This window comes from Odocoileus virginianus, chromosome 28 (genome assembly GCF_023699985.2).
Source record: "Odocoileus virginianus isolate 20LAN1187 ecotype Illinois chromosome 28, Ovbor_1.2, whole genome shotgun sequence".
Taxonomy (NCBI): Eukaryota; Metazoa; Chordata; class Mammalia; order Artiodactyla; family Cervidae; genus Odocoileus; species Odocoileus virginianus.
In genome coordinates, this window is record NC_069701.1 from 4594480 (window position 1) to 4658894 (window position 64415).

Consider the following 64415-nt stretch of genomic DNA (forward strand, 5'->3'; position numbering starts at 1 on the left):
GACTGAACTGAACTGAGACACTCCCTGTAATCAGGGTATTTCTCAAATTGAGGTGCTTTTTGTGTGTGTGTGAAGGGAAGGGGTTGGGAAGTTGGACAGTGAACAGAATTTCATATCGCACTAAGGATCTGAGGATATCTTATGCAATGGAATCTCAAGATTGATAATACACTATGACCTTTTCCACAAAAAACTCACATCTAGGTAGAAATTGTAAATTTATTGTTATATGTGCAGAGGTACACAAAATAAAGAAGCAATGTCAGGGGTAAACTTAATATTTTCAATCTTTAATTTCCAAAAGAAGATATTATTAAAGATTAAAATTTGGGGACTTCCCTAGTGGCTGAGTGGTAAAGAATCCCCTGCCAATTCAGGAGACATGGAATTGACCCATGATCCAGTAAGAGCCCACATGCCTTGAAGCAACAAAGCCCATGTACCACAACTAGTGAGCCTGTGTGCTGCAGCTACTGAAGCCTGTGTACCTAGAGCCCATCCTCTGCGACAAGAGAAGCCACCACAATGAGAAGCCTGAGCACTGCAATGAAGAAGAGCCCCCACTCCACAACAAAGGGTAACCCTCTTGCCTCAAGGAGAAAAAGAACCAGCACAGCCATAAACAGATAAAGATTAAAATGTTGGCATCTTAAGAACATGTTCCACTTTTTTAGCCACAGCTTTATGTGATAAGAGCAGATTTGTGATGACTGATCATTTCATGTAGTAGAAAGACAGTGTTGAATTTTCCTGTCAGGTATCCTCCCTGAGTGAAACACCATGGTCAATCATTGATTAAGCAGGAAAATGTCTTATGGAGCATGAATAAGATGCAAACCAAGACAAGATAAAGAAACCATTTGGAGATAGTTGCCTGAAACTTAGCAGACAAACCCATATTTCTTTCAGAAAAAAAATGTCTATTATTATTTTTAGTCAATTGTGTGATATACAACTATAACATGATCATTAAGCCTACTACATAGCATTAATATTTCAATTATGCATATATTGAATAATAGAATGAGAAGACATGAGATAATAACCGGGGTACTAGGGCAAGAGATGGAGTCTTAGAAAAGAACCACCAGTTGCTATTGTGTGTGCAGTTATAGATGGAAAGAAAAAAAAAAAGCACTAGTGTGCTACCAAAACAACAAAAACAAAGTCTCAGAGGGAAGAAATTCATGGAGAACTCAAAGAGCAGTACAAAATTTCAGAGAAATTCAGTTCAGATGAGGTCAACAAGATTCATCAAGTAGTAGGGGGCTATTTCTGCCAGTGCTGTAAGTGGTATTACTAGGGAGCTTGACTGAACTGACTTGAAAAACAGAATTAGAATGATTCCTACTTCTGTAGAAGTTACACAGCATCACTGACTCAATGGACATGAAGATGAGCAAACTCTGCAAGACAGTGGATGACAGAGGAGCCTGGTGTGCTATAGTCTATAAGGTCCCAAAGAACAGAGCATGACTTAGTGACTGAGCAACAACATTGTTCATTGAATACATATATGAAATTCATACTTTGGAAGTTCATTTATTTTAAAAGCAGCAATTCCAGGGATTAAAAATATGAATTTAGGGATAACTATTTCACTAGAAATCAGATTGTGGCACTTAGATTAAGTAGGTTTCAAAGGTTTCACTTCAATCATTGGCATTTAAGGTATGTTTCAACTCTGTAAAAATCTAATTACATTTTGCATTTTCTGCAAAAGTGTAACCAGGTAGCTACCTATATCTTTTCACAGATTTGATAACCCTATCACTGGGAGGAAATGGGCATGGTCATTGGAGAATATATAAAGCATCCAGCAAAGAGCCAAGCTCATTCTTCTCCAGAGCCCTGGGCTGTTGTGTTCAGAGTTGGCTGGGTTGTGGAGGCTTTTGGAAGTTACTGCCACAAGGCAGTAAGCACTTAATCCTTGAACTGAATTTAACAGAGTTACTTACTGAACAAGAGTAGAACATTGCATTAATGGTACCCAAAGGTGAGTTATGAGCAAGGTGCAATGGATTTCTGCTATGTACATTTAAAAATAAAATGATAGGCATCTAGGTTGCTTCCATGTCCTGGCTATTATAAACAGTGCTGCGATGAACATTGGGGTGCACGTGTCTCTTTCAGATCTGGTTTCCTCGGTGTGTATGCCCAGAAGTGGGATTGCTGGGTCATATGGCAGTTCTATTTCCAGCTTTTTAAGAAATCTCCACACTGTTTTCCATAGTGGCTGTACTAATTTGCATTCCCACCAACAGTGTAAGAGGGTTCCCTTTTCTCCACACCCTCTCCAGCATTTATTGCTTGTAGACTTTTGGATAGCAGCCATCCTGACTGGCGTGTAATGGTACCTCACTGTGGTTTTGATTTGCATTTCTCAGATGCCCATCAGCAGACGAATGGATGAGGAAGCTGTGGTACATATACACCATGGAATATTACTCAGCCATTAAAAAGAATTCATTTGAATCAGTTCTAATGAGATGGGTGAAACTGGAGCCCATTATACAGAGCGAAGTAAGCCAGAAAGATAAAGACCATTACAGTATACTAACACATATATATGGACTTTAGAAAGATGGTAACGATAACCCTATATGCAAAACAGAAAAAGAGACTCAGATATATAGAACAGACTTGTGGACTCTGGGAGAAGGCGGGGGTGGGAATGTTTCAAGAGAAGAGCATCGAAACATGTATATTATCTATGGTGAAACAGATCACCAGCCCAGGTTGGGTGCATGAGACAAGTGCTCGGGCCTGGTGCACTGGGAAGACCCAGAGGGATCGGGTGGAGAGGGAGGTGGGAGGGGGGACCGGGATGGGGAATACATGTAAGTCCATGGCTAATTCATTTCAATGTATAACAATAACCACTGTAATGATGTAAAGTAATTAGCCTCCAACTAATAAAAATAAATGGAAAAAAAATAATTAAAAAAATAAATAAAAATGAAATGAAAGCTAAGTTGTGGCTTTTTTCCTCTTGTTGGTAGTATCTATATGTGAGCACTAGATCAATCTTTTATTTAGTGTGTGATTTGTAGACAAGTAACTTATTTCACCCACACTTGGTCAAGTGCCCTCTTTTTAAGATGCATGTTAAGATAGAAAATTAGTTAACAATATCATTGTGAAAATTAAAGTAGGTAATCCACAGAGGAAGAGTGGATCCAATGCCAAGAATTAATAAATGTATGAACCTCTCCTATTATCATTTTAATATTATCATTATTATTAGCATTATCAATATAGAAATGAATATATTCATAGTGAGTCTTTGGCCCATTTCTAGCAAGTTCTATACAGAACTCATCTATACTTTCTCCCTGTTCTTCCAACTATCTCCTAATTTAAGGCATATTTGATTTAATAGCTTTATGGTCTATGCTAGTAGAAGCTTTTGTGGCCTTCAGTCAAAAGTCCATAAAATCCATCTCAACAATTTTTATTTGTATAAATATATTTACACACCATCGCTTCATTGCTACTCACTTTTCAAAAGATATTTTAAGATGTTTTATAATTGTTCGGTTCAGCAATTGTTTATTTCCAATCTATTTTGAATCAAAAATAAATTATCAGCCTTGTAAATAAGTAGCCTCTCCAATTTAAGTTCTCATACACAGGGAAGCTAACAGTAGTCATATATTTAAACCAAATATTTAGTCACAATGTATGATAACTGAAAGTATACCTAATTTAAATAAGCACTTTAATATGACATGATGATAAAATGAAGAAAAAAGTAAAAGTGTTAGTCATACAACACAAGGGTGTCCAACTCTCTGTGACCCCATGGACTGTACCCCATCAGGCTCCTCTGTCCATGGAATCCTCTTAACAAGCATACAAGAGTGGGTTGCCATTCCCTTTTCCAGGGGATCTTCCTGACCAGGGATCTAACCTAGGTCTCCCACGTTGCAGGTAGATTGTTTACCATTTGAGCCACCAGGGAAGCTTATAAAATGAGGAACTTATTAGTAAATAATTTTGAGCTTATACTATTTTTTAAATGGTTTCACATTTGTTGATGATTCTTCCCTGAATATATTCATAATTCTGATGGCTGTGAAATGTTTTGCTATTTCCTTGATTCCTCTTATATGTATTGATTATCTTTACCAGAGTTGGCTAATTTGTTGTCTCCATGACATTGTCAGAAACCCAAGTCTCCCATTTCTCTATTCCCTTCAGGATATATGCTTTGATCTCCAGACAAATTCACTTCGTGGTCACAAAAAAACAGCCCCATTCATCACCTTCAAATACTGCCCAGACTAACCCCAAGCTGTTGACTCTTTGTTGTTTGTTTTAATGAGCAAAAAGAAAAAGAAAATTGACAAAACTTATAATAATATTTTTTCAAACTTCATGTGCCAAATAAGATTAAATGGATACATATCCATTAATTGTTATCACTGGCAGAAGGATCAGGAGGGTGGTTTTGGGTGGAATGTGAACAAGACTCTGTGGCCGAGGATTGTGTCAGAATTGGATGAAAGCTGAATCCCTGATGGAAAAGCTGTGTCTGACGGTATCCTGACTGTCATGAGGGCACTCGATTACCCAGCATCCTCTTTCCATTGCATGCAATACATCACCTGTCCTGCTGTATACACTAACATGTTGCTGTGAGTGGGAAGTAAGACTCATGCCCCTTGATACTGTTTGTGGTTTTTAAAAGGCACTTCTTTTAACGCTCGTGGCAGCATAATGTTCTTTCTTTCTTCTTTTCTCTCTTCAGAAACATGAGTTCCAAAAGCCTCTGGAATGAAGTCATCTGTTCCCTGTGTGTGAAGTGTTTCATAGACCCGGTCACGCTGGGCTGTGGGCACAGCTTCTGCATGCCATGTCTCTGTCTCTACTGGGAGGAAGGCCAACGGCCTCCTCGCTGCACTGTGGGCAGGGAAACACCCCATCAACTGAACCTGAAAATCAATACCAATTTGAGGAAACTGGTACTTCTTGCCAGACAGGACCCTGTGACTTACCGAATCCTGCAGAAGAGATATGTGAGATACAGAGATATACCAAGAACTTCCTCTGTAAAGTCACCAAGGATGTGTGTTGTTTACTCTGCTGTATGTCTGAGCAGCAGGGCGCTCCCAGGCGTGATTCCCTTCAGTGGACGGCTGAGGAATACCAGATAAGCAATGGTTAAGAGGGAAGTTTGAATCTGGGAAACTTTCTGTCTGAGAGTGAATGCCAAAGAAAATGAAGATAACTCTTCTTCATTCATGTCAAAAATAAAGCAGACACTGACTAGTATTGTGGGCCAGGTCCTAGGATAAACTATTTAAGAAAGGACATCCTCAATCTTAAGCAATTAAGGTTTTACATTTTAAATTCTTATAACTCAAGCTGATGGTGAGGATGAGGCTAATTGTGTTTGGATTTGTGCTAAGTCCACGTGAGACTAAGGTGGGCAAATTTGCTAATTTCAGTCAGTATTGTGCCCTGCACGTGTATAGTGACTAGTGTGCATGATTGCGATAGTCTAATCTAACAGAGTCTAATCAGGAACACTGTCTTTCAGCTAAGAGAATAGAGTAGTAGGAGATGAGAACTAGCAGCAGGACAACTAAAATCTGAGGTGGAATTTGCATGATAAAAATCGGTGAGGTGAGATAAAGTTCGAGAGCCAGTTTTCTCTATGGAGAAGCACCCTTTTCAATGTTTTCTCTCCTCTCCAGTTATAAACATCCTACGCAGTAGCCTTGTTTTTAAGTCACTCGGTCATGTCTGACTCTTTTGCAACTCCCTTGACTGAGCCTGCCAGGCGCCTCTGTCTATGGTATTTCCCAGACAAAAGTACTGGGATGTTTCCTTCTCCAGGGGAATCTTCTCTACCCAAGGCTCAAGTCTGCATCCCCTGCATTGTCAGATGGACCCTTTACCACTGAGCCACCAGGGAAGCCCACACAGTAGATACTTGGGCTTAAAAATGAAACAAAATGGACACTTCCCCTTCTCCAGCGATCATCTGATATTCTCTGCCATCCTTCTTACCCTAGGATCTGAAAAATTTCACTACCAGCTTCTCTGATAATCAAACTGTTGGTTCTTTTGCAGCAAAAGCTTCTGAACATAACGAGGTCTGTGTGGGAAAAGATACAAGAACATAAAAGAAATCTGAACAAAGAAACCAACAAAATCAGAACATGGGACGTAAGCAAGAAATTCTATTTCATTCAGCACAATCTTGGGACACATGATATTTATTCCAAACCTATGTTTGAACTAAATATTATAATGTTTATGTCTCAATATGGGTGACAGGCCAATTACAAAAGGCTTTCATGTAACCATGTAGAATGAAATCCGTCCCTTTGTAGGATTTCTTTCTAAAATCAAAATATTGAGCTGAAAGATCTTACTTCCTAGCAAACGCCATAACATACCAATGGTTATAGAAAAATCACAGTCATAATTTGTCAATGAGATAAACCCAGGGCTTCTCACAGGGAAAATTTTTGAAACTTCAGAAAGGCAGCTCTAACTATTTGGATAGAAAAGGACAAATTGAAGTTGGAAATATATGCGGGTGCCAGGCAGGTAAATATGTCAGAGTTGAAGACTAGAAAGTAGAGGAATCATGTGACTATTGAGATTCTACATAGTTCATGTAGGTTGACACATGTATTTCATTAGAGATGCAGAGCTGAGAGATATGGCTGGAAATGGAGATAGATGAGTTTCAAACGTGACCTAAATTCATGGGTAAGAAATTTTGATCTATCATTTGTTGATTCAAAAACGTGAATTGAGGACCCTACATAAAAGTGGTGAAATAGCAGTATATCTAGATTCTCGAGTAAGTAAACATTTAATGATGTGAAACATATATAATATTAAAAGACACTTCTCACCACTATAAAGAAAATTTAAATGGAGCTGTGTGAATGACAAGGAGATATAACAAAATTATCTCAATTATTCAAAGATGATATACCTAAGGTTATAGTTTATAATGTTTGTCCTTTGAAACGTTGAGTGGCAGATATATCATGATAACCATTCTAAGCCAGTGTAGAAATAGATGAAAGGAACAGATTTCCTTGCACTCACAGATCAAATGGATTAATGAAGAGAGTCAGTTAACAATTCTATGCATAACTTTTGTGGCACGATCCATTGTGATAAGTGCTTTTGAGAATAGCAGCAATAAAGTTAAGTAATAAAAGTAATTTTGACAAAATTGAATTTTACATATGATCAGAAAAGATTTACTAAGCAGGTTCATGTTTAGGCAGAGATTTGCTTGAGGTTAGAATTCAGGGCAGGGGGCTTTCAGTGGAAAGAGGTTTTCTAGGGAGAGATAACTAAATCAACACATCTCAAACTAAACTTATTCTTTTTCCACAGCACACTTGCCATGGTTTACTCTATTGTGTCAACCTTGATATAAAGGGAAATGAGGGCATACAGAAATAGGAAGCCAGATCTGAAAGTTGAGAAATTCTTAAAGGAAAGTTTAGGAAATAATTACCCACAGATAATGGGAAATGATAGAATTCAGGCAATATCCTTGATGGTAGAGCAATCTCAGAAAACAGGAAGCACTCGATGTATAATGATAAGAGTATAAAATTTAAGAACTGAAACCTAGTTTCCGCTCTGAAGGTGGGGCATCACTGAGGATAGAAACAAAGGAGGAAGTGCCACTTTGTGTTAAGAAAATATTAGAGTTTGAGAATGTGAAACTTTGAGTTTCTGACAGATAGTCTAACACAAATAGGTAGTATGCAACTGGGTGAACTAGGATGGACCTTGAGTGAAAGACTTGGTCTGGACAGGAACATTTCACAGTTTTCTGTATATTCTAGGCATGAGACAGATATCATAGTAGTGTGTTAAGGATGAAAAGAAAAACATGTTTACATGGGAAGATAACTGGAGGAATCTCTGTGGGTCAATCAGGGAAAGAAGAGCTGGTTAAAGTAGACTGATAGAGGGAAACAAAGAAAAGGGGGTTTGTTTGAAGCCCAAGGTGTAGAGGTCTTATAAAGGAAGGATTGGGCTAACAGGAAGAAGTTCTTAGAAGCATGCAGAGTGAAAACTATGTGGACTCAGCAAAAGAGGTTCCTGATAAGAGGAAAGTGGTTTCATTAAAGAACTCCTGGAAACTGAAGAGATTTTGCTGCTTTGATAAAAGATTAAGTTCCACAAATGAGTACTGTGACCATACACTCATGATCAAAAAATCTGCTCATTGAAAGTAAAGACAACACAAGAGAAAACCCAATGAAGACTTTGGTCAATGGTGTATGTCTTGTTTTTCTTAAGTGTGAATCAATTTTAAAGTTTAAAGGAAAGGAGGAAAATAGAAAGTGAAAAAAAAAAAAAGGGAGAAGATGGGAATTAAGACCAGAAGGTAGTTGTCTGTTGACCGATGTCTCTTAGGATAGGGTGGAAGCCAGTTAAGACTTGGAGTGCACAGCATCAGACATGGGAGTCAAGCTACACTCATGTGCACAAGGTTCTGCTTTGCATGCAGTTTGTGGACCTGAAAGTAAATATTTTAGAAAGATGTTATCTAATTCTGTGAATATTTGCTATTATTTCTTTATAGCAAAGAGTCAGGTAAATATGTGAGGATAAGATAGACTCAGTAGTTTTAGTCATTAGTGTACTCCATATATTATATAAAACAATTATTGAATCACAAATTCATGTTTTTAAAAAGTGTGGATATTTGTGGCAGTGTTCAGAGTCAAAATGTTGATTTCAGGTTCAATGAAATAAAAAGCAACTGTGTGTTAAGTAGCTTCAGTCATGTTCAACTGTGTGCCTATGGACTGTGTGGCCTGCCAGGCTCCTCTGTCCACTGGGATTCTCTAGGTAAGAATGCTAGAGTGAGCTGCCATGCCCTCGTCCAGGGGACCATCCCCAGCCAGGGATCGAGCCTGTGTCTCTTACGTCTCCTGCATGGCAGGCAGCTTCTTCATCACGAGAACCGCCTGGAAAGTGCACCGCCCCCACCCCCACTCCCCTACCGCCCGCTAAAAAAAGCAGCTAGGAAAAAAAAAAAATGGAATCCCAGATTTTTGTTTTTAGTGAACATACCAAAATTTCTGAAAGTTAGAAGATAAATAGTGCGTAACAGTTATGGATGTGACCTGATTAATTCATTGTCATCCCAGAGCTACATAAGTATGTGGAAGAAGATGAAACAGACTGAATATTGGAAGGTGTTTCACTTAGTCTACCATGAAGAGAAGCATCATTTAGAGAAAACAGAAGAGGAAAGCAAAGAGATTTTTCAACAACTCAAAGAAAGTCAATATAATATGGACCTAAAGCAGAAACTTTTAAGGCAGATCTATGAGGAGCTCAAGGAACTGTGCCATAAGCCAGACTTGGAACTGATCCAGGTAAGGACGGAGGACTGGAGAATCATGGTGCTGCTTGGATAATATCCACCTCTTCTTTGCCTTCCATCTAGTGTTTGAAATCATGATTTCTGTTGCTGTAATAAGAGCAAGTAATGTTAGTGACCAAGGGCCCTTCTTGCCAAACACAAGAACTGCAAAGCTTCATGGAGAAGTAGGCAAAAGAAATCCTTGAAATTATTTTTCTTAAATTCTCCTAATATACATTTGATTACTGAGCAACTGCCACAGAGAAGGTATTTAAAGATGTATGGATTGGTACCTGGACCTGGTGATAATGAGAAATTTTGGAATCCCTGTAACTCGTTTCCCCTCCTGTTTCTGTGTACATGATACGATTTGCTGAAATTTGGGTTAACCCATCCTTGGAAATAAGAAACTAAATCTTCACTGTGAATCTTGTGAAGTGTATTAACACATTTTCTGTTTTGTTTCTCTCTGTACAGCATTATGAAAACATGTCCAGAAGGTAAGTTTGCCCTCATTTTCTTTTTTACTTTTTTTTGCCCTCATTTTCAAGTTTTGATAATTGTAACTGTGATTAGTCAGTTGGCGCTGAAATGGGAGCATGAGTTGTCAGACACTATCACCTCTTTCAGGATGTATTTAGATTCCCCTTTCTCCAAAGGTAGAGTTTTGTGTGTTGCTTTACCCGCGGTGGAGCTGGGCAGGGAATTACTTGCAGGGTTTTGTGCAAAGATCGCATGACAACAACTACCATTCCTGATTTGATTTTTAGAAAAGAAAAACACAGAGGGAATGTACCCAAAGTCATGACAGAATAATGTGCAAAGTCATGCAGAATAAGGGTTTTATAAAAGAAACCTAACGGGGGATCAGGGAGAGAATGGGCCAACAGAGGATCATCTGGGTGCAGGGTTTCCATGTGCAGCACATGGGGAGGTGAAAACGAAAGACTCTGTGATGCCCTCAGGAAAACTGGGTCCCAGGAATTGGGATTGCTGCCCCAGCTAAGCTCCTCAACCGCTAGCTGTGGTTGTACAGATGCTGAGCATTTCAGTGGTGACTCGAGTGCATTAAAAGTCAGATGCCCCTCTTGAACATCCTTCATTTCAAGTTATTTTGTGTAGCCCTGAGATTGGCTGCAGGAAACCAGATACTGTCATGACTGATTTGAATTCGACGCTAGGGTTGCAGTGTTAGCAGATGGGGTAGAATTTTATCAGATTTTCATAAAATAAATTGCCACTGGTCACATTCTCTAGATTGAAGAATTACTTTTATGGCCCTGGAATCTAATTATGAAGATTTAACGGAAATCCACAGAAGTGTGCAGCCATAAATACTGTGATGAACATGTGAGCTCCAGAAGAGTAATGAAGTGCCCTGTCCTGCAGGGGTGAGTCAACGCAGCTGCTCCTGCCCCGACCTGTGGTCCCCCAGCTCAGTGCGTGGCCCGTCCCTGGGCTCGTAGACTGGCTCAACCAATTCCAAGGTAAGAGGCAGCCCTCTGCTGGGGGTGGGATACACTGGCCTCTGTTAGTGTCCTATGGGTTATCTTTCCCCACTGGCCAACCTGTGCACTATGCTGAAAATTTTAATATCCACACTCACCCTTATAGGAGAATACTGTATATGGAATAAAACTAAATGGCATCTGGAAAAAAGACATTTATAATGAGTGCTAGTAAGCCATCTTCCCTGGTGGTTCAGATGGAAAGAGTCTGCCTGCAATGAAGAAACCCTAGGTCCGATCCCTGGGGTGGGAAGATGCCCTGGAGGAGGGCATGGCAACCCACTCCAGTGTCCTTGCCTGGAGAATCCCCATGGACAGAGGCGCTGGCCTGCGACAGTCCATGGGGTCGCAAAGAGTGAGACATGACTGAGCGCCTAAGCACAGCACCGTAAGCCCCCTGGGGGTGAACAAGGGGAAGAGGTAACCGACGCCCGCAGCGGGCTGAGGGCTCGTGCTGACTGTTCCCGTGAAACGTGGTGGCTCTGCAAAGGATTAGGTAGGGGAGGTTGTCAATGGTTGTGAGATGCTTAGAGAGTTTTAGGCTGCTTTATAAAACTCTTTGTAATAAATGCAAAGCATACTTCACTCACATCATACAAAAATCCTCTCTATGGTCGTTTATTATAAACATAAAATTTTATACACAGTTTATACACAACATTGGCAAAGTGAGCTGACCACTTCTTTTGTCAAAAGATTTTTCTGTTTTCTTTTCAAGGGGTGCTGGCAGAACATTCTCACAAAGAAACCACTTCAAAAAATACAAGTTTTTGTTTCATTTTAATTTTTGATGCTGTAGTGGAAATTTCTTGTCAGGAAAAGTGATCAGAGTTTTATTACCACTATTGTTATTAGTGTGTGTTTCCTGTGGAGATAGCAAGCTACTTTTGTTTCTGACAGTGAATTTTTACTTAATTGCCAATTTCAAATGTTTCAGGGAAAACAATGACCAAAACATAGCAATAAGTCTCATAGACAGAAGTTATGACTTCTCCCATTTGGTCTGGCTCAATTCTTCTTCTCATGAAGACAGACTTATAGATCTTGGATTGCAAAAGATTCCTCAAGTTCTCTTGCTGTTCTGCCTCCAATTTCTAGTCATACATTAGGAAGCTCAGACACTCTACAGAGCTCATGTCCATCAGGAATTTGTAACGCTAGTTGCTAATATAACTTTTCCTTCTTCCTGCAGTGTACATCGCATTGGATAATGAAAGAGTCACTCGTCATGCCCCTGTATTTGAAGCTCTGAGACGTGTTCAGGCTGGTCCTGATGGTCCTGGGGTCGACTACACTCCACCAAGATCTAGATATTTTCTTGCCTGGGGAGCTTCCCATCAGCACTGCTGGGAGGTGGATGTGGCGGGCTGCTGCAACTGGGCCATTGGACTTTGCACTGACTCTTGGACACGAGACAGTGACATGGTCCTTGACTCAGAGGGACTTTTTCTACTTCTTTGTATCAGAGAGAACAATCAGTGCAGTTTCTTTACCGCCTCCCCACTATCACCTCAATATGTCAGAAAGACTCCAGGCCACGTGGGGGTGTTTCTGGATTATGGCGGTGGTGTCGTGAGCTCTGTGAATGTGGCCAGAAGTTCTCTCATTTGCAGTTTCCTCTCCTGCTCCTTCTCTTCTCCTCTCAAACCTTTTCTATGCTCTGGATACCCATGATCAAGGGCACTTTAGAAATTTGAAAACAGGCATCAGAAATGTCAATAACTGACATCACTAATTTGTGTCTGTATGACTGTCTGTAATTTCACCTTCCTTTATGAAATGTATCGATTTATTTTTAAAGGGTTGATATGTTAACTGTATAAATTTGTATAAACTTTAAAATAAAAATGATATATCTTGGAATACTGTATGCTCGTTATTCTATGTTTTGTCTGCTCCTTTGATTTCTAAGGCAACTGGATGTAATGGAACACCTTGCTCTGTTTACCCAGCTTAGTGGGATAAGGCAGAATTGGAGTTCTCTTTTTGCTGCTGTACATATTAATTCATCAAGTCTCAGTTTTAAAATCTCTTTTTCATGATGTTATTTGTAAAGCTTCTGAACCAGATGACAGCATCATTGTTGGGTTGACTCAGAGCATCTTACATATTTCTTTGTAAAATTCACAACCTAATATTGGTCATCCCATCTAGTTTCCCCTCTATTAGAAGGTTTGTGTCTGCAACATGTACAGATAAATCCCAAATAAGTAACATAAACTTACCTGCTTGAAATAAATCTGCTTTAGTAAGCTAATAGATGTACAAACTCATAACAAAAATATGTTTCACCCATGTTAAAATGCTTATTATATGTTCAGTTCAGTCACTCAGTCGTGTCCAACTCTTTGCGACCTCATGAATCACAGCATGCCTGGCCTCCCTGTCCATCACCAACTTCTGTAGTTCACCCAAACCCATGTCCATTGAGTCAGTGATGCCATCCAACCATCTCATCCTCTCATCCCCTTCTCCTCCTGCCCTCAATCTTTCCTGGCATCAGGGTCTTGACAAATGAGTCAGCTCTTCGAATCAGGTGGCCAAAGTATTAGAGTTTCAGCTTCAGCATAGCATCAGTCCTTCCAATGAACACACAGGACTGATCTCCTTTAGGATGGACTGGTTGGATCTCCTCACAGTCCAAGGGACTCTCAAGAGTCTTCTCCAACTCCATAGTTCAAAAGCATCAACTCTTCGATGCTCAGCTTTCTTTATAGTCCAACTCTCACATCCATACATGACTACTGGAAAAACCACAGCATTGATTAGATGGACCTTTGTTGTCAAAGTAATGTCTCTGATTTTTAATATGCTGTCTAGGTTGCTCTTTCCTTCCAAGAAGTAAGTGCCTTTTAATTTCATGGCTACAATCACCTTCTACAGTAATTTTGGAGCCCCCCAAAATAAAGTCAGCCACTGTTTCCACTGTATCCCTATCTATTTGCCATGAAGTGATGGGACCAGATGCCATGATCTTACTTTTCTGAATGTTGAGCTTTAAGCCAACTTTTTCACTCTCCTCTTTCACTTTCATCAATAAACTCTTTAGTTCTTCTTTGCTTTCTGCCAGAAGGGTGGTGTTCTGCATATCTTATTTCTCCCAACAATCTTGATTCCAGGTTGTGCTTCCTCCAGCCCAGCGTTTCTCATGATGTACTCTGCATATAAGTTAAATAAGCACAGTGATAATATACAGCCTTGATGTACTCCTTTTCCTATTTGGAACCAGTCTGTTGTTCCATACCCAGTTCTAACTGTTGCTTCCTGACCTGCATACAGATTTCTCAGGAGACAGGTAAGGTGGTCTGGTATTCCAAACTCTTAAAGAATTTTCCACAGTTTGTTATAATCCACACAGTCAAAGGCTTTGGCATAGTCAAGAAAGCAGAAATGGATGTTTTTCTGGAACTCTCTTGCTTTTTCAATGACCCAGCAGATGCTGGCATTTTGATATCTAGTTTCTCTGCCTTTTCTAAAACCAACTTGAACATCTGGAAGTTCACGGTTCAAGTATTGCTGAAGCCTGGCTTGGAGAATTTTGAGCATTACTTTCCTAGCATGTGAGATGAGTGCAATTGTGCAGTAGTTTGAGCATTCTTTGGCATTGCCTTTCTTTGGGGATTGGAATGAAAACTAATCTTTTACAGTCCTTTGGCCACTGCTGAGATTTCCAAATTTGCTGGCATATTGAGTGCAGCACTTTCACAGCATCATCTTTTAGGATTTGAAATAGCTCAACTGGAATTCCATCACCTCCACTAGCTATGTTTGTAGTGATACTTCCTAAGGCCCACTTGACTTCACATTCCAGGATGTCTGGCTCTAGGTGAGTGTGATTGATCACACCATAGTGATTATCTGGGTCATGAAGATCTTTTTTTTTTTTTTTGTACAGTTCTTCTGTGTATTCTTGTCACCTCTTTTTTTTTCTGTTTATGTATATAGATCTTTTTTTTTTCCATTTATTTTTATTAGTTGGAGGCTAATTACTTTACATCATTGCAGTGGTTTTTGTCATACATTTAAATGAATTAGCCATGGATTTACATGTATTCCCCATCCCGGTCCCCCCTCCCACCTCTCTCTCCACCCGATCCCTCTGGGTCTTCCCAGTGCACCAGGCCCGAGCACTTGTCTCATGCACCCAACCTGGGCTGGTGATCTGTTTCACCCTAGATAATATACATGTTTCGATGCTGTTCTCTTGAAACATCCCACCCTCGCCTTCTCCCAGAGTCCACAAGTCTGTTCTATACATCTGAGTCTCTTTTTTCTGTTTTGCATATAGGGTTATCAGTTACCATCTTTCTAAATTCCATATATATGTGTTAGTATACTGTAATGGTCTTTATCTTTCTGGCTTACTTCGCTCTGTATAATGGGCTCCAGTTTCATCCATCTCATTAGAACTGATTCAAATGAATTCTTTTTAATGGCTGAGTAATATTCCATGGTGTATATGTACCACAGCTTCCTCATCCATTCGTCTGCTGATGGGCATCTAGGTTGCTTCCATGTCCTGGCTATTATAAACAGTGCTGCAATGGACATTGGGGTGCACGTGTCTCTTTCAGATCTGGTTTCCTCAGTGTATATGTCCAGAAGTGGGATTGCTGGGTCATATGTCTTGCCACCTCTTCTTAATATCTTCCGCTTCTTATTATATGTAGCCAACAGCAGATGGAAAAAAAGTGAAACAGGTTACCTTTAAAATTCATAAGATAAAGAAATTCTCTATCACAGACAATTAAATATTGATATATACATATATTAACAGAATGACACTGACAGAGAAAATAAGACTGAATACTTTGTAAATTTCAGAAATTTTAATGGAGAGACCTCAAGACACAGAAATCTTGAAAGTTCACTTACCAGAATAGACTGTAAAAACTTTTTGCAGTGTAAAATAAAGAATACAGAAGAAAAAGAAAATCATATTTAAAAGTTTTTTAAGTTGATGGAATCTTAAAAGTTTCAATATAATAGTACATTACTATAATATGATCTATATAATTTATAAACACCATATGATCCAGAAAATCCACTTCTATTTTTTGAAGAAAACAAAAAGACCAGCTGGAAAAAGATACATGTACTACAAAGTTCATTGTCGTGAATTTGATTTCCTATGTCCCTTTATCAGAAATTAGTCTGAGCTTTTTCCTCTCCTGTGTTGCAGAAGTGTGTCTTGAAGGAGTCAGTGGGTAATAAACTGCTACCTATGTTTTTAAGATTCCAATTCAGGGCTTCCCTGGTGGGGCTCAGTGGTAAAAATAATCTGCCTGGCAATGCAGGAGACACGGGTTTGATCCCTGATCCAGGAAGATCTCACATGCCCTGGAGGAGCTAAACCTGAGCACCACAGCTACTGAGTCTGTGGTCTGGAGCCTGGAAGCTGCAACTACTGAGCCCATGCATCACAACTACTGCAGCCCGAGCATCCTAGAGCCTGGGCTCCACAGCAAGAGAAGCCACAGCAATGAGAAGCCTGAGCACAGGAGCTAGAGTCACCCCGCTCAATGTATCTAGAGAAAAGCCGGCTCAGCAACAATGACCCAGAGCAGCCAAAAACAAATAAATTAATAAAATTATTAAAAAGAAAAATTCCAATGGATAAATTTACCCTGGTGCACAGGCTAATTTTCCCCAAGTAGCATTAAATGAAAGGCTAATCTGGCTGCTCACCACTTGAAAGGCAATACTCCAGAGGCAAGGCTAGTTGAAAGGAAAGATTGCTTTATTTTGGAGACCAGCCACTGACAGAGCAAACCTGTATGTCCAAAGGCCCATTCCCCACTGACAGTCTGTAAGCAAGAACTTTAAATGGGGAGTTCCAGGGCTATATAGGAGAAAGGAGGGGACTCCATGCAGAAACAGCACACAGACCACTCTAATGGCAGAGAGTGAAGAAGAACTAAGAGTCTCTTGATGAGGATGAAAGAGGAGAGTGAAAAAGCTGGCTTAAAACTCAACATTCAAAAGAGAAAGGTCATGGCATCTGGTCCTATCACAGCAAATAGAAAGGGGAAAAGTGGAAGCAGTGACAGATTTTTTCTTGACCTCCGACATCACGTGGACAGTGACTGCAGCTATGAAATTAAAAGATGCTTGCTCCTAGGAAGAACAGCTATGACAAACCTAGGTAGAGTATTAAAAAGCAGAGACATCACTTTGCCAACAAAGGTTCATGTAGTCAAAGTGATGGTTTTCCCAGTAGTTATGTACAAATGTAAGAAGGCCTGCATGCTAACTTGCTTCAGTCCTGTCCGGCTCTTTGTGACCCTATGGATTGTGTAGCCTGCCAGGCTCCTCTGTCCATGGGATTCTCCAGGTAAGAATACTGGAGTGGGTTGTCATTTCCTCCTCCAGGGGATCTTCCCAATGCAGGGGTTAAACTTGCATCCCTTACATATCCTGCATTGGCAGGCAGGTTATTTACCACTAGTGCCACCTGGGAAGCCCCACAAATGTGAGAGTTGGATGATAAAGCGGGCTGAGTGCTAAAGAGTTGATGATTTCAAATTGTGGTGCTGGAGAAGACTCTTGAGAGTCCCTTGGACAGCAAGGAGATCCAACCAGTCCATCCTAAAGGAAATCAGCCCTGAATATTCATTGGAAGGACTGATGCTGAAGCTGAAACTCCAATAGTTTGGCCACCTGATGTGAAGAACTGACTCATTTGAAAAGACCCTGATGCTGGGAAAGATTGAAGGCCGGAGGAGAAGGGGGTGACAGAAGATGAAATGGATAGATGGCATCACCAACTCAATGGACATGAGTTTGAGTAAACTTCGGTAATTGGTGATGGACAGGGAGGCCTGGTGTGCTGCAGTCCATGGGGTTGAAAATAGTTGGACACGACTGAGTGACTGAACTGAACTGATGCTGAAGTTGAAGCTCCAATACTTTGCCCATCTGATGCAAAGAGACAACTCTTTGGAAAAGACCCTGATGCTGGGAAAGAAGTAGCAGACGATGAGATGGTTAGATACCATCACCAAATCAATGGACATGAATTTGAGCAAACTCTGGAAGATAGTGAAGGACAGAGGAGCCTGGTGTGCTACAGTCCATGGGGTTCCCAAGAATTGGACACAACTTAGTGAATGAACAACAACATGTCATGGACAATCTGGTAATCATGCAGTTAACTTCTTCCATCAAGTGGAATTTTTAGTTTCTACAAAACTGCTCAAACCATATGGCTCAGAATATTACTTATAGTCTTTGAAGAGGAACTAAAGGTCCCTTTGCTTAATGACTAAACTGTTATTATTTCATCTTGTTTCATTGTTTTTCCTTTGTTTCTGGATTTTCTCACTTCTTTGATTAAATTTATTTTTTGATTAAAGTTCTTCTAGAGACAAAAGACAAGCTAAGGACATTGGAGGCAGAAGGAGAAAGGAGCGTAGGGTCCTGTTTTGTTTCAGTAGCAGGTGAGAGAGGCAAGTACCTCTGAGAGTCAGGCCAGTGGAAGCAGACAAGAGAAAAATTAGAAAGATTCTCTAAGAATGATGCAAATTTTTTTTAAGAATGATGCAAATGTATCTAGTGTTTGTGCATGAGAAAAAGGTTTGATGAAACATTTTCAGGTGAATATGTATGATGTTCATAAACACTATTATGAAACATGTGGGACCCAAAAGAGAAGCTCTTTTTAAAAATATTTTTAATTTATTTATTTTAATTGGAGGCTAATTACTTTACAATATTGTAGTGGTTTTTGCCATACATTGACATGAATCAGCCATGGGTGTACATCTGTTCCTCATCCTGAGCAAACTCTGAAGGAATGAGTCAGCCCTGCTGTCTCTGTACCAATCTGTGAACCCAGAATTCAATCCAGGAGTCATCACTGAACTGAGAGACAGACTCAACCATTTCCAAGATAATGTAGCCCATTGGTGGAACCACACATCCCTGTCCTTCAAACATGGTTTTGCATTGGCAATCTTAACCACTATGTTCAGTTCAGTTCAATCACTCTGATGCGCTTCCCTGGTAGCTCAAATAGTAAAGCATCTGCTTGCAATTCTGGAGAACTGGGTTCGATCTCTGGGTTGGGAAGATCCCCTGGAGGAGGGCATGGCAACCCACTCCAGCATTCTTGCCTGGAGAATCCACATGGACCGAGGAGCCTGGTGGGCTACAGTCCCATGTGGTCTCAAAGAGTGGGACACAACTGATCGACTAATTATAGCAAACAGGAACTTTAATAAGGTACTTCACATTCAAAAAAATTTCCCCTAAACATTTCTCAGTAATTAAATTTGTTACAATGAACACTACAATTGATACATGAATTAAAATAATTAAGTATGCAAAGCAATTTCTATGAACAAGAAAATAATACAAGTTGGTGACTGAAGGAACACTATATAGAGCCAAACCTGGAGGACAACTAGAAGAGAGGGGAAACCAGACCTCCTACGTGACAGGGAGTGAAAGGCAGAAAATCACTAGTAGGGAATCTCTTCTAAGGATGTGCATTTAAGTTTTTCTTTTCAGTGTAAATTTTCTCCACTACCATCTCATAATAATCCTGACTGTGATCACCAGGTATTTTGGTCTAAGAATAGTCACTTTATCCCCCAACCCAAAGAAGCACTGGAGGTAACTCATATTACTAAAGACTTCAAGCAATGCACAGGTCATGAACTTCCTTGTGGACTGAAAAGTAACCAGAGAGAAGTAGCCATGATTCCCCTTCCCCTTTATAATCTCAGAGTTTTTAGGAATTGTCTAGTGGGGTTAGATATCATTTCTTCAGCAGATATGCTGGTAGTGTCTGAATCTATTTTTTTTTTCAGTCAGAACTGTCCAGGAAGTCTTTGTCTGGTTTTTGGGTTTTAGTGTTTTGGTTTTTTTTTTTAATCTGGGAAAATTCTACATAGAGTGACTCTATTATGTCAAACACAATTGCCACTTTAATATTCAGTTTTGGCGGAAGGGGGGATTGGGATGGGGAATACATGTAAATCCATGACTGATTCATGTCAATGTATGGCAAAAACCACTACAATATTGTAAAGTAATTAGCCTCCAACTAATAAAAATAAATGTAAAAAATATAAAAAATTTTAAAAATAAAAATAAAATTGAGTTTTACTGGATTCTTCTTTTGTTTTCACAGTGCTAAGTTTCCTAAAATAACAAAATCACCAACACTAATCACAGGCTGTTTGACAATGTGAGAAGTTGAAGGTGTGGACATGACCATCAAGGTGCATCTTTGAATCCTGAAAGATCTAACTAGTTTGCTGTGGGAGAGACCAAGGGGAAAGCTGTCTAGTAAACATAACTGGGTGCAGAATGCAGTGGGTTCCTGGGACTGAGGTCCAGCTGTGTCTCTAGTTTCTTGGATAAGGTGGCACATAGACATTCAGTTTCTTACGGTGTCAAGGATGGTATTCTTCATATTCTTTGAACCATCCTTTAAACGTTTTCTCTTTACACAGAGAATCTTCTGGTCAAGATTGGTGTGTTCCTTGATATTGAAGGGGGAGGTCTCACTTTCTTCAGTGTTGCCAAGTGTCCCGTTATACTCAGCTTAATCATCCAATTTCTGTGTCAGGCCTTATTTTTAAATTGGACACAGACTTTGAGGAACAAAACAAGGAACAATGCAATTAAAAGCCATGCTACTAAATATATCTCTTTCTGTATATCATTTTCTTGAGAACTTCTATGTGAAATACTATAGGATGCTATTGCTGGCTTATTTTTGTGAATATAAGATTTTGATAGGCAACACAGTACAGTGCAGTTACAGAGGGTGATGGTCTTTCTCTAATAAACACTAAATTTCTCAGTCCTCGATATCTCCAATTTTTTTGAAGAGATCTCTAGTCTTTCCATTCCATTGCTTGACTCTATTTTTTGCATTGTTCATTTAAGAAGGCCTTCTTATTTCTCTTTGCTGGTCTCTGGAACTCTGTGTTCAGTTGAGCATATCTTTCCTTTTCACCCTTGCTTTGATTTTTCTTCTTTCCTCAGCTATTTGTTAAACCTCCTCAGACAACAACTTTGCTGTCTTGCATTTGCTTTTTCTTTGGAATGGTTTGGTCACTGCCTCCTGTACTAAGTTACTAACTCTCCTCCATAGTTCTTCAGGCATTCTGTCTGTCAAATCTAATACATTGAATCTATTCATGACTTTCAGTGTATGATCATAAGGGATTTGATTTAGCTCATACCTGAAGGTCCTAGAGCTTTTCCCTACTTTCTTCAATTTAAGCCTGAATTTTGCAATAAGAACTCTTGATCTGAACCACAGTCAACTCCAGGTCTTGTTTTTACTGACTGTATAGAGATTCTCCACCTTTGGCTGCAAAAAATAATAATAATCAATCTGATTTTGGTATTGATCAAAATGCACTCTATGCATGGTGATGTCCATGCATAGAGTCATCTCTTGGGTTTTTGGCAAGAATGTTTGCTATGGCCAGTTTAGTCTCTGGACAAACTCTGTTAGCCTTTGTCCTGCTTCACTTCATACTGCAAGGCCAAACTGGACTGATAGTCCAAGTTTCTCTTGACTTCATACATTTGCAATCCAATATCTTATGATTAAAAAGACATCTTTCTTTTAATGTTAGTTCTAGAAGGTGCTGTAGGTCTTTATGGAATTGGTCAACTTCAGTTTCTTCCACATCAGTGGTTGGAGCACAGACTTGGATTTCTGCAGTGTTGAATCATTTGCCTTAGAAACAAACTGAAATCATTTTTTAATTTTTGTGATTGCACCCAAGTACTAAAGGAACTTAAGAGTCTCTTGATGAACATGAAAGAGGAGAGTGAAAAAACTGGCTTAAAACTCAACATGCAAAAAAACTAAGATCATGGCATCCAGTCCCATCACTTAATGGCAGATAGATGGGGGAACAATGGAAATAGTGAGAGACTTTTATTTTGCAGGGCTCCAAAATCACTGCAGATGGTGACTGCAGCCATGAAATTAAAAGATGCTTGCTCCTTGGAAGAAAAGTTATGGCCAATCTAGACAGTGTATTAAAAAGCAGGGACATTACTTTGCCAACAAAGATCTGTCTAGTCAAAGCTATGGTTTTTCCAGTAGTCATGTATGGATGTGAGAGTTGGACCATAAAGAAAGCTGAGTGCCAAAGAATTGATGCTTTTGAACTATGGTGTTTCAGAAGATTCTTGAGAGCCCCTCGGACTTCAAGGAGATCCAACCAGTCCGTCCTAAAAGAAATCAATCTTGAATATTCATTGTAAGGACTGACACTGAAACTGAAACTCCAATACTTTTGCCATCTGATGCGAAGAACTGACTCATTGGAAAAGACCCTAATGCTGGGAAAGATTGAAGGCAAGAATAGAAGGGGAGGACAGAGGATGAGATGGTTGGATGGCATCACTGACTCAATGGACATGAGTTTGAGCTAGTTCCAAGAGTTGGTGATGGACAGGGAAGCATGGCATGCTGCAGTCCATGGGGTCACAAAGAGTTAGATGTGACTGAGCCACTGAACTGAACTGAACTGCATTTCAGACTATTGTTGACTGTGAGAGCTACTCCATTTCTTCTAAGGGATTCTTGCCCAAAGTAATAGATATACTGGTCATCTGAAATTAGAACTATGATGCAGTTCATTAAATGGAGGAGATATTCACATCTGGGGAGTTTATTTATTGTCCAAACAACTTCATGGATTACAACTACAAATTCAAAATGTGACTTTTTAGAAGAGATTGAATTGTGACAATTGGATTAAGTAGGTTTCAAAGGACTTCAGTCATTGGCATCTGAAATGTTTTCAACTCTGGGAAAATCTAATCATGTGCACCTATACCTTTTCACAGGGCTGATAACACTATCACTTGGAAGAGATGGGCGTGGTCTTCAAAGACTATATAAAGCATCTCTTGAAGATCCACACTCACTTTTCTCCAGAGTCCAGACCTGCCGGGACTGGAGTTGGCTGCATTGTGGAAACTTCGGGAAGTTTCTGCCAGGCAGAGGTGAACATCTAAAGCTGAACTGAATCGTGCAGAGTTACTTACAGCATAGGAGTAGAACATTCATCAACTGTACCCAGTGGTGAGTTCTAATCAAAGTAGATGAAATTCTGTTATGTTCACTTAGGAATGAAACTTTAATGGTGATTATGGACAGAAATGTAATTTTTTTTCTGTCAGTAATATCTGTATGTATGCAATTCATCAAGCATTTATTACCTCTGGGATTTGCAAACAAGTAATGTCTTTTATCCATATTATGTCAAGGAATTTCCTTATAAAATGTGGGTAAAAATAGAAAATTAGTAAATATTGTTTAGAAGATTAAAAGAGTTAATCCATATAAAAGGAGTTAATCTAATTGCAAGCTGATTCTTTATCATGGAGACACTGAGGAAGCCCATTTAGTTCTTCTGTATTTTAATGCTATCATGATTCCCAGTGTCATTAGCATAAAAGTGATTTTATTCATAAAGAATTCTTGGTCAGTTTCTAGCCCACTCTACACATGTCTTCTTTATACTTTCTCCCTGTTCATCAGCTATCTCCTCATTTGATGCACGTATTTATAAATACAGAAGTATTTATGAAACACATAGTACTCCTAAAATGTTCAACATAATTAATACATTTCATAGACTTTATGCAGATGAATATGAGTTAAATGGTTAAATTAATCAGAAAACCTTCTTGAAATGGTCACATTTGCTATCATTTTAAAGCCATCACTTTGCAGTCCGTAAGTGAAAAGTGTTCAAAATAGATCCAGTCAACCAATAGGGACTCCAAAGTAGAATGGGCAAAGAGGGAAACATCAAAAAACAAAACATCTGATGTTGCTTCCATTAACCAGATATTTGGAATTTCCAGTGTAGAGCGGAAATCCTTGTGTATAGTAAACTTATTTCTATGGTTTTAGTAAACAATGTAGAGTCAAATGGGAACGTCCCTGGTGGTTCAGACAGTGAAGCGTCTGCCTACAATTCGGGAGACCTGGGTTCAGTCCCTGGGTTGGGAAGATCTCCTGGAGAAGGAAATGGCAACTCACTCCAGTATTGTTGCCTGGAAAATCTCATGGACGGAGGAGCCTGGTGGGCTACAGTCCATGGGGTCGCATAGAGTTGGACACAACTGAGTGACTTCGCTTTCATTTTCACTTTCTTTAGTAAACAATTGATTCTTTTTTACATATTATTGTTATAGTGGGAACATTCACCAGTTCAAAATATGACATACTCTGATTATCTGAACTGACTCCAGGAAGAATTTTCTTCCTGAACTAGCAATGACATATTTATTTTTTTCTTTTTGTCTTGAAAGGAATAGTTTTGTTAATTTAAGTTGTAAGTAAACACTGACCAGTTTACAGTTTCAGAATGTCAAGTTAAAGAAAACATTAATTATATAAAGTTTAAATTATTCATAAACAATTTTATTTGGCTTTAGAAAAGCATATATGTCACTTTAAAGGCAGAAGGCTTAGAGAACTTTAGCGAAGAGACAAAGTGTGTATTAGTGTGGGTTGTAAGTAGGGGAAAATGGAGAGAGAGAGAGAGAGATTGAGATTATATATATGCTTTTGTACCAATCAACTGACAAAAGTTACTCTGGAGTCATCCTAATATTTATCCTCAGGTTAACTTTAAACAAAAAAAAAAATAGTTGCAAGTGACTCTCTTATGTAATTTCATCCTTTTTATTATAGCAAGAATAAAACCTGTCTGTAGTCACCATTTCCAGGTTTGTACTGTGTTTCTGCTTAGTCATTCAGTCATGCCCAACTCTTTGCAACTCCATGGACTATAGCCCACCAGGCTCCACTATCCATGGGATTTCCCAGGCAAGAACACTGGGACCGGTTGCCATTTCCTTCTCCAGGGGATCTTCCCAATCCAGGCCTCCAACCCACATTTCCTATTTCTCCTAAATTGTAGGCAGATTCTTTACCCACTCACTGAGCCATTGGGGAACTCCAGGTGCAATCTTGGTAAAGAACCCACCTGGCAATCCAGGACACTTAAGAGACATGGGCTCAATCCATGGTAGCAAACATCCCCTGGAGGCGGGCGTAGCAACCTACTCCAGTATTCTTGCCTTGAGAATCCCATCAACAGAGCCTGGTGGGCTGCAGTCCATAGGGTCACAAAGAGGTGGATAGGAGTGAGCGACTAAGCATGCAGGTTTGTGTTGGGTTTAACAAATATGGAAATTAGACAGAGTTCAAAACAGGACTGTGCCAAAGGCTTTATTTCCCCTGATCCAGGCAGAAGAAAAACTTTTTCTCTTGCCCTCCCTTATTTGTCTCTTTAATGTTTAGAAACATGGATTCAGACACCCTGGAAACATTCCAGCAGGAACTCACCTGCTCCATCTGCATGAACTGCTTCCTGGACCCCGTCACCATAGACTGTGGGCACAGCTTCTGCCGTCCCTGTCTGAGCCTTTGCTGGGAAGAATACCAGACTCCAAGGAGTTGCCCTGAGTGCAGGGGAATATCAGAGAGGCCTGATCTCAAAACCAATATTGCCCTCAAGAGGCTCGCATCCCTTGCCAGACAGGCCAGAGCTGACCACGACCACCGCTCTGAGGAGCAGATCTGTGAGACACACCAGGAAGCCAGAGGCCTCTTCTGTGAGGCTGACCAGACCCTGCTCTGCGGGCCCTGCTCTGAACGCCCCGAGCACGCAGCTCACAGCCACAGTCCCATACACAGGGCTGCTGAGGAGTCCCGGGTAGGTGATGCCTCTAGAGCAGTTTGGGATCTAGAGGCTCCTAAGTCAGAGAGAAAGATGAGGATGCTATGATGGTGATGGGATGGAGACAGTGGAGGTGGGATTTCTGAATGTGGATCCTCACATATAATGTGTCCTTTCAGGGTTGTTGCCCAATTGTCCACATGTGGAAATGCAGCATCCCGGGGCAGGTGGCACCACAGACACAGGCTTCTGATGGGAGCTTGAGACTTTCTTAATCAACCTATATAAATGTGTAAGTCTCAATTTATTAGGGTATGGATTTTGTTATCTGTAACGTTTCCCCTGTTCTCTACCATACACTTCTGTCACTATCACATTCAAGTGTTAGATTCAGATTAATGTGGGAAAATGTGACCACAGCATTCTAACTAAAGGTTTCTGTATAACCAACAACTGCCTTTGCTCATGAATAAGGGGATGAAATTTATGGTCTCATCTTCCATGTCACTAAATCCCATGGGTATTTTGCAGGAAAAATTTCTGAAGAGAATGGGCTCTTTATGGAAAAAGAGAGAAGAAATGCAACTCATTCTGAACCAGGAAGCTAAAAAAACAAGGTCATTTAAGGTAAGAATAAAAAGGTTACTATTTATTTGTGTAGATATTCATATAATTCTAGCCGTTTGGTCCATTTAAGTTCTCATTGGCCTCTTCCCTGGAAAAGGTGTGGTTTCAAGTGAACTATCAGTGATCACAATTGAAACAGGCCAATGCATGTTGGTTAAAGGATGCTAGCACATGGAAAACCTCGGCATGAAAAGTGTTCCTAGGCCAAATTTTGAAGATTTGAATAAAACTCTTCAAATGAAAACGAAGTATAAGACACATTGCACTAAGTGTGACTAGTGAAGTAGGAGAGGTGAATAGAGTAGTATCTAGAGGGAAAATAGAGCATAGTTTAAAAACTGTACAAAGTGAGGTTTACCTCATTTAGATATTTAGAAAAATCAGGGAAAGGGACAAGAGAAAGGCAAGATTCATGTCAGAGAGGAAATAATAGAGTAAGAACCTTAGAGAATCCTCCTAGGGAGAGAGCTTGGACCCCTCAGATGGCTTGATTCAAGCAAAGAAGGATACTAGGAACTCAGAGAATGTGTGGACAGGAAGGACCAGCAGATACAGGACCTTTGATGTGTGAGGCAAAAAGTTTGCCAAGAGCTTTCTTGATGACATCAAGGAAATATTATTTGAGTTTTGTTTTGAATGTGAGCATAAGCAATGCTTTGAATCCACTATCCCCTCAGAAATATGTGGTCCTAAGGAAGGTAATGATTAAATTTGAATATCAGAGGAGGCATCCATTGCTCCAGGAGGAGGAGAAACTGCATCTGGAGGCTCTGAAGAAAGAAGCCAAGGAAATTTGTCTACAACTCAAGGAGAATGTGTTCAGAATGACTCAACAGAGAGAAAGTCTAAAAGAAATGTACAGAAAGCTGACTGAGATGTGCCACAAGCCAGACACGGAGTTGCTCCAGGTAAGAAAGGAGTGTCCGTCCTCAAAGAAACACTCTTCTAGACAAGTTGCTGTGACACTGAAATGTTCCCTGCATATACCGTTACTCTCAGCTAAGAAAGGATTTTCCTTGACCCCCATTATTGTATTTGTCCACTCCCCCTATTTTATCATATCCTGGTAACTTTTGGAAGATTTTTTGCCCATTTCCTAGCTAAAATAGGACTTTTTTTTTTTTTTTTTTTTTTAGTGTGATCAGGGGTACTATCCAGATAAGTTTCCAAAATCAGCAAAATTCCATGACCAGGAGAATGTTAACTTTCATGGAGTAAATCTAAATGTGTTCCCCTAAACCCTTGTCACACCCTGTTATCCCAGATTTTCTGGAGATACTAGTCATCAATTTCCATGCACTCTATAATTCACTTTATGTGGTTCCCTGTTTTGGTTTATTGTTTTCATAGATGGTGAGCTCTGTCCTCGGGAATAGCACTGGGCAATGAGTGACATTGGAATCCTAGATGTTGCTACATCATTATGTACTCTTCATGGCTCCCTTCCTTCCTTAATGCGCACTGAGGAAGCCCATCATATTTTAGTTTAAGCTCTGTTACGATGCCTTCTGACTGTTCCTTAGAAGAGAATTAGCAAAACAGTATCTTATTGAATAAAGAATAGAGAAGAAGATGCAAAAAGACAGAAATCTCATGATTAACATGATCTTTTTTTTTTCTCCTTGCAGGCCATGGGAAATGTATTGGAAATGTGAGTATACACTAATGATTTTTTATTTCTGGAAAATTTGTTCTCTTTTTGATGAAATGGATGCACAGTCATTCCTTAGTACCATGGGAGATTGTTTTCAGGTCCTCCCCAATATCTAAATTCCAGAATGCAGGATTCCTTATACAAAATGCCTTGGTATCTGCAGTTAACGTACAAGAATACTCCCTTACACTTTGTCATCTCTAGACTACTTATAACAGCAAATATACACAAGGTAAACTACATATTATTCAAAAAATTCCCTGGTATGTGGAATTTTCAAGTTTTACTTTCTGGAAATTTCTTCTCCAATTTTTTTATTCAAAACGAGGAGTAAGAATGGAGGAATAGATAGACTGGGGATTTGGGATTGACATGTACACACTGCTATATTTAAAATTATATATAAAATAGTAGGTCCAACAAGGACTTCAATAAAATACATAAATATGTATTTATACATAAAATGTATAAATAAATAAACACATAAGTAAGCAACCCAGAATTTACAAATTGAATCCACATGTGAATCCATAGGTGCAGAACCTTCAATACCATCCTTGTGGCTATTTTCTATTTTATTTCAAAAGAATTTCAAGGCCTTCTGATCCTTGGTCTCAGAAGTTTCCTTTTCATTTTGCTGAAATCAAATATTTCTGAAAACATTCTGACATGCTGGACTTTGTTTCAGCCACTCACCCCATCCTCTCCAACGTCACCACAATAAAATTTTGGAAGGAATTTGCTAAGATATCACAGAGGAAGCACCTATGCTTGTGAGTTGGAAGGTGAAAAAGGCCTGAAAGAGACAAGTTCCCTAAGAATGAGAAGAGGAACTGTGCTTTTGTTCAGAGGAGTAGCAGTGACTCAGCATGGTCCATCATTGCAAGCTCCCTTGTAAGAAGGACCCAGAGGGAGTGGCTTTCTGCTGCACACTAAGTTAGACTTTCAGACCAAGGTAACCAGGTTGGAATCGGAATCCCTTGCGGTCTGACAAGAGCAAACAGGTCTGGGTCAATGAACTCTTCCTTGTAGACACTGAATGCATCCTTGATGACTGCTTGCTGACTGCAATCTCAAAGGCTTAGCCTGAATTTTTTCTCTCTGTAAAATGCCCAGGATCTTTGCATTATCTGAGATGGAATAGAGGAAGGGAATGAGGTTCAATGAGTGGAAAACTGGACTAATATTTGAGAATAATGGAGAAGTTGAAATTTGATATAATTTATATTTAGTATATATAAATAACAGTATGGTAATGCTTTTATATTCCCAACTGTGTAGAATATATTGTATATGCAATTAACCAAAAATAAGAGAATTCTAACAAAATGTCCTTGGTTAAAAGCTGCTTTTATGCAATGGTCATGTGTTTAGACTTTGGCCTTGAAATGTATTGGATATCATTTGTTTCAGGACCAACTTGGCACATATGCAGAAGCCTCAGCCAGTGAACCCAGAGCTCACTTGCTGGCCTGTCACTGGAATCCAAGACATGCTGAACAACTTCAGAGGTAAGGGTCAGCCCTGTGATGATCAGAACTATGCTTCATTAGAGTTTCCTAGAAAGGAACCTTCTTTTGTTGTTGTTTTGTTTTTTTCTGAAATATGATAGTACTTAACTTCCCAAAGTGGAAGCATCTTTTCTGCCTGTGTAGTCAGATTACAGAAGTCAAAGTTGACCTTTGCCACCTGTAGTTTACTAAAAATACAAAACAGATACATACATTAAGTTACAACTGGCATAAGCAAAGCAATGGTAGAATAACCAGGATGCTCATGTTGTTATAGAATCTTTAGCTTCGTGAGTAGCCATCAACTTTGTGTTTATCCAGGTTATTTCACTCTTGAAAGATTAATTGTGGCATTTCTAGTTTTTAATGTGTTCTGCATTTCATGTGCATTTGTTATGTATTGTACAGAGAATATTTATTATTCCTAAAATAAGGACTAATTTACATAATAGATTAAAATTGGCTTATGCCAAATAACTGTAATGCTCTTAGATCAATCTCAGGACAACTGAAAGGCAAGGGATAAGGGAACATGGTTAACCAGAATATCCTTTCAGAAGCTGCAAAACTATGCATTTATGGATTTCTATCAAATGTTTGGACCTTTGAGAATGTAATAGGTAGAGAATACACCCCAGTAAATTTTCACTTGACGGCAAAGTGCCATGTATCTATTAAATAACATTAAAGACAAAGAACACAAGAAAAGTTTTCTAAACAAAAGATAAAACATATTTTAGGTGAACTCTGAAATAAACTATCAAGAGATTGACGTTAGAGACTTCACACAGTTTATAATGTATCTTGGGGGGGTTGTTTGTTTGTTTGTTTACATTTCTATATGATTTGAGGCATTCTATATGCTGTAGAGAGAATGATAACTCTTGTTGTTCATTGTAGAACCAGTCTGAACTCCTTTTGCTTTGTTTTGTGTTTACTTGGAGGAGGAAAAATGAAAAAAGGCAGGGGGTAGAGAGCCTCTGCCTTTCAGAGACACAGAAATCCCATTTGCTAACCTGTTTTTTTGTCTTTCTACAGTGGATAATGTTCTGACTCAGACAACCATTCACCATGTGAGCCTTGATGATGCAAGTGTGATGTCAGGAGATGACCCCCACGGCCTGTCCAGACAGGTCGATGGTGGGGAGAGCTTTGTGGCCTGGGGGGCTCAGGCTTTCACTTCCGGGAAGCATTACTGGGAGCTGGATGTGACACACTTCTCCAACTGGATTCTGGGGGTCACTAAAGATATCTTGACAAGTGATACTATTATCCATATTAATTATGAAGAAGCATTTCTTCTATTTTCTGAAAAGGTGAACGACCAGTATAGTCTCTTCACCAACTCCCCACCATTAGTTCAGTTTGTGAAAAGGCCTCTGGGTAGGATTGGAGTGTTTCTGGATTATGACAATGGAACTGTGAGTTTCTATGATGTTTGCAGAGCATCCCTCATATACAGTTTCCTTCCTTCCCCTTTTTCCTTCCCTCTGAAGCCTTTCCTTTGTCTTAGGTCTCCATTAATTATCTAGTTCCCTGACCATATTTTTGAAATTCTTCCCTGAGGAAGTTGCTATCTTAAACCTCATGCAAGGTCACAGAATGATACCGGACCATGTCTGAGCACACTGCAATTTAATGAAACATAATGATTTTATGTTTATAAAGTGTCTTAATCATGTTGAATGTATAAATTTGTTAATAAAATTTCTTAACACAAAAATGTATTATGAAGTATCTCATAGAATAAAATCGATTGCTTTCCTTTTTTAAATGGTTTTATTAAAATAAAAGTTGCATATCATAAAGACTAGCCTATTATAGTATATAACCCAGTTGCCTTTTTATTTTTATTTATTTATTTATTTTTTATTTCTTGATATTAGTTGGAGGCTAATTACTTTACAATATTGTAGTGGTTTTTGCCATACATTGATTGCAATCAACCAAGGATTTACATGTGCTCCCAATCCTGAACCCCCCTCCCACCTCCTTCCCCATCCCATCCCTCTGGGTCATCAGAGTGCATCAGCCCTGAGCAGTTGTCTAATGCATCAAACCTGGACTGACGATCTCTTTCACAATTGATAATACACGTTTCAATGTTATTCTCTCAGATCATCCCACCCTTGTCTTCTCCCACAGAGTCCAAAAGTCTGTTCTATACATCTATGTCTCTTTTTCTGTCCTGCATATAGGGTTATCATTACCATCTTCTTAAATTCCATATATATGCATTAGTATACTGTATTGGTCTTTATCTTTCTGGCTTACTTTACTCTGTATAATGGGCTCCAGTTTCATCCATCTCACTAGAACTGATTCAAATGAATTCTTTTTAATGGCTGAGTAATATTTCATTGTGTGTATGTACCACAGCTTTCTTATCCATTCGTCTGCAGGTGGGCATCTAGGTTGCTTCCATGTCCTGGCTATTATAAACAGTGCTGCGATGAACATTGGGGTACACGCGTCTCTTTCAGTTTTGGTTTCCTCAATGTCTATGCCCAGAAGTGAGATTGCTGGGTCATACTGCAGTTCTATTCCCAGTTTTGCAAAGAATCTCCACACTGTTCTCCATAGTGGCTGTACTAGTTGGCATTCCCACCAACAGTGTAAGAGGGTTCCCTTTTCTCCACACCCTCTCCAGCATTTATTGCTTGTAGACTTTTGGATAGCAGCCATTCTGACTGGTGTGAAATGGTACCCCATTGTGGTTTCAATTTGCATTTCTCTGATAATGAGTGATGTGGAGCATCTTTCCATGTGTTTGTTAGTCATCCTTATGTCTTCTTTGGAGAAATGTCTGTTTAGTTCTTTTGCCCGTTTTTTGATTGGGTCATTTATTTTTCTGGAATTGAGCTGCAGGAGTTGCTTGTATATTTCTCAGATTACTTCTTTGTCCATTGCTTCATTTGCTAATATTTTCTCCCATTCTGAAGGCTGTCTTTTCACCTTGTTTATAGTTTCCTTTGTTGTGCAGAAGCTTTTAAGTTTCATTAGGTCCCATTTGTTTATGCTTTTATTTCCAATATTCTGGGAGGTGGGTCATAGAGGATCCTGCTGTGATTTACGTTGGAGAATGTTTTGCCTATATTCTCCTCTAGGAGTTTTACAGTTTTTGGTCTTACGTTTAGATCTTTAATCCATTTTGAGTTTATGTTTGCATATGATGTTAGAAAGTGTTCTAGTTTCATTCTTTTACAAGTGGTTGACCAGTTTTCTCAGCACCACTTGTTAAAGAGGTTGTCTTTTTTCCATTGCATATTCTTGCCTCCTTTGTCAAAGATAAGGTGTCTATAGGTTCTAGGATTTATCTCTGGGCTTTCTATTTCATTCCATTCATCTATATTTCTGTCTTTGTGCCAGTACCATACTGTCTTGATGACTGTGGCTTTGTAGTAGAGCATGAAGTCAGGCAGATTGATTCTTCCAGTTCCATTCTTCTTTCTCAAGATGGCTTTGAATATTTGAGGTTTTTTGTATTTCCGTAAAAATTGTAAAATTATTTGTTCTAGTTCTGTGAAGAATACCGTTGGTAGCTTGATAGGGATTTCATTGAATCTATAGGTTGCTTTGGGTAGTATACTCAATTTCACTATATTGATTCTTCTGATCCATGAACATGGTATATTTCTCCATCTATTTCTGTCCTCTTTGATTTCTTATATCAGTGTTTTCTAGTTTTCTATATATAGGTCTTTTGTTTCTTTAGATAGACATATTCCTAAGATCATCCCCATGGAAAAGAAATGCACAAAGGGAAAATGGTTGTCTGAGAAAGCCTTACAAATAACTGTGAAAAGAAGAGAAGTGCAAAGCAAAGGAGAAAAGGAAAGATATTCCCATTTGAATGCAGAGTTCAAAAGAATAGCAACGAGAGATAAGAAAGCCTTCCTTGGGAATCAATGCAAAGAAATAGAGTAAAACAACAGAATGGGAAAGACTAGAGGTCTCTTCGAGAAAATTAGAGATACCAAGGGAACATTTCATGCAAAGATGTGTTCGATAAAGGATAGAAATGGTATGGACCTAACAGAAGCAGGAGATCTTAAGAAGAGGTGGTAAGAATGCACAGAAAACCTGAACAAAAAACATCTTCATGACCCAGATAATCACGATGGTGTGATCACTCACCTAGAGCCAGACATCCTGGAATGTGAAGTCAGGTGGGCCTTAGAAAGCAGCACTACGAACAAAGCTAGTGGAGGTGATGGAATTCCACTTCAGGTATTTCAAATCTTGAAAGATGATGCTGTGAGAGTGCTGAACTCAATATGCCAGCAGATTTGGAAAATTCAGCAGTGGCCACAGGACTGGAAAAGATCAGTTTTCATTCCAATCCCTAAGAAAGGCAATCCAAAAGAATGCTCAAACTACTGTACAATTGCACTCATCTCACACACTAGTAAAGTAATGCTTAAAATTCTCCAAGCCAGGCTTCAGCAATACGTGAACCATGAACTTCCAGATGCTCAAGCTGGTTTTAGAGAAGGCAGAGGAGCCAGAAATCAAATTGCCAATATCCTTTGGATTGTCAAAAAAGCAAGAGAGTTCCAGAAAAACATCTATTTCTGCTTTATTGACTATGCCAAAGCCCTTGACTGTGTGGATCACAACTGTGGGAAATTCTGAAAGAGATGGGAATACCAGACCACTTGACCTGCCTCTTGAGAAACCTGTATGCAAGTCAGGAAGCAACAGTTAGAACTGGACATGGAACAGACTGGTTAGAAAAACTAAAGAGCCTCTTGAACAAAGTGAAAGAGGAGAGTGGAAAAGGGATTAAAGCTCAACATTCAGAAAACTAAGATCATGGCATCTGGTCCCATCACTTCATGGCAAATAGATGGGGAAACAGTGGAAGCAGTGTCAGACTTTGTATTTTTGGGCTCCAAGATCACTGCAGCTGTTGATTGCAGGCGTGAAATTAAAAGACACTTACTCCTTGGAAGGAAAGTGATGACCAACCTAGACAGCATATTAAAAAGCAGAGACATTACTTTGCCAACAAAGGTCCATCTAGTCAAGGCTATGGTTTTTCCAGTGGTCATGTATGGATGTGAGAGTTAGACTATAAAGAAATCTGATGGTGGAAGAATTGATGCTTTTGAATTGTGGTGTTGAAGAAGACTCTTGAGAGTCCCTTGAACTGCAAGGAGATCCACCCAGTCCATCCTGAAGGAGATCAGTCCTGAGTGTTCATTGGAAGGACTGATGCTGAAGCTGAAACTCTAATCCTTTGGCCACCTCATGCGAAGTGTTGACTCATTGGAAAAGACCCTGATGCTGGGAGGGATTGGGGGCAGAAGGAGAAGGGGACAACAGAGGATGAGGCAGTGATTTCCACCACTCTGTTCACCAGGTCATGTATCCATTCTTTTACTTCAGTTATTCTGCTATTGATTTCCTTCTAGTATATTATTCATCTCTATTGGCTTGTCGTTTAGTTCTTGTAGGTCTTTGATAACATTTCTCACATCTTCTCCATTGTTTTCCTGAGATTCTGAATCATCTTCACTATCTGAATTCTTTTTCTGGAAGGTGGGCTTCCCTGGTGACTCAGAGGTTAAAGCATCTGTCTGCAGTCGGGGGACCTGGGTTCAATCCCTGAGTCAGGAAGATCCCCTGGAGAACGAAATGGCAACCAACTCCAGTATTCTTGCCTGGAGAATCCCATGGACAGAGGAGCCTGGTAGGTTCAAGGGGTTGCAAAGAGTCGGACACGACTGAGTGACTTCACTCACTTCACTTGCCTATCTCCACTTCATTTAGTTATTTTTCTGGACTTTTATCTTGTCCCTTCATCTGGAACATAACTTTCCACTTTTTCATCATAATGAACTTTCTATAATGTGGGTTTTCTTCTAGCCACTGTGGGATTCTGGCTCTTCCTGCTTCTTCTCTCTACCCTCTGATAGGGGGGTAAGAGGCTTGTATAAGCTTGTGATAAAGGACTGGTGGTGGGAAACACTTGGTGTTGCTTTGGTAGGCAGAGCCTTGCTCAGTAAAGCTTTGATCCAATTATCTGCTGATGGGTGGGGTTGCTCTCGCTCTCTATTAGTTGTTTGGCCTAAGGTGACCCAGCCCTGAGGTCTACAGGCTCTGCTGTTGCTGTTCAGTCTGACCCTTTGGGATACCATGAATCCCAGGACTCTCTGTCCCACACCATCACCAGAAGTTTGCCCAAGTTCATGCCCATTGCATCAGCATTGCCATCCAGCCATCTTATCCTCTAATGCTCCCCTCTCCTTCTGTCCTCAACTTTTCCCAGCATGAGGGATTTTCCAATGAGTCAGCTGTTCACATGGCAGTCTCCAAGAGGTCTTACACCAAGGGGGACCTTTTAAGATTGCTGCTGCCAGCACCCCCATACCTGTGCTAAGGCCCTGCCAGCCCACACCTCCATAGGAGAACTTCCAACACTAGCAGATAGTTTTGATTCAGTCTCCAGTGGGGTTACTGCTCCTTCCCTCTTGGTTTGTGCCCACCAAGACTGGATTCTTTGTTTCACCCAGTCCTGTGGAAATCCTATAATAAAGTCCCACTGGCCTTCAAGGTCAGATTCTATGGGGATTTCCAGTCCCTTTGTCAGATCATACCCCCAGGCTGGGAAGCCTGACAGGTTCAAAACCAACCTTTGCAACACTGGGAGAACCTCTTTGTTATTATTGTTCTCCAGTTTGTGGCTCACCTGCCTAGTGGGTATGGGATTTGATTTTATCATGATGGTGCCCCTCCTGCAACTATTTTGTCATTGGACACGGGGTATTTTTTTTTATAGGTTCCAGAATTCTACTGATGGTTGTTCAACAGCTATTTGTGATTTTGGTGCTTTCACAGGAGGAGGTGAGCCCATGTCCTTCTACCCCACCATCTTGAACCGGAAGCCTCTCTTCATGGACTTTTCTACTATATAGTTTCAATTAAAGGGTATCACACAATTTGTGGCTTTTTATACCTGGTTACTTTCACTTAATGCTTTCAGGGTTCATATACATTGTAAGCAATGTGTTTACTTGCATGAATGAACTACACTGGGGTGGAAGCAATGAAGTGGTATACATATAAACACAAGTAATGGTGCTTAGTATACACTTTAAAGCTGACTTAGTTGATTAGATCCAACTGTTTGACAGATTTTATCATTTTCCAAAACCCTAGTCATTCAGTATATCTCAGCCCAATAGCAGTTTTCCTGGAAAGTTTTTCATGACTATACAGACCAGTGTAGTTCCTCTCATTTCACACTCCCTGAGCATATACAAACACATCATAGTATTCAGTAAACTTTCCTCAAATTAGTAGACTTTTACTCCTTAATGGAAAATTCAAACTGTATTCATTTTACTTATTACTATATTTCCACTATCCAGTGCAGTACTTAGAACATGTCCATGTGTAAGATGAATCAATGGACCAGTACATGAATGAAAGGATTCATGCAAACAAATATCATTCCATCATTGATAAAGTTTTCCAAAGTGTAGCTAACATAATATACATAAAATGCTGAAGGATGATGTCAATAAAAGGGAGGAATTTGATTTGCAGACTCACAACTGAAGAAAAATCCCTTTTGGGGGAGTTTAAAGTAACTATGACATATTTTGTTAATGGTGTCAATTTTGAGATTTCCCAAAGATAATCAGTATAGTCTAATGGAATTTGAAGACCCTACATAAAGTGACATGGAAACAGAAAACAACTTCACATGATGCCTGACTGTCAGTATTCAAATTGATGTATAAATTATTACTAATCATAAGGTGATATAATTTCCCTAGGATTGGGAAAGTCAAAACCAATTTAAATTGGAAAGATTAATTCAGATAACAGAAATATAGGGTTCTGTAGTAATATAATGTCATGCCTAATAAATACTGTAATTGCTCTATATTGCTCATTATACTCTGGCCATTTGAAAACAGAAATTGTATGGTTCACGAATGCTCATAGAGAGCATGGCCACAACAATATATTAAACAATAATTTCTTCCAGTTCAGTTTACAATATCCAATTCATAAAAACTGAAGCACTATATCAGAAAATAATCAACACTATCAAAAACTGGGCGGAAGATCTAAACAGACTCTTCTTCAAAGAAGACATACAGATGGTCAATAAACACAGGAAAAGCTGTTCAGCATAACTATTAGAGAAATGCAAATCAAAACTACAATGAAGTATCATCCCACACCCCTCAGGATGGCCATCATTAAAAATCTACAAACAATAAATGCCAGAGAGCATGTGAATAAAAGGAACCCTCTTGCACTGTTGGTGTGAGTGGAAATTGATATAGTCACTATGGAGAATAGTATGGAGATTCCTTAAAAAACTAGGACTCAAACTACCATATCACCCAGCAATCCCATTACTGTGCATACACCCTGAGAAAACCATAATTCAAAAACACAAATGTAACCCAATGTTCATTGAAGCACTTTTTACAACGTGGAAGCAACCTAGATGTCCATTGACAGATGAAAGGATAAAGAAGTTTTGTGGTACTTATACAAAATGGAATATTACTCAACAGTAAAGAGTACTGAATTTGAGTCAGTTGTAGTGAGGCGGATGAACCTAGAACCTGTTTATACAGAGTGAGTCAGAAAGCAGAAAACAAATGTCATATATTGGCACTTATACATGGGATCTAGAAAATGTTACAGATGAACCAGTGGCAGGGCAGGAATGGAGACATACACATATAGAATGAACTTTTGGATACATCTGGGGGTGCAGAGGGTAGGATGAGTTGACAGAGTAGCATTGAAACATAAACATCACCTAGTATCTAGTAAAAATACAGCTAACTAGCGGGAAATTGCTGTTTAACACAGGGAGAAGGTGCTCTGTGATTACCTAGCAGGGGTGGGAGAGGGTGAGGGGTGGGAGGGAAGTTCAAGAAAGAAGAGATAAATATATATTTATGACTGGTTCACATTGTTGCAATTATCATCCAATTAAAAATGAATTTTAAAAAACTGTGAAAAGCTGTGTTTTTTTTGGTTTTTACCAAGTGCAAAGGGAGCATCTCCATTTTAATCTCACTTTTATCCCCAAATCCTCCATTGTACCTTCCATTCTATAGTTCAAAGGAGGCCATTCAGAGCAGTATGGCGTGAAAGACCTTTCCTCTTAGCCATCTTTCTCTCTTTGATATTTTTACTCCACTTTTTGAGATTGCATCTCTCCTTTTTAAAACACACACACACAACACTGAAGAAAGAAATCAAAGAGGACAGAAATAGATGGAGAAATATACCATGTTCCTGGATTGGAAGAATCAATATAGTGAAAATGAGTATACTACCCAAAGCAACCTATAGATTCAATGCAATCCCTATCAAACTACCAACGGTATTCTTCACAGAACTAGAACAAATAATTTCACAATTTATATGGAAATACAAAAAAACCTCGAATAGCCAAAGCAATCTTGAGAAAGAAGAATGGAACTGGAGGAATCAATCTGCCTGACTTCAGGCTCTACTACAAAGCCACAGTCATCAAGAGAGTATGGTACTGGCACAAAGACAGAAATATAGATCAATGGAACAGAATAGAAAGCCCAGAGATAAATTCACGAACCTATGGACACCTTCTCTTCGACAAAGGAAGTAAGGATATACAATGGAAAAGAAACAATGTCTTTAAAAAGTGGTGCTGGGAAAACCGGTCAACCACTTGTAAAAGAATGAAACTAGAACACCTTCTAACACCATACACAAAAATAAACTCAAAATGGATTAAAGATCTAAATGTAAGACCAGAAACTATGGAACTCCTAGAGGAGAATATAGGCAAAACATTCTCCGACATAAATCACAGCAGGATCCTCTATGACCCACATCCCAGAATACTGGAAATAAAAGCAAAAATAAACAAGTGTGACCTAATTAAGCTTAAAAGCTTACAACAAAGGAAACTATAAGCAAGGTGAAAAGGCAGCCTTCAGAATGGGAGAAAATAATAGCAAATGAAGAAACAGACAAAGGATTAATCTCAAAAATATACAAGCAACCCCTGTAGCTCAATTCCAGAAAAATAAATGACCCAATCAAAAAATGAGCAAAAGAACTAAACAGACATTTCTCCAAAGAAGACATACAGATGGCTAACAAACACATGAAAAGATGCTCCACATCACTCATTATCAGAGAGATGCAAATCAAAACCACAATGAGGTACCATTACAAGCCATTACTTTTGGCTGCTACCCAAAAGTCTACAAGCAATAAATGCTGGAGAGGGTGTGGAGAAAAGAGAACCCTCTTACACTGTTGGTGGGAATGCCAACTAGTACAGCCACTATGGAGAACATTGTGAATATTCCTTAGAAGACTGGAAATAGAACTGCCATATGACCCAGCAATCCCACTCCTGGGCATACACACCGAGGAAACTAGATCTGAAAGAGACACGTGTATCCCAATATTCATTGCAGCACTGTTTATAATAGCCAGGACATGGAAGCAACCTAGATGCCCATCTGCAGATGAATGGATAAGGAAGCTGTGGTACATATACACAATGAAATATTACTCAGCCATTAAAAAGAATTCATTTGAATCAGTTCTAATGAGATGGATGAAACTGGAGCTCATTATACAGAGTGAAGTAAGCCAGAAAGATAAAGACCAATACAGTATACTAATGCATATATATGGAATTTTAAAAGATGGTAATGATAACCCAAATGCTAAACAGAAAAAGAAACACAGATGTACAGAACAGACTTTTGGACTCTGTGGGAGAAGGCAAGGGTGGGATGTTCTGAGAGAACAGCATTGAAACAAGTATACTATCAAGGGTGAAACAGATCACCAGCCCAGGTTGGATGCATGAGACAAGTGCTCAGGGCTGGTGCACTGTGAAGACCCAAAGGGATCGGATGGGGAGGGATGCGGGAGGGGGGATCAGGATGGGGAATACATGTAAATCCATGGCTGATTCATGTCAATGTATGACAAAAACCACTACAATATTGTAAAGTAATTAGCCTCCAACTAATAAAAATAAATGGAAAAATAAATAAATAAAACACACACACAACACACACAATACAAATTGTTTGTTTTGGAGTTTTACTAGGTCCTCCTTGCATTTTGCAGACTTTCTCTAGTTGCAGCAAGCAGAGCTCAGTAGTGGTGATGCACAGGCCTTGTTTCTCCACAGCAAGCGGCATCTTCCCAGACCAGGGATCGAATCTGCATCCCCTGCATTGGCGAGCAGATTCCTACCCACAGTGCCACCAGGGAAGTCCCTGGACTACATCCCTTATCCTAAACCTCTTGATTGATGACTCGTTTTTTGGTTAAATTCCATTTAGGATAAGTTCTATAAAATTGGATGAAATGCACGCTGGAGAGGCAAGGTGGATGGTAAAGAGAATAGATGATGCACTGAAAATCAAACTTAAATTTCACATTAGATTTTGGTATACTTTTAATTTAATTTTAAGGGTCAATTAAGGGTCAATTAACTTCTAGAATCACACATGAGGTGTGATTGTTCCATTTAAGGCATAGAAGGAAAGGAACATTCCTTCCCTTTCCCAGCAGAAACAGCATCACAAGCACTTCACCCATAGCTTCAAGAAATAATTCATCTAATGAGTCTTGTGTGTGATGAAGCTGGAGCTCTTATTGTGGTGAAAATGGATCAGTTAAGGAAGTACTTGTCTGATCCAGTCCAATATTCCAAGAAATTGAGTGTCTCCAAAAGAATCTATACCAAAGCCCAAAAGAAATTTCAGGAAAATATGAAGGAAATGAAGTTTTCCCTCAGAAAACTGTTTTTTTCATGAAGATTAAATTCCATGGAGAATCTAAAAAACCCTCCAAGGGCAGATCTCATTGTTCCACCAAGACTTGTGGTCAGTTCAAGAATTGCAAGATGTGTCCCTAGCGGATAGCATGGTGGAGACTGGCAGATCCTGGCAAGGCCTCTGAAGAGTCAGAAGGAAGTTTACCTGAAACAAGCTGAGCAGGTGCAGAAACAGTACAAGGTGGACCTGGATCACTGACTCAAGTCTGTTTCCTGAAGAATATGCTGCTTAATGGGGACTGTGGATCTCTTTGTTTGATCTTAGGATTCAGGGATTCCCTCGTGCTCATGTTCTTAAGCTTAGTACAGGTAGTCTATCTGTATGCACCATATATTTTTGACAACTGATGAATGCACATTGACACATCATTGTCACCAGAGTCCATAGCTTTTATTATTGGTATATGAAAATATTTTTATTTTAAGACATAAAAGTCTATGAATAGGTAGATAAACATATAGACAGATAGTGTAGGTACTTAATTTTTTTTTTATTTTATGAAAGCCAATATTTATTAAAGCCAATTTTGAGTTTTCACTGAAAAAACACAAATAAATAGTGCACAAGGCATTGGGCATTCAAAAAATGACTAATATATGTATTCCCCATAGAGTCTTGGGTATGCAATTATATACACAGGTAAGCTCTGTAAATATGTGCTTTCAGTCTCTTAAGGTTTCTGGTAATTTATCAATTTTACATGCCTTCTAGACGGTTGTGTATTAGTTGCTCAGTTGTATCCAACTCTTTGCAATTTCATGGACTGTGACCCACAGACTCCTCTGTCCGTGGAATTCTCCAGGCAAGAATACTGGTGTGGGTTGTCATCTGTTTCTCCAAGGGATCATCCCGACCCAGGAATTAAACCACATTGCAGGCAGATTCTTTTTCATCTGAGCCACCAGGGGAGCCCTCTCTAGATGGTGAACATGTTGAATTTCCTTGGAAAATCCTTTAGCAGGTTGTGTCACTTGTTTCCCTCGATTTTAAATCTGCAAAATTAGTCCTAAGATATGATTCTTTTTACCTGAAAATCAAGAGATTGTCTCATAAGTCATTTTTGCAATGAAGTGTTGTGCTGTGCTTAGTCGGTCAGTCATGTCCAACTCTTTGCACCCCCATGGATTGTACTCTGCCAGGTTCCTCTGTCCCTGGGAATTCTTCTGGCAAGAATCCTGGAGAGGGTAGCCTACTTTTCCAGGAGATCTTCCCAATCCAGGAATTGAACCAGGGTCTCCTGCATTGCAGGCAGGTTCTTTACCAACTGAGCTACCAGGGAAGCCCCAATGACATACTATTAATTGCTTATAACTCAGGATAGTGAGATATCCAGTCAAGTGGGGGCTCTTCTTGTGAATTTGAAGCACATTTTATCTGATAAATTCAGCTCTTAATGTTTTCAAAGCCATGTCTTATTGCACGTGATATAAAGGTACAAGTTGTAATTCTTGATTTTAAAATATTTCATTCTGTCTTTGAAGACTGAACAGTAAGTATAATCAGTAATAGAAAGCACTATTTGGTCAAAAAATTCTGGAATTGGGAAAGTAGAAATTAAAATAGTGAATTTGTTATTAAAGTAAGATGACACGAGTTAAAATATTTAATTCTTTGCTTAGCTGGGTCCTCTACTCCTTCATGAAATGAGAATAAAATCACAGTGAAATATGATATCATTGAAGGTTAAATTTAATGCCTATGCAATGCCTGGCTCACAGTAGATTCATAGAACATGTTAGGTTAAGCCCATTGGGGCTGCTATAACAAAGATATCATAAACTTGAAAAACAACAGAAATTGACAGTTCTAGAGGCTGGAAGTGTCAGATCAGGGTGCCACGATGGTTGACTGATGGCTCTGTTTTGGAGGCAGACTTCTTGTAACCTCACTTGGTGGAAGAGACTTGAGGTCTCTCTGGAGCCTCTTTTATAATGCACTAATCCCATTCACATAACTCTACCCTCATGACTTCAGCAGCTTTCAAAGAACTCCCCTCCTAAAGTCATCAGTTCAGGCATTAGGGTTCAATATATGAGTTTGGGGGTTACCTAGACATTTAGGTTGTAGCACTTAGCTTCCTTTATTGCCTTATCTCATCTATCTACCACACTTCTCATTTACTGAATTCCAACAAGAAACTATTAACACATACCTGATAACAAAACAAATTATGTTAAAAAGTTAAATACATTTAATGAAATTTTTGTACAATATTTATGTCATGATGACCTACAATCTTGCTAGAATGTGGTTTTAAGTCTGGCTCAAAGCATCTTTCTAGAAATTTTTATAACAGTGCTGGTGCTATATAGACATATTTACACAAAATAATAATAAGGGATGCCTAATAATAATAGCACAATGCCTTGGAGAACTCCTTCTATAATTCCTTTGTCTTCTTTTTGTCTTATATACAACATACAGAAACTACTGACAGCACAGTGATCCAGAATAGAGGCACTCTTTCTTTCCTTCTACAGTGCATTTCCCAAAACTACACTTGGGAATCCTGGCAATACACAAGTAGTGCTATGTACCATAGCAATATTTCCAAATCTCAAAATAAAACAGAAGAAAAACTAGGATCCAAAATAAAAATTCCTGAATACTTTCTACAATAAAACTGACTGAAAGCCCCAAAATAAGTGGAGATATATCAGGGTTAGCTAAGATCCATGGGGCAAAATTTCTGTATAGAAGGAAGCAAAAGGAAGAAATAGAGTAACTAGTCAATTTTCCCAAAACTTAGTGAAAGAAATACTTTGAAATGTTGGCAGGTCACTTTAAGAACAACTGATTAACCCAAGTAGGGTGAGTAGAGGCTGAACTACTTAAGGAGTCCACAATAACATGTGAAGTGGCTGGTGCCACCCAGTTCCTATAAGTCTCCAACATAACCAACTAAAACTCTCCTCCAAGATCAAGCTCCATACTGAGAAAAAAAGTGCTAGGAATAAAATATGTAGGGAGCAAGACTGAGGTGGTGGGAGCAGAGAAAGAGAATGTCTCAGGAAAAGAAGTGGGAAAAAGAAGCAGGAGACAGGAAAAAGTAAAGAGTTCACATGATTGAACACCTTATGCAAACAGCAGAGAACTCTAAACTGATGCAGTGAAGAAAGCTCTCTTGACCCTTGTTCACCTGATAAAAGTCCAGGGAAACTAACAGCATATGTGCTCTGTCGCTCAGTCGTGTCTGACTCTTTGCGACCCCATGGACTGTAGCCCACCAGGCTCTGCTGTCCACGGTATTCTCCAGGCAAGAATACTGGAATGGGTTGCCAAGCCCTCCTCCAGGAGATCTTCCCAAGCATATGCCATCAAAAGAGCAAGATTTTTACTTCATATTTAGGAAGTGTCCTGAGGAAAGAAAATACCTTTCCAAATATAATAGGACTTGGAATACTGTTCATGAAGTGGCTCTAGAGAGAAAGTCCCTAGTAGAGTCCTCGAACCAGACCTCTGTGCAGACTGTGCCTTGTCCTTCCATCTCGGGAGAACGTGGCTGAGAGGCCCTCTCTGCTCCTCGGCCCCAGAAGTCCACAGCCCCACAGCCCCATCTCCCCAGATCCTGCTCCACCACGTGCGGGGCCACCTCCAGCTGTTCTTGAAGGTCAGTTCTGCAGCGTTTCATATTCCTCTCTTTCACACACCGCCTCTAGCTCCTGAGGTCACTCCCTCTAAGGAACCATCTGTAAGTCACTTTGTCTTGGCTTAATAACCACTTTTCTAAGAAATCATTACAGAAAAAAAAAAAATACACACACACACACACACACACATATGTAAAATCTCCCCTGAGGGCCCAGGCTTTCTTATCCCTAATTGTAGACCACACACCCAGCTCTCACTAGGTTTTGATAATTTTCTGTTGAATATGTGATATGAAGGACACAGATATGTCTGGGACCACAAGGTATTTCCAGTGATCTACCGTGTCTACACCTGACAGAGTCATCAAACTTAACAATTCCCTGTGGTAGATTATATATTGTATATAACACCCAGATTAGACATTTTCAAACCACATGCAAACACTAAGAAGGAGGATAGTAATGAGTAGCTTCAGTCTCCAGGGTAAGGGTTACCATATCTCTCCTCCTATTGATCCAAAAAGGACAAATACAAACAGGGATTTATTTTCTGCCCCTGCATTAAGGTGGCTGTAATTTTTCTGGGGACTGGCAGTGAGAATTTTAAGAAGACAGGACAGAGAAATTGGAAACACTGGGTCACAGCCTGGGAAGGGAAGGACGAGGACATGCACCTGGAGTCTGTACACTGTCCTGGCCCATTAACTTCTGTGACAGACTGTTCCGCCTCTCCTGCCTCATTCTCATTATTGCTTTCACTTTTTCACCTTGACTCCTTTATCAGTCACCCTCTGGTGTTGTGACTCTAAGTGTGCTCTTTTGCATGGCTCCCTCAAATGACCTCACCACCCCTATGGATCCCACTGTAATTCAATAACCCACATCTCTAAACAGAAGATATTCCTCTATATGCAAAACAGAAAAAGAGACTCAGATGTATAGAACAGACTTGTGGACTCTGGGAGAAGGCGAGGGTGGGATGTTTCAAGAGAACAGCATTGAAACATGTATATTATCTAGGGTGAAACAGATGACCAGCCCAGGTTGGGTGCATGAGACAAGTGCTCGGGCCTGGTGCACTGGGAAGACCCAGAGGGATCGGGTGGAGAGGGAGGTGGGAGGGGGGACTGGGATGGGGAGTACATGTAAATCCATGGCTAATTCATTTCAATGTATGACAAAAACTACTGTAATGATGTAAAGTAATTAGCCTCCAACTAATAAAAAAAATAAATGGAAAAAAAAAAAAAGAAGATATTCCTCATGGTCCTAATTTGTATTTTTAAATATCTATAGGGCACATCGTCTTCCTTGGTGGCTCAGTGGTAAAGATTCCACCTGCCAATGCAGGAGATGGGAGTTTAATCCCTGGGTAGGGAAGATCACCTGGAGAAGGAAATGGCAACCCATTCCAGTGGATTCTTGCCTGGGAAATCCCATGAACAGAGGATACTGGCAGGCTACAGTCCATAGGGTCACAATGAATTGAACCCAACTTAGTGACTAAACAACAACAAAAGAGGAAGTGTTAGTCACTCAGTTGTGCCTGACTCTTTGCAAGCCCATGGACTGTAGCCTGCCAGGCTCCTCTGTCCATGGGATTTCCCAGGCAAAGATACTGGAGTGGGTTGCCATTCCCTTCTTCAGGGGATCTTCCCAACCCAGGGATGGAATCCAGGCCTCCTGCTTTGCACGCAGATTCTTTACCATCGGAGCCACCAGGAAAGCCCAAACAACAACAAAGAGCACATCTAATTATATAAAGACTGCTCGCTTCTATTTTATTTAATATGGGTGTCAATATCTTCACTCTACTGTCACCTTCAATCATCTTCCAAAATTCTTTCTTTCTTAAAAATCATTTGTAATAAATTTAAATTCTAACTTTATTTTGTTAAGTAATTATGGCTAAGAAAAGCAAATTAAGCACTAACAAAATGATGAGAACAAATTTTTATAGTATGAATCAATGTGACATTTTACTAAAAGGTGATTTATTTGTGATCTGTAAACCAAACCTTCATAACTCACAATCACATGGTGCCAGTCACATAACAGCTCCAGTATCCCCTCTGGCACCTGCGGGACAGGATGGCAGGTTCAAAGCTAAGGACATAGAAAAATGTCAGTTCATGGACATTCTGGATCAGGAGTTCAGGGCAGTCTCCTGGAACTGGACATGAAAGGTTAAAAGGGTGGACTCCTCCTTCCTGGTGTTTAAGAGAACATTTATTGTAATCCTCTTCAAACACTCCCACTTTAATTCATAGGTGACAAGATCTATTTCCTCCAGTGAAGCATTCGTGGATTATAAAGCAGCAGTGAGAGCTTTGCTAATGTTGCCCAAAGATCCCTTATACATAGCAGCCCTCATTCTTTTCTCCGGCTCTCAGACCTTTCTTTTGCTATGGTCCTATTTGACCCAGAACAAATTCAGGAGTAAGGATGGCTGTCAGGAGATTGCTCAAATATGAGAAATGCCTTCACCTGTGCACTCTTGAATAAATCAAATAGATATCTGATTACCTTCAGGTTCTCTCTAATGTAGTGAAAATAGTTTAATATTAAGTATAGTGTTAATGTAAATGATATGTATTTGAAATGTATGTATTAATCACAAAAAATCATATGCTATAGAGTACAAAATATACAGTGTTTCTCATATTAATTTCTCAACTACAAATAAGAGAAAAAAAATCATTGATGGTTTAATGAAGATTAATGTCCAATACCAAAAAAAAAAAAGGCATATTTTTTTTCTTCCCAAACAAATTTATGTTTTCTGGGAATTTTTCTTTCTATTTTCTCCCAACTACATCCTATTTCACCATCATGCTCAAGTTTAATAATCCATTTTGAGGGTAATTTTGATTACTGGTACTGTATTTTCTTTGTAATTTCAAACAATATGAGTAAATATTTATTCTATATCAGTGTTCTCTAAAAATCTGTAAGTTACAAGAGGAAAAGACAAGTTTTGAGTTGTAAATGGTTATAAATGTAGACAAAAACAAATCTTAAAGTTTATATCATGGCATAAAATAATTCCACATCCCTTCAATTATTACTGTGTAAAAGAATAATAAAAAAAAAAAACAAAGCTCTCGGAAAAGTTTAGGAATGTATATTTTCAGAGAAAATTTTCCTTACTAGTCTTCCTAAATTTTCACAAGTCACTAAACAAAGAAATAAATTGGAATGCGTTAGGATTCATAATCCTTTGTGTCAAGACACCATTGAAAATGCAAAGCAGTAATGGGAGTAGACACTTGACACATCTCCGTTCAATAAATGACTCTATAAACTAGACAGAAAGAGACCCAAAAGTAAGTGAAAAAAAAAGTCAACTTGGTAGAAAAACGCAGGGAAGGATGATTTAAGCAAGCAATTCACCAAAAAGTGGTATCCATATGTCTGATAAACCTATGAAAAATTGTTCCACTGAATTTGTCATCAGGTCAGTTCAAGTTAAAACCACAATGAGGGCTTCCCTGGTGGTTCAGTGGTCAAGAATCTGCCTGTCAATGCAGGAGACAACCTTTGCTCCCTGATCCAGGAAGATTACACATGCCGCAGAGCAACTAAGCCCTTTCACCACAACTACTGAACCCCCGCTCTAGGGCCCATGAGCTGCAACTACTGAATCCCACATGCCCTCGAGACCATCCTCCACAACAAGAGAATCCACAGAAATGAGAAGCCCCCACACTGCAGTCTGAGAGTCGTCCCCACCACAACTAGAGAAAAGCCCCCTGCAGCAAGGAAGAACCAGCAGCAACAAAGACCTAGCAAAGTCAAAAAATAAAGTTTTTTTTTTATTTTTAAAAATTAATAAAACAACAACAAAAACACAAAATGAACAAAAAATTAAGACAGATAATGACAGGTGTTGTCAAAAAATTGGAGGAAACAAAGCAATCATCGATTGCTTAAAAGTATGAAAGTTGATCTAGTCTCTTTGGCAAAATGTTAAGTATATGCTTTATGAGTCAACTATTTCACTCCTACTTACACAATGGGTATCACTTCTCTTTCAATAAAAAGATATGTATAATGTCTTCATGATAGCAGTGTTTATGCTCACTCAATTGGAAATGAACATGTTCTTCAGTAGTAGAGAGAGTAAACTGTGGTATATTCATAGACCGAACTATTACAAAAAATAATAATAAAAATGCTGCATGCAACCAAGTGAATGAATCTCACCAACATAATTTTAAAGAAAAGAAACTACACAGAGAAGAGTATATGATATGTGATTTCACTTGCAAAATTTCAAAAATTGATAGTGTCAGGGTATATTAATTACCAAAGTGTGATTAGCTTTATGGGAGAGGAGCTTAGAACTGGGTCAGAATTGGCAATAGAGGATTGGAAGTGGGAATATGATTACTTGGTGTTATAAACAGAACATTCATTTGACAATTTCTTCACCATTATTCCATCATGTTTAGAGACTACTATGAAAGGAAGGAATATTTTAGGGTCAATAATGTGGAACTATATACATTTATTACATTTCCAAATATATGGTATTCAGATATGGTTTCCTGCTTTTTGGATTCCAGTGACTGGTTTTTTTTTTTTACAATTAATTAATTAATTTTAATTGTAGGCTAATGACTTTACAATATTGTGGTGGATTTTGCCATACATTGACATGAATCAGCCATGGGTGTACATGTGTCCTCATCCTGAACCCCCTCCCTCTTCCCTCCCCATCCCATCCCTCAGAGTCATCCCAGTGCACCAGCCCTGAGCACCCTGTCTCATGCATCAAACCTGGATTGGCGATCTATTTCATATATGATAATATACATGTGTCAATGCTATTCTCTCAAATCATCCCACCCTTGCCTTCTCCCACAGAGTCCAAAAGTCTGTTCTTTATCTGTGTCTCTTTTACTGTCTCGCATATAGGGTCATCATTACCATCTTTCTAAATTCCAGATATATGCCTTAATATACTATATTGGTGTTTTTCTTTCTGACTTACTTCACTCTGTATAATAGGCTCCAGTTTCATCCACTTCATTAGAACTGATTCAAATGCATTCTTTTTAATGGCTGAGTAATATTCCATTGTGTATATGTACCACAGCTTCCTTATCCATTCATCTGCTGATGGACATCTAGGTTGCTTCCATGTCCTGGCTCCTGTAAACAGTGCTGCGATGAACATCGATGTTCCAGTGCCTCTTTCAATTCTGGTTTCCTCCATGTGTATGCCCAGCAGTGGGATTTCTGGGTCATATGGCAGTTCTATTTGGATTCCAGTGACTTCTAAGGGCACTTTTTCCACCACATCATCACAAAAGGAGATAGGATTACACCACTGAACAGTATTTTCTAACCTGTGCTCAAATGGTCTCTTCTAATTACTTTGTTACTCAGTGAAGCCCATTTATTTTCCTCACTAAATGTGAAGTGTTGAGCCCAGTCTATCACTTTAGCTACACTTTAGAAAACCTTATTAATGGTGAAATAATACTTGTTTATATGAATTCTTTAATTCAGGAATTTTTCATTGATCCACCTAATACTTATATTCTATATACTGCATTAGATAGTGAAAACATAGCAGTATAAAATATAAATATGTAACATAATAGACATAAAATGCGTCAACAAAAAAGAGGAAATTGATTTACAGATTTACAAAAAATTAAATTATTTTGAGGTTTAAAATATCTACTGTATAATTCTATTTTAGGACGTCTCTGGTGGTTCAGTGGTTAAGAATCTGCCCTGCAATGCAGGCGAAGGCAGGTTCAATGCTTGATCAGGGAACTAGGATCCCACTTGCCACAGAGCAACTAAACCTGCACGCTGCAGCTACTGACCTTGCCTGCTCTGGATCCCACATGCCACAACTAAAACTCAGTGCAGCCAAACAAATAAGTAAGTTATTTTGAAGCTTCCCTCGTAGCTCAGTTGGTAAAGAATCTGCCTGGCATGCAGGAGACCTGGGTTCAAATCCTGGGTTGGGAAGATCCCCTGGAGAAGGAAATGGCAACCCACTCCAGTATTCTTGCCTGGGGAATCCCATGGACAGAGGAGTCTGGCTGGCTACAGTCCATGAGGTCACAAAAGACATGATATAGTGACTAAACCACCACAAAAGATAAATACCATCTCTTCTTTCTTGGAAATTTCCATCAAGTACTAAAATTATCTACTAATTGGAGGAAAATTTGCTCAGTGTTATGATGAGATGGTATATGCTCAGCGAGTTTGTAAACATTAATGGGCACTGGAAACTTGGGCAGTGATTGATATGTTCGTGAATTAGATATTTCTGGTTGCACACATTTTTATATATTTCTAGAAGACATTGAATCATGTGGTTTAAACGCAGTGACCTTTATGGTATATAATTTTTAGTTTAATAGAATTGTTACTTAAAAAGGAAGAAAGGCAATGGATTATATTCTATTAAATACTCCATAAAAAAAACTTTTATTAAAAGAAAATTTAATTAACAAATTAATTCATAGAGCATGGTTATGCCATTTTGTAAACATACAATCATTATGTTACATTAAGTAACAATATGCTTGGACACAGGCAGGTATCCTGTGGCCTCACATGAGGTTAAGGGCCGCAATATCCCCAGAGAAGCAGTTTCAATAAATGGCCCCAGAAGTGGGCAATTCATGGAGACCTAAGGCAAAGGAAAGGCTTCAGAGGGGAGGAGAAGGGGAAATGAAGGAAACTATATATGATGGAACTCCTGAAAACATCATAGAAGCTCACAGTTCCATTGTCATAATCCAGAAACACTCCAATCCTACCCAGAGGCCTTTTCACATACTGAACTAAGGGTCGAGCATTGGTGAAGAGACTATAATGATCATTCACATTCATAGAAAAGAGAAGAAATGCTTCTTCAGAATTGATACTGATACTGTTATCAGTATCACTTGTCAAGATGTTTTTACAGACGCCCAGAATCCAGTTGGAGGAGTGCGTCACATCTGCCTCCCAGTAATGCCTCCCGGAGGTGAAGGCCCGAGCTCCCCAGGCCACAAAACTCTCCCTACCACGGGGCTGTCTGGACACACCATGGTCATCATCTCCAAACATCAGACTTGTATTATCCTCAGAAAGGCTCACATTATGAAAGGTCATTTTCTGACTCAGAACATTATCCACTGCAGAGAGAACAAAAATCAGGTCAGCAACTGGGATTTCCATGTCATGAGAGATAAAATCTCTCTACTCAGTAAATTCTTTCATTTTCCTTCCTCCAAGGAAACAAAAAACAAAGAGCAGATGAAGTTCAGACTGGTATTATTAGTAGTATCTACAGCATATAGAAGCACTTCAAATCAACTAGCAAAAGAAAAAAAAGACATATATGGAGAACTATGTGAAATTTGATTTGATGTCAGTCTCTTGATACTTTGCCTCAGGACTAACCTAAGCATTATTTTTTCTTTTGTTTAGAAATTGTTTCTTATTTCCTTTGTCTTTAATACCATGAAACATGTGAATGACATGTTACTCTCATATGGACATTTATTGGGGTATATTCTGTACCTATTATTTTCAAAGGTCCAAAATTTGATGAAAAGGCATAAATGAATACTTTGGGAGCTTCTAAAAGTATGTTCTGGCTAACCATGTTCACATATCCTTCACTTGTTTTGAGACTGATCCAATAGCAATACAATTACTCTACTTAAGCCATTTTAGTCTTTCTTGTTGATTTTTCCTGATAATAAAATATTCTTTTACAATGCAGTTTTTTATAAAGGCAGTTATGATAGAGAGCATATTAGAACCCAGCAAGAACATACTTAACTTTCAAGAGTGAAATAACTGACTAAACAAAATATTGATTGATAGTTTGATTGATTGATATTCACAAAACTAAATTCTATGTCTTTATAATCACATGAGCAACCTGGTTGCTCTCGTCTTGCTCTGCTTATGACATAAATATATATGTCTGGTTTTAAATTGTTAGTAAACTATAGGTTGCAAAGTTCAACTGCAATCTTATTAATATAGGCAGAAAATATGTAGCAAATTTGTAAAGTTATGTACTAACTTGATGTCAGAAGAAGTAAAATAACAGAAGAATTTCCTTCCTAGGGAGCTCTAATGAAATGCAGTCCTGATCACCACAGGGCTGACCCTCACCTCTGAAGTTGTTCAGCATGTCTAGGATTCCAGTGACAGGCCAGCAAGTGAGCTCTGGGTTCACTGGCTGAGGTTTCTGCATCTGTGCCAAGTCAGTCCTGTAACAAATGACACCAATACATATCAAGGCCAAAGGCTAATCATATGAACACTAAAAAAAAAAAAAATTGATTCTATTCCAGGATATGTTTTCAGAATTCTCTTATTTTTTGGTTAATTACATGTGTATTATATTCTATACACTTGGGAATATAAAAATGTTACTATATTCTTTTCTAAATGTAAGTTATATCAAATTGCAATGTCCCCATTCTACCAAGACATGATTTCAGTTTTCGACTCATTGAACTTCATTCCCTTCCCCTATTCCATCTCAGGTAATGCAAAGATCCTGGGCAGTTTACAGCGACCAGAAAATTCAGGAAATTCCTTTGAGACTTGAGATAACAAGTAATCATCAAGGATTCAGTTCAGTTCAGTTCAGTCGCTCAGTCGTGTCCGACTCTTTGAGACCCCATGAATCGCAGCACACCAGGCCTCCTTGTCCATCACCAACTCCCAGAATCTACTCAAACTCATGTCCATTGAGTTGGTGATGCCATCCAGCCATCTCATCGTCTGTCATCCCCTTCTCCTCCTGTCCCCGATCCCTCCCAGCATAAGGGTCTTTTCAAATGAGTCAGCTCTTCGCATGAGGTGGCCAAAGGATTGGAGTTTCAGCTTCAGCATCAGTCCTTCCAATGAACACCCAGGACTGATCTCCTTCAGGATGGACTGGTTGGATCTCCTTGCAGTCCAAGGGACTCTCAAGAATCTTCTCCAACACCACAGTTCAAAAGCACCAATTTTTCAGTGCTCAGCTTTCTTCATAGTCCAACTCTCACATCCATACATGACCACTGGAAAAACCATAGCCTTGACTAGATGGACCTTTGTTGGCAAAGTAATGTCTCTGCTTTTTAATATGCTGTCTAGGTTGGTCATCACTTTCCTTCCAAGGAGTAAGCGTCTTTTAATTTCATGGCTGCAGTCATCATCTGCAGTGATCCTGGAGCCCCAAAAAATAAAGTCTGACACTGTTTCCACTGTTTCCCCATCTATTTGCCATGAAGTGATGGGACCAGATGCCATGATCTTAGTTTTCCGAATGTTGAGCTTTAAGCCAACTTTTTCACTCTCCTCTTTCACTTTCATCAAGAGGCTTTTTAGTTCCTCTTCACTTTCTGCCATAAGGGTGGTGTCATCTACATATCTGAGGTTATTGATATTTCTCCCGGCAATCTTGATTCCAGCTTGTGCTTCTTCCAGCCCAGCATTTCTCATGATGATCTCTGCATATAAGTTAAATAAGAAAGGTGACAATACACAGCCTTGACGTACTCCTTTTGCTATTTGGAATCAGCCTGTTGGTCCATGTCCAGTTCTAACTGTTGCTTCCTGACCTGCATATAGGTTTCTCAAGAGGTGGGTCAGGTGGTCTGGTATTCCCATCTCTTTCAGAATTTTCCAGTTTATTGTAATCCACACAGTCAAAGGCTTTGGCATAGTCAATAAAGCAGAAATAGATGTTTTTCTGGAACTCTCTTGCTTTTTCGATGATCCAGCAGATGTTGGCAATTTGATCTCTGGTTCCTCTGCCTTTTCTAAAACCACCTTGAACATCTGGAAGTTCACGGTTCACATATTGCTGAAGCCTGGCTTGGAGAATTTTGAGCATTACTTTACTAGCACGTGAGATGAGTGCAATTGTGCAATAATTTGAGCATTTGGGATTGGAATGAAAACGGACCTTTTCCAGTCCTGTGTCCACTGCTGAGTTTTCCAAATTTGCTGGCATATTGAGTGCAGCACTTTCACAGCATCATCTTTCAGGATTTGAAATAGCTCAAGTGGAATTCCATCACCTCCACTAGCTTTGTTCGTAGTGATGCCTTCTAAGGCCCACCTGACTTCACATTCCAGGATGTCTGGCTCTAGGTGAGTGATCACACCATTGTGATTATCTGGGTCATACTTTCTATTAATACAAGGAAGAGTTCACTGAGCGAGACAGCTTTGCTCTCGTTAGCCCAGCAAGTGCCTCCAATTCAAGCCTGGCTTCCCTGGTCCTGGAAGTCTAATATCCCAGAGAACACCGGGAAGCCCTCCCTCTGAGGTCCTGCATACAAGAGGGCTTGCTGTGATGGAGCAGGCTGAGTCACTGCTACTGCTAGTAACAAAATCACAGCCCTATTTCCCATTCTTAGGGACTCTCCATCTTTACTCTCTTATTCATCTTCCAACTCACTATGGTAGGTGCTTCCATTTTGATAGCTTAGAAAATTCCCTTCACTAAAATTTATTATGAGCTTCCCAGATGGTGCTAGTGGTAAAGAACCCTCCTGCCAATGCAGGAGACATGAAACTCGGGTTTGGTCCCTGAGTCAAGAAGATCCTCTGAAGTAGGGCATGCCAACTTACTCCAGTATTCTTGCCTGGAAAATTCCACGGAGCCTGGAGGGTTACAGTCCACAGGGTCACAAAGAGCCCTACATGGCTCAGTGACTAAAGAGCATATATATGTCAATTTCATATTCCCAGTCTATCACACTCGACCATCCCTCCACTCTGCTTCTGAATGGGAAATGCTTAGAAAAAGCTTCCAGAAAGTTCCAAAAGTTAAAACTTGAAAATTCCAAATCACAGTGAACTATTTACATAGCATTTAAATTGCATTTATCTATTAGGTGTTGCCTGGAGAATCCCATGGACAGAGGAGCCTGGTGGACTTCAGTCCATAGGGTCACAGAGTCGGACAGGACTGAAGCAACTTCGTACACACGAACACACACGCATAAGTAGTCTACAAATGACTTAAAGTGTATGGCAGCCTGCTTATAAGATATCTGCAAATATTAATCATTTTCAATAAGAGATTTTGCACTCTGGAATTTAGATATTCAGGAGGAGCTGAAAGCAATTTCCCATGGTACCAAGAAAGAAATGTGTAATCCACTTAATCAAACAGAGAAGGTTGATCAGAATTAAAAAATCATTAATTTATACTCACATCTTTAATACATTTCCCAAGGCCTGCAATGAAAAAGAAAAAAAAAAAAGATGATGTTAATCATGAGAGTTCAGTCCTTTCACAACTTCTGTACTATTCCTGATTGTTCAATAAGGTATTGTTTTTCTCATTCTCTTCTAAGGAACAATCAGAAACCATCTTAATAACAGAGCTTAAACTAAAAAATGATGGGCTTCCTCAGGGCACATTAAGGAAGGAAGGAGGCCAGGAAGAGTGTGTGCAATGATGCAGCCACATCTAGGATTCCAATGTCACTCATTGCCCATGCTACTCCCAAGGAGAGATCTCACCATCTATGATAACAATTAGAGCAAAACAGGGAATCATATAAAACGAACTCTAGAGTACCTTGAAACTAATGACCAATTCTGACAGTCTTGCTTAGAAAATGGGCAAAACCTCAATGTCTGCACTAAGTTTGGGATAACATCAAGTGACAAATGTTTAGGATAACATCTACTGAGATTTATTCCAAGAAGTTAACTGACCCCTGGTCACAGAATATTGCTGGTTTCGGATCATCTGTCTGAATAGTACTCTGAATCAAACTGAAAATATCTGGCCCTAAGTTAGCTAGAAAAAAGGCAAAAATCTTCCTAAGATTACCAGGCTATGATGAACTAAAGGATTGGACAAATACAATAATGGGAGTCAGGGAGCACCATCCCTTAGCTGAGAGTAATAGTATATGCAGGGAACATTTCAGTGTCACAGCAACTCGTCTAGAAGAGTGTTTCTCTCTCTGAGAACAGACCCTCCTTTCTCACCTGGAGCAGCTCCATGTCCGGCTTGTGGCACATCTCAATCAGCTCTCTGTACGTTTCTTTCAGACTTTCTCTCTTTTGAGTCATTCTGCACACACTCTCCCGGAGTTGGTGACAAATCTCATTTGCTTCTTGCTCCAGGGCTTCCAGGTGCAGTTGCTCCTCGCCCTGGAGCAATGGATGCATCCTCTGATACTCAAGCTTGATTATCTCTTTTCTTATGGCCACAAACTTCTGAGGGGATAGTGGATTCAAAGCATTGATTACATTCACATTCAAAAGGTAATCTCTCTGATACTCAAGTTTGATTATCTCTTTCTTAAGGCCACAAACTTCTGAGGGGATAGTGGATTCAAAGCACTGATTACATTGACATTCAAAAGAAAATCTCAAATGTTATTTCCTAAATATCATCAAAAAAGCTCTTGAAAAAGTTTTGCCTCACACATCAAAAGATCTTGAATATTTGTGGGTCCTTCCTGTCCATCCTTTCTCTTAGTGCTTAGTCTCTGTGTTTAAATCAAGCTAACTGAGGGGTCCCAGGCTCTTTTCCTAGGAGGATTCTGCAGGGTTTACCAGTTCAGTCCCTCATTCATGTCTGACTCTTTGCCACTCCGTGGACTGCATCATGCCAGGCCTCCCTGTCCACCACCAGCTCCCAGAACTTGCTCAAACTCATGTCCATCAAGTCAGTGATGCCATCCAACCATTTCATCCTCTGTCGCCCCCTTCTCCTCCTGCCCTCAATCTTTCCCAGCATCAGGGTCTTTTTCAATGAGTCAGTCCTTCCCATCAGGTGCTCAAACCATTGGAGTTTCAGCTTCAGCATCAGTCCTTCCAATGAATATTCAGGACTGATCTCCTTTAGGATGGACTCATTGGATCTCCGTACAGTCCAAGGGCCTCTCAAAAGTCTTCTCCAAAACCTCAGGGTTCTTACTGTATCAATTATTTCCTTTCTAACCTGAATGTTGTTTTTCTCTTTTTTCTTTCCCTGATTTTTCTAAGTATTCTTTTATGAGGCAAATCCCACTTTGTGAAGTTTTTAAAATATGCTCTATTTTCCCTCTAGGTACTACTCTCCTCCTTCTCAGTCACACTGAGCACAATGTTGTCTCATACTTCATGTCTGAGAACATTTATTCAAACCGTCAAAATTGGCCTCAGCCTACTTTTCATGCTTTGGTTTTCCAACATACCAGTATTTTTTTTCTTTTATTTATTTATTTATTTTTATTTGTTGGAGGCTAATTACTTTACAATATTGTAGTGGTTTTTGTCATACATTGACATGAATCAGCCATGGATTTACAAGTATTCCCCATCCCGGTCCCCCCTCCCACCTCCCTCTCCACCCAATCCCTCTGGGTCTTCCCAGTGCACCAGGCCCGAGCACTTGTCTCATGCATCCAACCTGGGCTGGTGATCTGTTTCACCCTAGATAATATACATATTTCAATGCGGATGAAACTGGAGCCCATTATACAGAGTGAAGTAAGCCAGAAAGATAAAGACCAATACAGTATACTAACACATATATATGGAATTTAGAAAGATGGTAACGATAACTCTATATGCAAAACAGAAAAAGAGACACAGATGTACAGAACCGACTTTTGGCCTCTGTGGGAGAAGGTGACGAATGGATAAGGAAGCTGTGGTACATATACACCATGGAATATTACTCAACAAGTATTCTTTGAACTAGAATGCATTGGCCTGTTCTAACTGTGATTACTGATAGGTCATTTGAAAACAATACTTTTCCAAGAAAGAGACCAATATCCTTTAAGGGGAACTTATATTGACCTAAACATCTAAGCTAGCATTCTATCGATATCTATACAAATAAATAAGAACATTTTTATTCTTACCTTAAATGACCGAGCTTTTTTAGCTTCCTGATTCAGAATGAGTTGCACTTGTTCTCTCATTTCCCATAAATAATCCATTCTATTCAGAAGTTTCTCCTGAAAAATACCCATGGGATTTAGTGGCATGGAAGATGACATCATAAGTTTTATCCCCTTATTCATGATCAAAGGCAGTTGTTGGTAACACAGAAATCTTGAGTTAGAGTACTGTGGTCCTATTTTCCCAAATGAATCTAATTTGATTGGAATATTTGTGTCAAAGTGACAGAACTGCATACTAGAGAATTGGGGGAACTTTACAGATGATGAAATCCATTTCCTAAGAAATTGCCACTCAGACTCTAATACAGCGTGAGTAAGAAAGCTTCAAACTCCCATCAGAAGCCTGTGTCCCTGGTGCCACCCTGCCCGGGATGCTGCATTTCCACACATGTGGACAATTGGGCAACAACACTGAAAGGACACATTATATGTGAGGATCCACATTCAGAAATCCCACCTCCACTAGCTCTATCCCCATCACCATCATAGCACCCTCATCTTTCTCTCTGACTTAGGAGCCTCTAGATCCCAAACTGCTCTAGAGGCATCACCTACCCGGGACTCCTCAGCAGCCCTGTGTATGGGAGTGTGGCTGTGAGCTGCATGCTCGGGGCATTCAGAGCAGGGCCCGCAGAGCAGGGTCTGGTCAGCCTCACAGAAGAGGCCTCTGGCTTCCTGGTGTGTCTCACAGATCTGCTCCTCAGAGCGGTGGTCGTGGTCAGCTCTGGCCTGTCTGGCAAGGGAAGCCAGCCTCCTGAGGGCAATATTCGTTTTGAAATCAGGCCTCTCTGATATTCCCCTGCACTCAGGGCAGCTCCTTGGAGTCTGGCCTTCTTCCCAGAGAAGGCTCAGACAGGGACGGCAGAAGCTGTGCCCACAGTCTATGGTGACGGGGTCCAGGAAGCAGTTCATGCAGATGGAGCAGGTGAGTTCACTCTGGAAGACCTGCAGTGCATCTGAATCCATGTTTCTAAAAGTGAAAGAGAGAAATAGAGAGTATAAGAGAAAGTCTTTCTTCTGCCCTGATCAGGGAAAATAAAGCCTTTGGACAAAGTCTTGTCTTGAACTCTTAATTAATTTCCGTATTTACTTGCCCCTCAATACAAATCTAGAAATGTTGACTACAGAGTTTGGGATCATGGTTTGATACAAATGATGAAATTAGATAGAGTCCCTAACATCTTTTTTGTATAAAATAAATCATGATCTCAGTGATACCTAAATCACTAAGCTAAAGATTAGGTCAGAGTATAAATGTTAGGATGATTCCAGAGTTACTTTTATTAGATTATTGGTGTAGAAGTACATATGTATTCTCAGTCTGTCTCTATCTTTCTCTCTGGCTCTTCATGACTCACTGACTAGGTCCTGAACCTGCACACACTTCATCTCTATGCTAATGATCTCTTTTGCTTTGAAGTGTCATATGTGTTTTTGAATGACAAGTAAAATTGTTTACACATAATTTAAACTTAATATAATCAATGTTGGCTTTAATTTTGAAGTTCTGAAACTATAAACATTTCAGTGTTTGCTTCCAACTTAAATAGTAAAACCCTATCCTTAAAATAAAAAGAAATTTAAAAATATGTTATTTCAAGTTCAGGAAACCTATTTTTCCTGGAATCAGTTTAGATCACCAGATTTGGTCATATTTTGAACTGGTGCACATTCAAGCTACAACAATAATCACTAAAAATTAATCAGCTGGTTTTTAAAACAAAAGAAAAATGTTTGAATTTACACAAGGTTTCCTCTCTACGCTAGAAATTCCAGAATTGTAGTTAATGGAAGCAATTTCACATCCTCTTTGCTTCTAATAATTCTCTCTTTGACAAATGCCACTTCCTGGGAGTCCCTATTGGTTGATTGGATCCATTCTGAAAACTTCAATTCCAGACTACAAACTAAAGGTTTTAAAAAGGTAACACATATGACCTTTACAAGAAGGTATTCTGATTAATTTCACCAATTTAACTCGTGCTCTTCTTCACAAAGACTATGAATGTATACATCATGTTGAACATTTTAGGATTTCTATGGATTTTATAAATACTCATGTGTTTAGGAATGTCTTTTAAGACCTAAACACATCTAATGACCTAAAAGGCAATGGAAAATATAAATGATTAAATAACTTAATATTACAGATAAAATATCTGCAACAGATATTTTAAATATTGGTGTCATCTTCCAGACCTAAGGAAACAATTTAACAAGAGCCAATATAATCTTTAATTAAAGATTTAATTAAAACAAATATTTAAATAAGAAAGTGTGCATGAACATATAATTTCAGTTATCATACATTGTGACTAAGTATTTGGTTTAACTACATGATTCCTGTTATCTTCCCTGTCTATGAGAAGTTGAATGTTAAGAGGCTACTTCATTCCAAAGCTGAAAATTTAGTTCTGGTCAAAAGAGACAGAAAGTAAACTCTTGTTTAATTGAACAACTATAACATCAGGTTTAAGATGCCTTTGGAAAAATTATGAGCAGTGATGTGTGCAGTTACATTCATGGGTAAAAATTATCGAGAGGGTCATTACAGACTTCTGATCGATGACCACAAAATATTCAATAGTATAGAACCTAATGCCATGGACTAAAATGTCCATGAAATAAGGACAGAGTTTGATGACGAGGAAATACAGTAAGCTCAGTTTAGAATGGGCTAGAAACTGGCAAAGAATTCATTATTAACATAATCACTTCTATACTGATAACATTAATGATCATGATAATATGAAAATAATAGGAGAACCTAATACTATTTCTAGGCATTGGATTAGCTCTTGTTATATAGATTAACTATTTTAATCTTCTGAACAATGCTAACCAGTTTTCTAATTTTACCCCCAATCCATAAGGAAGTGACTTGACATAGAGTGAGTAAAATAAGTAATTTGTCTACAAATCTCACATGGAATAAATGCTTGATTCAGTGCTCACATATAGATATTACTGTTGAAAAAAAAAGAAACTTTTGTGTCCACAATTACCATTACAGTTTACTTAAGTGAACATAGGAGAATCGTTGTACCTTCATCAAACTCACCTTTGGGTTCCGTTAATGAAATTTGCTAGTCTTATTCAGTAAGTAACTCTGTTAAATTCAGGATGAAGTTTAGGTGCTCACCTCCTTGTGGCAGAAACTCAAAAGTATCCACAGACCAGCCAACTTCAAACACAACAGCTATGAAGTCTGGAGAAAACGAGCTTGGATCTTTGCTGGATGCTTTATATATGCTCTCAGGACCACACCCATTTCTTAACAAGCAACAGTATTAGCCCTATAAAAAGGTGTAGGTGCACATGATTAGATTTGGAAAAGTTGATTGATCAGATTTTGGATGCCATTGATTGAAGTCAAACCTTTGAAGCCTACTTAATCTAATCCCCATGATCCAAGCTCTGGTAAAATGTAATGGCGTTATTAGTTTACACTTGTAATACATGAAGTTGCTGTTTGGAAAATAAATGAACTTCCAAATATGAATTTTCTCTCTCCATTTAATGAACTTTACTATAGCCCTAATTGCATTGACTGATCATCACCCACTAGATTTATTCATCTGTCTGATTTTGCCTGCATTCCATCGGTGACAATTCTTCAGAAAGTGGAATCCTTCACATTCCGTTTTTCAACCCCCAAGCTCCTCAATAACACCACTGCTCTGGCCCTTATAACCTTTTACTCTTTGGTGATGATGACTATTCTCAACCTCATCTGAACTAAAATTCTCTCAAATTTTATTCTTTCCATTCAGTCCTCCATGAATTCTTTCCTCTAAGATTTGGGGGTTTTGTTTGTATGTGTGTGTTTGGTTACACACTATTGCCTTTTTTCTGTCCATAACTGCACACACAGTAGCTGTTAATGGCTGCTTTCTAAAACTGTCGCTTTTCTTCCCTCCCTGCATACGATCTCACTCCCACTCATTCAACAACAGAAATATTGATACTGTGTTGCAAAATTAGTGATTACATCATAGTTGTATACTATATGATTGACTAAAAAAGTCCTAGACAATTTGAGGAAGAAATATGATATTGACTGTTAAGTATAGGCAGCTATCTCTTAAAGTTTTCTTTATTTTTTACTGTGTTTTCATTCTAGCCTTCAAAAACATTTTCTTACCTTAACCCAAGATGGGTCATAGTGCTTCACTCAAGGAAGGAGAGCAGACATGACAATTTATTTACTTTAAAATTTTTATTGAAATATCATTGATTTACAATGTTGTTTTAGTTTGAAGTGTACAGAGAAGTGAATCAGTTACACATATACATATAGGCACTGTTTTTTTAAAGAAATTTTTCCCATACATATCAATACAAAGTAATGAGTAGAGTTCCCTGTGTGATACAGTGGGCCCTTATTTATTATCTATTCTATATATCATAATGGATATAAGTCAATCTCTCAATTTTTCTGCCCCCTCTTATAAGTTGCTAATCATAAATTTGTTTTCTACATGTGTATCTCTTTTTAAAATAACTTCATTTGTACCATTTTCTCAAGATTCCACATATAAGTAATGTTATATGATATTTTTCCTTTTTTTTTTCTGACTTCTTTCCTTCCTTTTTCTGACAATATCCAGGTCCATCCATGTTGCCGCAAATGGCATTTTGCTCTTTGTTATGGCTGAGTAATAGTACAGTGTACATATGTATGATGATATCACCTTTAACCATTCATGAAAAGGCAAAAAGATATAACACTGAAAAATGAACCCTTCAGGTCAGTAGGTGTCCAATATGCTACTGGAGAGGAGCGGAGAAGGAACTCCAGAGCGAATGAAGAGGCTGAGTCAAAATGGAAACGAAGCCCAGGTGTGGATGTGTCTGGTGGTGAAAGTAAAGTCCGATGCTATAAAGAACAATACTGCATAGAAACCTGGAATGTTAGGTCCATGAGTCAAGGTACATTGGAAGTGGTCAAACAGAAGATGGCAAGAGTGAACATCGACATTTTAGGAATCAGTGAACTAAAAGGGACTGGAATGGGCAAATTTAATTCAGACAACCATTATATCTACTACAGTATGTAAGAATCTCTTAGAAGAAATGGAGTAGCCATCATAGTCAATAGAAGAGTCCGAAATGCAGTACTTGGATGCAATCTCAAAAACAACAGAATGATCTCTGTTCATTTCCAAGGCAAACCATTCAATATCACAGTAATCCAAGTCTATGCCCCAACCACTAATGCTGAAGAAGCTGAGGTTGAATGGTTCTATGATGACCTACAAGACTTTCTAGAACTAACACACAAAAAAAGATGTCCTTTTCATCACAGGGGACTGGAATGCAAAAGAAGGAATTCAAGAGATACCTGGAGTAACTGGTAAGTTTGGCCTTGGAGTACAAAATGAAGCAGGGGAAAGGCTAACAGAGTTCTGCCAAGAGAACGCACTGGTCTTCCACCATCTTCCAACAATACAAGAGATGACTCTACACGTGGACAGAACCAGATGGTCAATGCAAAATTAGATTGATTATATTATTTGCAGCTAAAGATGGAGAAGCTCTATACAGTCAGCAAAAACAAGACCGGGAGCTGACTGGCTCAGATCATGAACTCCTTATTGCAAAATTCAGACTTAAATTGAAGAAAGTAGGGAAAACCACTAGGCCATTCAGGTATGACATAAATCAAATCCTTCATGATTATACAGTGGAAGTGACAAACAGATTCAAGGGATTAGATCTGATATGGATCTAATGTGA

At 39.2% G+C, this 64415-nt stretch overlaps 2 protein-coding genes across 2 annotated transcripts; one reads left to right on the forward strand and one right to left on the reverse strand.

Annotated features, from left to right (window-relative positions):
• The first annotated feature begins 25184 nt into the window (after positions 1–25184).
• Positions 25185–30883, forward strand: LOC110149935 (tripartite motif-containing protein 64C-like). The gene is made up of 5 exons (XM_070457404.1): positions 25185–25595; positions 26091–26186; positions 26864–27102; positions 29242–29351; positions 30390–30883. Exons 1-5 carry the CDS (start codon positions 25185–25187, stop codon positions 30881–30883), a joined length of 1350 nt encoding a protein of 449 aa, XP_070313505.1.
• Positions 30884–51386: 20503 nt separating this feature from the next.
• LOC110150834 (tripartite motif-containing protein 64-like) lies at positions 51387–59642 on the reverse strand. The gene is made up of 6 exons (XM_070457096.1): positions 59232–59642; positions 58635–58730; positions 56764–56994; positions 55062–55084; positions 52927–53024; positions 51387–51932 (listed from the first exon to the last, which is right to left on the reverse strand). Exons 1-6 carry the CDS (start codon positions 59640–59642, stop codon positions 51433–51435), a joined length of 1359 nt encoding a protein of 452 aa, XP_070313197.1. The 3' UTR covers positions 51387–51432.
• Positions 59643–64415: the final 4773 nt, after the last annotated feature.

What these genes read in the sequence shown, in the direction of transcription:
- LOC110149935 (XM_070457404.1), top strand. Translation starts at nt 25,185, where the DNA reads ATGGATTCAGACACCCTGGAAACATTCCAGCAGGAACTCACCTGCTCC. An exon ending in GGGCTGCTGAGGAGTCCCGG is followed by an intron (nt 25,596 to 26,090) that starts GTAGGTGATGCC and finishes GGTATTTTGCAG; the next exon opens with GAAAAATTTCTGAAGAGAAT. An exon ending in GAGTTGCTCCAGGTAAGAAA is followed by an intron (nt 27,103 to 29,241) that starts GGAGTGTCCGTC and finishes TGTATTGGATAT; the next exon opens with CATTTGTTTCAGGACCAACT.
- LOC110150834 (XM_070457096.1), bottom strand. Translation starts at nt 59,642, where the DNA reads ATGGATTCAGATGCACTGCAGGTCTTCCAGAGTGAACTCACCTGCTCC. An exon ending in CGGACATGGAGCTGCTCCAG is followed by an intron (nt 55,085 to 56,763) that starts GTGAGAAAGGAG and finishes TCTTGTATGCAG; the next exon opens with GACCTCAGAGGGAGGGCTTC. An exon ending in CATGCTGAACAACTTCAGAG is followed by an intron (nt 51,933 to 52,926) that starts GTGAGGGTCAGC and finishes TTCTCTCTGCAG; the next exon opens with TGGATAATGTTCTGAGTCAG.